This window comes from Oncorhynchus kisutch, linkage group LG2 (genome assembly GCF_002021735.2).
Source record: "Oncorhynchus kisutch isolate 150728-3 linkage group LG2, Okis_V2, whole genome shotgun sequence".
Classification (NCBI taxonomy): domain Eukaryota; kingdom Metazoa; phylum Chordata; class Actinopteri; order Salmoniformes; family Salmonidae; genus Oncorhynchus; species Oncorhynchus kisutch.
Window position 1 is genome coordinate 38,649,281 of NC_034175.2, and position 72,089 is coordinate 38,721,369.

The 72,089-nt window shown below is 42.9% G+C and overlaps 2 protein-coding genes across 6 annotated transcripts; one reads left to right on the plus strand and one right to left on the minus strand.

Annotated features, from left to right (window-relative positions):
- Positions 1 to 2,506: 2,506 nt before the first annotated feature.
- Positions 2,507 to 52,164, minus strand: LOC109865588 (TRAF3-interacting protein 1). Of its 5 annotated transcripts, XR_004203643.1 has the most exons (17): positions 51,943 to 52,164; positions 44,520 to 44,588; positions 31,338 to 31,499; positions 29,526 to 29,654; positions 27,919 to 28,317; positions 27,729 to 27,803; positions 23,672 to 23,695; positions 23,443 to 23,521; positions 23,326 to 23,343; positions 23,051 to 23,135; positions 22,167 to 22,253; positions 21,760 to 21,880; positions 20,056 to 20,092; positions 19,579 to 19,655; positions 4,577 to 4,800; positions 3,970 to 4,195; positions 2,507 to 3,347 (listed from the first exon to the last, which is right to left on the minus strand). XR_004203643.1 is itself a non-coding variant. In XM_031793936.1 (16 exons), the coding sequence occupies exons 1-16, from the start codon at positions 52,063 to 52,065 to the stop codon at positions 4,030 to 4,032; spliced, it is 1,872 nt and encodes a 623-aa protein (XP_031649796.1). In that variant the 5' UTR covers positions 52,066 to 52,164; the 3' UTR covers positions 2,507 to 4,029. The 5 variants fall into 5 exon arrangements, 4 of the variants coding, with proteins under 4 accessions (XP_031649796.1, XP_020309484.1, XP_031649805.1 ...); XM_031793936.1 differs by having other exon boundaries at positions 2,507 to 4,195; positions 23,326 to 23,340; XM_020453895.2 differs by having other exon boundaries at positions 2,507 to 4,195.
- A 1,486-nt stretch (positions 52,165 to 53,650) lies between these two features.
- Positions 53,651 to 58,735, plus strand: LOC109902389 (anterior gradient protein 3-like). Its single transcript, XM_020498704.2, has 8 exons — positions 53,651 to 53,763; positions 54,696 to 54,806; positions 55,163 to 55,226; positions 55,824 to 55,876; positions 57,267 to 57,343; positions 57,551 to 57,614; positions 57,964 to 58,047; positions 58,564 to 58,735. The coding sequence occupies exons 2-8, from the start codon at positions 54,701 to 54,703 to the stop codon at positions 58,611 to 58,613; spliced, it is 498 nt and encodes a 165-aa protein (XP_020354293.1). The 5' UTR covers positions 53,651 to 53,763; positions 54,696 to 54,700; the 3' UTR covers positions 58,614 to 58,735.
- The last annotated feature ends 13,354 nt before the right edge of the window (positions 58,736 to 72,089 follow it).

A 72,089-nucleotide genomic window follows, 5' to 3' on the forward strand; every position in this document is an offset into this window, starting at 1 on the left:
TTTCCAGCATGATGGAGCACCTTGCTATAAGGCAAAAGTGATAAGTGGCTTGGGTAACAAAACATCGATATTTTGGGTCCATGGCCAGGAATCTCCCCAGACCTTAATCCCATTGAGAACTTGTGGTCAATCCTCAAAAGGCGGGTGGACAAACAAAAACCCACAAATGCTGACAAACTCCAAGCATTGATTATGCAAGAATGGCCTGCCATCAGTCAGGATGTGGCCCAGAAGTTAATTGACATCATGCCAGGGCAGATTGCAGAGGTCTTGAAAAAGAAGGGTCAACACTGCAAATACTGACTCTTTGCATCAACTTCATGTAATTGTCAATAAAAGCTTTTGACACTTATGAAATGCTTGTAATTAGAGTTCAGTATTCCATAGTAACATCTGACAAAAATATCTAAAGACACAAGCAGCAAACGTTGTGAAAATTAATATTTGTGTCATTCTCAAAACTTTTGGCCACGACTGTAGAAGATAATGACGTAGGCAGTGACATCACTAGGGCTGGACTTAAAATAACTTGGGACATTTTCTTTGATGCAAAACTTACTTGTAAACATGCGTTATGTTCCTGTTGTCAACTTATGTCTGCAATTTAATTAATAAAAGGTTTTTGAATTATGTAATTGAAGATATTGTCACAATGCTAATTTAACAAATGAGACAATGATTGACAAGGAACAAAGAAACTAACCTTAACAGGGTGCTTTGCTGGTGAAACTGTCTGTGATTTATTTAGAATTCAAGGCAAACTTAACCAGCATGGCTACCACAGCATTCTGCAGCGATACGCTGCATAAAAGGGAACATTTAAACAACACAATGTAACTCCAAGTCAATCACACTTCTGTGAAATCAAACTGTCCACTTAGGAAGCAACGCTGATTGACAATAAATTTCACATGCTGTTTTGCAAATGGAATAGACAACAGGTTGAAATTAAAGGCAATTAGCAAGACACCCCCAATATAGGAGTGGTTTTGCAGGTGGGGACCACAGACCACTTCTCAGTTCCTATGCTTCCTGGCTGATGTTTTGGTCACTTTTGAATGCTGGCGGTGCTTTCACTCTAGTGGTAGCATGAGACGGAGTCTACAACCCACACAAGTGGCTCAGGTAGTGCAGCTCATCCAGGATGAGACATTAAATGCGAGTTGTGGCAAGAAGGTTTGCTGTGTCTGTCAGCGTAGTGTCCAGAGCATGGAGGTGCTACCAGAAGACAGGCCAGTACATCAGGAGACGTGGAGGAGGCCGTAGGAGGGCAACAACCCAGCAGCAGGACCGCTACCTCCGCCTTTGTGCAAGGAGGAGCAGGAGGAGCACTGCCAGAGCCCTGCAAAATGACCTCCAGCAGGCCACAAATGTGCATGTGTCTGCTCAAACGGTCAGAAACAGACTCCATGAGGGTGGTATGAGGGCCCGACGTCCATAGGTGGGGGTTGTGCTTACAGCCGAACACCGTGCAGGACGTTTGGCATTTGCCAGAGAACACCAAGATTGGCAAATTCGCCACTGGCGCCCTGTGCTCTTCACAGATAAAAGCAGGTTCACACTGAGCACGTGACAGACGTGACAGAGTCTGGAGACGTCGTGGAGAACATTCTGCTGCCTGCAACATCCTCCAGCATGACCGGTTTGGCGGTGGGTAAGTCATGGTGCGGAGTGGCATTTCTGTGGGGGGCCGCACAGCCCTCCATGTGCTCGCCAGAGGTAGCCTGACTGCCATTAGGTACCGAGATGAGATCCTCAGACCCCTTGTGAGACCATATGCTGGTGCGGTTGGCCCTGCGTTCTTCCTAATGCAAGACGATGCTAGACCTCATGTGGCTGGAGTGTGTCAGCAGTTCCTGCAAGAGGAAGGCATTGATGCTATGGACTGGCCCGCCCGTTTCCCAGACCTGAATCCAATTGAGCACATCTGGGACATCATGTCTCGCTCCATCCATCAACGCCACGTTGCACCACAGACTGTCCAGGAGTTGGCGGATGCTTTAGTCCAGGTCTGGGAGGAGATCCCTCAGGAGACCATCCTCCACCTCATCAGGAGCATTCCAAGGCGTTGTAATGAGGTCATACAGGCACGTGGAGGCCACACACACTACTGAGCCTCATTTTGACTTGTTTTAAGGACATTACACCAAAGTTGGATCAGTGTGTAGTGTGGGGTTCCACTTTAATTTTGAGTGTGACTCCAAATCCAGACCTCCATGGGTTGATACATTTGATTTCCATTGATCATTTTTGTGAGATTTTGTTGTCAGCACATTCAACTATGTAAAGAAAAAAGTATTTAATAAGAATATTTCATTCATTCAGATCTAGGATTGTTATTTTAGTGTTCCCTTTATTTTTCTGAGCAGTGTACATGATTCCATAGGTGTTATTTCATAATTTTGATGTCTTCACTATTATTCTACAATGTAGAAAACAAAAAAAACTACCTTGAATGAGTATGACCGGTAGTGTGTGTGTGTATATATATATATATATATATATATTTTTTTTTTTTATCTATGAAAGTGTCATGTTACTTTTAACTCCAACGCTACTCTTTCAATGAGTGGACACAGTTCTATACTAACCCAATTTCTCAAAGCACAGTGGTGCTCGACTAGCCTGATCCCAGGCCTGTTTTGATGTCTTGCTGACATTGGCCAGAACGCACAAACAGATCTGGGACAAGCATAGTGGTTGACAGAAGGAAGAGTCAAAGGACTGCCATGTCTTCTGCTCGTGGCGTCCCTAGCTCCTCAGCAAACCTCAGATCTATTGCTTTGTACAGGCTTTGAAGAAGCTTCAGGTAAACAGAATTGTTAATAGACAGACATGTTAAAAAATGACAGATGTCTGTATCAAATGTATATCAAGTAGATGTGGAGGGTATTGGCTTGGTCCATGTGCCCTTTGCTTGAAGCTGTAAAAGAACTCCAATGTCAAGCCTTAATTCCCACAACGCATATACATTGTAATGTCAAAAAACACAAAACTATATGGACCAAAAATATAAACGCAAAATGTAACAATTTCAAAGATTTGACTAAGTTACAGTTCATATAAGGAAATAAGTCAATTGAAAGAAATTCTTTATCCCCTAATTAATGGATTTCATATGACTGGGCAGAGTTGCAGCCATGGGTGGGACTGAGGGGGCATAGACACACCCATCGGGGAGCCAGGCCCAGCGAATCAGAATGATTCTTCCCCACAAAAAGGCTTTATTACAGACAGTAATACTTCTCAGCACCCCTCCCACCCCTCCTCAGACAATCCCGCAGGTGAAGAAGCCAGATGTGCAGGTCCTGGGCTGGCGTGGTTACACGTGTTCTGCAGTTGTGAGACTGTTTGGAAGAACTGTCAAATGTTAGAGGCAGATTATGGTAGAGAAATGTACATTAAATTCTCTGGCAACAGCTCTGGTGGACATTCCTGCAGTCAGCATGCCAATTGCACGCTCCCTTAAAAGTAGAGACATTTGTGGCATTGTGTTGTGTGACAACCCTGCACATTTTAAAGTGGCTATTTATTGTCCACAGCACAAGGTGCACCTGTGTAATAATCATGCTGTTTAATCAGCCTCTTGATATGCCACACCTGTAAGGTGGATGGAGAAATGGAGGAGAAAAGAAGAAATGCACACTAACAGGGATCTAAACAAATTTGTGCATAACATTTGAGAGAACCAAGCTATTAGTTCGTATGGATATTTTAATTTAATGAAACATGGGATTCAACACTATACATGTTGCGTTTATATTTTTGTTCAGTGTAGTAAAGGTGAGTCAATCACCTTAAAAGTGGATGGAGCACTAGCAAAATAACATGCGTCTCTCTCCCTCCCTAGGGGGGTTGAATTCGAACCCTCTCTCCCCCTAACCAGTCAGTCAGTGTGGGTGTGTGTGTAAAAGTGCAGTTGAGGCCTCCATTTCGGACTTCACCAGACTAATTAAGAACCAGGCTCACCCTGAACGCTCGGTCCTTATTTAAGGGTTGATAATCCTTTATTTGGACCTTGGCTCCCCCTCATATTCGTGAGGAGAAGTTGATGCTGGTTACCATCTTCTGGATCTTGTCCTCATTCTTCAGGATGTTGGACTTGACGGCGCAGACCTTGTCCTGCTGCTCCTTGATCAGCTGCTCAAGCTCGGCTAGCTCGGCCTTCAGAGGCTCCACCGCGCTGTCCATCACTCTGGAAAAGATGTACACACGCCAAAATATAAATGTATGCCAAGTCGTGTGTGTGTGAGAATGTGTGTGTTGGTGGTCTTCCAGATCTGTTGCTGCATCAGGGCCTGTGTGTGCTCCTTGTTTTGCTACCTCCAGGCTTTAGTGCAGGGCTCTCCAACCCTGTTCCTGAAGAGCTACCCTCCTGTAGGTTTTCGCGCCAACCCCAGTTGTAACTAACCCGATTCAGCTTATCCACCAACTAATTATTAGAATCAGGTATCTAGATTAGGATTGGAGCAAAAACCTACAGGATGGTAGCTCTAAAGGAACAGGGTTGGAGTACCCTGCTTTAGTGTGTGTTTGTGTAAGATGTGTGTGTGTGTGTGTGTGTAGCCCTCCAAACCTCTGTTCATGCAGCAGGGCCTGCCCATGTTCCTTGTTCTCCCTCCTCCAGGTGTGCAGCTCATTCTGCATGGCGTCCATGTCCTCCTGGATGTAATCCATGATCTTGCCTAGGGGCAAGGCGCTGCGGCACACCGTCTGGATGGACGAGCGCAGCCGCTCAATCTCCCTAGACACCAGGTCCCGCTCCTTCTTCCTGGACACCTCCGACACCAGGCTCTGGGTCTGGAGAGAAGGAGGGATGATGGATAGATGGAGGGAACTATGCAGTTTTTTTTTTTTTTTACGTGTTATTTCTTACACTAGTACCCCAGGTCATCTTAGGTTTCATTACATACAGCCGAGAAGAACTACTGAATATAAGATCAGCGTCAACTCACCATCAGTACGACCAAGAATATGTTTTTCGCGATGCGGATCCTGTGTTCTGCCTTACAACCAGTGCAACAGAGTGGATTACATGCAGCGACCCAAAAAAACGACTCAGAAAAAGAGGGAAACGAAGCGGTCTTCTGGTCAGACTCCGGAGACGGGCACACCGTGCACCACTCCCTAGCATTCTTCTTGCCAATGTCCAGTCTCTTGACAACAAGGTTGATGAAATCCGAGCAAGGGTAGCATTCCAGAGGGACATCAGAGACTGTAAGGTTCTCTGCTTCACGGAAACATGGCTAACTGGAGAGACGCTATCCAAAGCGGTGCAGCCAGCGGGTTTCTCCACGCATCGCGCGGACAGAAACAAACATCTTTCTGGTAAGAAGAGGGGCGGGGGCGTATGCCTTATGACTAACGTGACATGGTGTGATGAAAGAAACATACAGGAACTCAAATCCTTCTGTTCACCTGATTTAGAATTCCTCACAATCAAATGTAGACCGCATTATCTACCAAGAGAATTCTCTTCGATTATAATCACAGCCGTATATATCCCCCCCCCCCCCCAAGCAGACACATCGATGGCTCTGAACGAACTTTATTTAACTCTCTGCAAACTGGAAACGATTTATCCGGAGGCTGCATTCATTGTAGCTGGGGATTTTAACAAGGCTAATCTGAAAACAAGACTCCCTAAATTTTATCAGCATATCGATTGCGCAACCAGGGCTGGAAAGACCCTGGATCATTGTTACTCTAACTTCCGCGACGCATATAAGGCCCTGCCCCGCCCCCCCTTTCAGAAAAGCTGACCACGACTCCATTTTGTTGATCCCTGCCTACAGACAGAAACTAAAACAAGAAGCTCCCACGCTGAGGTCTGTCCAACGCTGGTCTGACCAAGCTGACTCCACACTCCAAGACTGCTTCCATCACGTGGACTGGGAGATGTTTCGTATTGCGTCAGACAACAACATTGACGAATACGCTGATTCGGTGTGCGAGTTCATTAGAACGTGCGTTGAAGATGTCGTTCCCATAGCAACGATTAAAACATTCCCTAACCAGAAACCGTGGATTGATGGCAGCATTCGTGTGAAACTGAAGGCGTGAACCACTGCTTTTAATCAGGGCAAGGTGTCTGGTAACATGACTGAATACAAACAGTGCAGCTATTACCTCCGCAAAGCTATCAAACAAGCTAAGCGCCAGTACAGAGACAAAGTAGAATCTCAATTCAACGGCTCAGACACAAGAGGCATGTGGCAGGGTCTACAGTCAATCACGGACTACAGGAAGAAACCCAGCCCAGTCACGGACCAGGATGTCTTGCTCCCAGGCAGACTAAATAACTTTTTTGCCCGCTTTGAGGACAATACAGTGCCACTGACACGGCCTGCAACGAAAACATGCGGTCTCTCCTTCACTGCAGCCGAAGTGAGTAAGACATTTAAACGTGTTAACCCTCGCAAGGCTGCAGGCCCAGACGGCATCCCCAGCCGCGCCCTCAGAGCATGCGCAGACCAGCTGGCCGGTGTGTTTACGGACATATTCATCAATCCCTATACCAGTCTGCTGTTTCCACATGCTTCAAGAGGGCCACCATTGTTCCTGTTCCCAAGAAAGCTAAGGTAACTGAGCTAAACGACTACCGCCCCGTAGCACTCACATCCGTCATCATGAAGTGCTTTGAGAGACCATATCACCTCCACCCTACCTGACACCCTAGACCCACTCCAATTTGCTTACCGCCCAAATAGGTCCACAGACGATGCAATCTCAACCACACTGCACACTGCCCTAACCCATCTGGACAAGAGGAATACCTATCTGAGAATGCTGTTCATCGACTACAGCTCGGCATTCAACACCATAGTACCCTCCAAGCTCGTCATCAAGCTCGAGACCCTGGGTCTCGACCCCGCCCTGTGCAACTGGGTACTGGACTTCCTGACGGGCCGCCCCCAGGTGGTGAGGGTAGGCAACAACATCTCCTCCCCGCTGATCCTCAACACTGGGGCCCCACAAGGGTGCGTTCTGAGCCCTCTCCTGTACTCCCTGACCTCACCCATGACTGCGTGGCCACGCACGCCTCCAACTCAATCATCAAGTTTGCGGACGACACAACAGTGGTAGGCTTGATTACCAACAACGACGAGACGGCCTACAGGGAGGAGGTGAGGGCCCTCGGAGTGTGGTGTCAGGAAAATAACCTCACACTCAACGTCAACAAAACTAAGGAGATGATTGTGGACTTCAGGAAACAGCAGAGGGATCACCCCCCCCATCCACATCGATGGAACAGTAGTGGAGAGGGTAGCAAGTTTTAAGTTCCTCGGCATACACATCACAGACAAACTGAATTGGTCCATTCACACAGACAGCATCGTGAGGAATGCGCAGCAGCGCCTCTTCAACCTCAGGAGGCTGAAGAAATTCGAGAGCATCCTGGCGGGCTGTATCACCGCCTGGTATGGCAACTGCACCGCCCTCAACCGTAAGGCTCTCCAGAGGGTAGTGAGGTCTGCACAACGCATCACCGGGGGCAAACTACCTGCCCTCCAGGACACCTACACCACCCGATGCTACAGGAAGGCCATAAAGATCATCAAGGACATCAACCACCCGAGCCACTGCCTGTTCACCCCGCTGTCATCCAGAAGGCGAGGTCAGTACAGGTGCATCAAAGCTGGGACCGAGAGACTGAAAAACAGCTTCTATCTCAAGGCCATCAGACTGTTAAACAGCCACCACTAACATTGAGTGGCTGCTGCCAACACACTGACACTGACTCAACTCCAGCCACTTTAATAATGGGAATTGATGGGAAATGATGTAAATATATCACTAGCCACTTTAAACAATGCTACCTTATATAATGTTACTTACCCTACATTATTCATCTCATATGCATACGTAGATACTGTACTCATCGACTGCATCCTTATGTAATACATGTATCACTAGCCACTTTAACTATGCCACTTGGTTTACATACTCATCTCATATGTATATACTGTACTCGATATCATCTACTGTATCTTGCCTATGCTGCTCTGTACCATCACTCATTCATATATCCGTATGTACATATTCTTTATCCCCTTACACTGTGTATAAGACAGTCGTTTTTTGGAATTGTTAGTTAGATTACTTGTTCGTTATTACTGCATTGTCGGAACTAGAAGCACAAGCATTTCGCTACACTCGCATTAACATCTGCTAACCATGTGTATGTGACAAATAAAATTTGATTTGATTTGATTTGGATAGAGGGAAGGGGTGGATAGATGGATGGGGTAGGAGAGAAGCCAAGAAAGATTGTTACAATATAGAAAAACAGGATTTAGGATGTTTGTGCTTTTCTAATGAATAATTTTCATGTTCGTGCAAGTGACTGATTGAACAAATCCTCACAATCAGTATCTGCAATTTGGCAGTACACCCAGACCCTTGCTTTAAGAACAAAAGATCTCTCAGTTTCAAGGTCTCAGCTTAGAGAAGAAGCCTCGTGAGGTATTGGTCGGTCACATGAATGAAGTGAACGTTAATGATGAATTAATTGTGAATGATGAATAAAGCTAAATCATGCAAATATAACTTGTCTGCAGTATATAGCATAACTAACGGGACTGCCCCGGTAGAGCTCCTGATGGACATGTGTACTTGGTGCATTGAGTTGGTTGGAACCTCTGCAGCGCGCTGATAATAAAGAATGATTCATTTAAGATTGACTTCGAGTGTCCCTGTGTAGAATTTTCACAACAATTTGGCGTCAACGAACAGGATGATTGATTCTGCCTGCAGAGCTTTCCAGTGGGGGTCTGTGAGGATAACCGGTGGCGCATTTCATGAAGCGTGAGGGAAATTTCCATCTGACCAAAAGACCCGCCCAGACCAGATCCTTACTGTGAGCTGCCCTGGAGGAGACACATTCCCCGCGAGCAATTGAGGGACATGTCTTCTGATTTCAGTAAGTCAGTTTAAATGAATTTGTAAAAAAAAAAAAGTGCTTTTATTATCCAAATTTCAATCTACTTAATAAGCAAATTTCTATCCTGTTATTATCCCCATTTCAATCAGCTTAACAGTTTCCACTCTCACACAACGTTCACATCTACATTGACTACACTCACACAATTCACATTCACTTTGTGCTGTTACTTGCAGGAGGGTACCACTAGTCCTAAGTCAAGTAACAGCACGAAGTGAATGTGAGTTGTGTGAGTGTAGTGAACGTGAAAGCTCTGTGAGAGTGGAAACTATTAAGATAATTGAAAATTGGGACAATAGCAGGATAGAAAAGTTCCTATTAAGCAGATTTAAATTTGGAAAATAAAAGCTTGAAATTTGGATATTAAGAAATATTAGTTAGGTGGTTGAAATTTGGATAATATATACTGAGTGAATGTGTGAAAGTATGTGTGTTATTCTATAGGCATGTTATTTTATTCTATATGCATAGACTATAGAGTCTATAGAAAACATAGCATTTATGACTATATAAACTATTGATACTATGGATGCTATAGGGACTGTGATGCTATAGGGACGGATAGACACTGTAGAGACTATGGCGACTGTAGAGACTATAGAGGAACCATGGCGGTGATACATATGACAGAAGAAGGTTAGAGCTAATCTTATAGAGAAGGGCAAGTAACGGTACCATGAAAAGCCCCGCTGACGTGTCTACATGGGCTGCAGCCACTACTGGTAGCATATGGTGTTATTATATATGTATGTGACACATATGGTGCTGAGATGCACATGGGGTAATTAGGGAGATTACCGAGTGTGTTTGGGAATAGTACTAAGTGAATGTGGATGTGAGAGTTGTGGGAGTGTGGAAAGTACGTGTTAAACGGATTGAAATTTGGATAATAAGATACATTATTACGATTAAGTACTGAGTGAATAAGAGCTGTCAGGAGACTGGCTCCGGTGTGAAAGAGGTAATATAGAAGATTACTGAGCGTGTGTCTGAATGGATAACCCAGCCAGTTCTGTGAGCTGAGTATTTTGATCTATAACGTTATCTACAGTTAATATAAACCCAGCAAAAAAAGAAACGTCCTCTCCCTGTCAACTACGTTTATTTTCAGCAAACTCATTTTGGATATATATCGACAGAATTAATCGAACAAAAGGACCATTTGTGATGTTTATGGGACATATTGGAGTGCCAACAAAAGAAGCTAGTCAAAGGTAAGGCATGAATTATATTTTTATTTCTGTGTTTTGTGTCGCGCCTGCAGGGTTGAAATATGCTTTCTCTCTTTGTTTACGGAGGTGCTATCCTAAGATAATACCATTGTCTGCTTTCGCCGAAAAGCCTTTTTGAAATCTGACATGGCTGGATTCACAACAAGTGTAGCTTTAATTTGGTATCTTACATGTGTGATTTCATGATAGTTAGATTTTTATAGTCATTTATTTGAATTTGGCGCTCTGCATTTTTCCTGGCTTTTGGCCAGGTGGGACGCTAGCGTCCCACATATCCCAGAGAGGTTAACGACCATCCCACAGGTGCATGTTCAATAATTGTTTATGGTTCATTGAACAAGCATGGGAAACAGTGTTTAAACACTTTACAATGAAGATCTGTGAAGTTATTTGGATTTTTACGAATTATCTGTGAAAGACAGGGTCCTGAAAAAAGGGATATATGTATAGGAAGTGGCGGCAAGCTAGTCTTCAGAGAAGGCTAGAGGGCAGGAGGCCCCACTGACAATTGTTGGCATTTATAAAGAGAAGTGTCTACGTGGTCTGAAAACCACTGAAGATACATGTGGTAAATACCGAAGAAGTGTCTCTGTGTGTCTGCAGCCATTACTAATATAGCACAGTGTTATTTTATATGTATAAGATGTTGTGGCAAAAGAACCGTTGAAGATGCATATGGCATAGGATGTAACGATAGTCTACGTGGTCTGAGAACCACTGATAATCGCACAAGGTGTTACTGTAGGCATTTTGAGTCGTTGAAGATGCACATGAGTGGTGTGATGTCTGTAGGGATTCACGAAAATCGCAAATGAAATGAAATGAATATGCTAGCTCTCAAGCTTAGCCTTTTGTTAACAACAATGTCATCTCAGATTTTCAAAATATGCTTCTCAACCATAGCAAAACAAGCATTTGTGTAACAACTAGCGCAGCCAGCGTAGCATTTAGCGTTATCATCAGCAGGCAACATTTTCACAAAAAACAGAAAATCATTCAAATAAAATAATTTACCTTTGAAGAACTTCAGATGTTTTCAATGAGAAGACTCTCAGTTAGATAGCAAATGCTCAGTTTTTCCTGAAAAATTATTTGTTTAGGAGAAATCGCTCCGTTTGGTGCGTCACGTTTAGCTACCAAAAAACCGCGAAAAATCACTCATCAAAACGCCGAACTTTTTTCCAAATTAACTCCATAATACCGACTGAAACATGGTAAACGTTGTTTAGAATCAATCCTCAAGGTGTTTTTCACATATCTCTTCATGATATATATTTCTTTGAAAGCCTCCTCTCAATCACTGGATGACTGCGTGCAGCTTGTAGATTACGCACCAATTTAGACAAAGGACACCGGGCGGGCCCCTGGCAAATGTAGTCTCTTATGGCCAATCTTCCAGTGATATGCCTACAAATACGTCACAATGCTGCAGACATCTTGGAGAAACGAAAGAAAGGGCATTCCCGGGGCATTCACAGCCATATAAGGAGACAATGGAAAACAGAGCCTCAAAAATTCTGCCCATTTCCTGGTTGAAGTTTCATCTTGGTTTCGCCTGTAGCATGAGTTCTGTGGCACTCACAGATAATATATTTGCAGTTTTGGAAACATTAGTGTTTTCTTTCCAAAGCTGCCAATTATATGCATAGTCGAGCATCTTTTCGTGACAAAATATTGCGCTTAAAACGGGCACGTTTTTTTTAATCCATAAATTAAAAGAGCGCCCCCTATATCCAAGAAGTTAAAGAGAACAACTAGTGTAAATATCTAAACCCCTGAAAGAATAGAACACTAGTCTAAAGGAGGAATTGGTGAAGTATACTGGGTTACTAGAGATTTGATAAAGTAACAATGGAGAAAAATAATAAACAACTTGCACACCCACACGTAGGAGTACGTAAGTGGTGCAAAAAGTATTTTGAGAAATGTTCAGAGTGGTCCCTCTATGAATCATTTGATAAAGAAAAAGGTTAAAGCATTGTAGGACTGTCTAAAGGGTCTGGGAAATAGAGTCTCAGACAAAGATTGGCGTATATCCACTTTTGGTAAAGGTACAGGACTTGACTTACCCCTAACCAATAAAACTATAAATAGAAACAATGAATTAATGTTGAACATGATTCTGTTACCTAAACTTAAGGCTACAATTGATTGATATCCCAAATTATGACGTTCTAAATCAAATTTGTGAGTAGGAAAAACGGAAACTGCCTATTTCCCTGTCTATGCTGTCTCAGGTGCCAGTCTTATTATGGGCAGAGTCCGCCATCTACAGGGGACTGATACAGTGCCAGCCCAGTAATTGCGAAAGTGATCCCAGAAAGAAACTAGTTGAGAGCTTCCTCCAAAGTTTCTCTTCCCTTCTGAATTGGCCGATGTATTTTATAAATTCAGAGCATTACATGTTAATCTTAAAATAGACTTTTAATAAATTTCAGTACAAGGTCACACATATGTTGTGATGTGCTGCAAAGCAACTCTTCATAGCTTTTGGATGTCTGTAATAATGCTAAAATTCTCTACCAAATGTGAATGCACACACTCCTCAACTCTACTTAAACCGAATCACATAAAAAGTATCAAATGTACAGAGCCAGTTGCAGGGCTGCATTTAGTGGTTTAAGATTTCAAGGCTAAAAATGTTAGGCAGGAATTATATAAACCTAGGCTGTGTATATAAATATCAAACGCGTGGCTGAATTATGCTGGCTAATGTGGGGGGACTGGCTGGTGAAGGCCTCTGTATAGTATGTGGCTAGGAAGTCCTGCTCTGCCCCAGTCACCCCTCAGCCCCAGGATGGGAGGGGGGTGGAGGGCCTCCCCTTGGCACAGTGAGGGCCAGGGACGTTTACTCAGCTGGGTCTGCAGGCTGGTGTGTGTGGCACTGCAGGCGCGCACACACACACACACACCACACACACACACACACACACACACTAAATGGCACCCACCCACACTCCTGTGGAATTAAAACCCCTTGTTTATTTTAGTAACAGGCTGTGGCAGTGAAGTTATTTTACTACAGTATTCGGTAACAACTACTACAATTATGTCCCTTTCAAGTTCAACTCTTGGGCCAATGTGTCATTCTGGCCTCGAGATTGAAACACCTGCTTTCACAGGTCTGTAAAAAAAAAATCACATTCCCACTACACGACAGTGTAAACTAACCAATAACGTCCCCTTCAAAACAGACCAACCAATAGACTCAGGTATTAGGCCAGATAGGTGGGCAAAACTTCATTAAGCACCACTAATCCAACTTTCATTACGAGCTAGCTTCTTATCATTTCGCTTATAAAAACAAGCCAACTCAATAATTACAGCTTAGAAACACGCTAAACTACATAGAACTAAACTGTAAAAAATGTCAACTGTCTTCCTTTCCTTCAGGAAGCCAGCAAAAATGTCTGACAAGCTGCCTCATCCCCCCCCCCCTTCGCTCTGTGGTTTGCAAAGTGAACGAGGATTGAAATGTCTAATCGTCGTCTGCAATGTGGGTGGCTTTCCCCTCGACCCCGTGAACACTGTGGCTACACAAACACGCCGCGGCTCAGTCAGTCCGCTGGCCACGGTGGAGCACTGCGGAAGCTCCGACGGGCTCCGCTCTGTTTCCTGTCCTCTTGCACAGCCTCAACCCCTCAGAAAACCAGTAATATAAAGAAAGCCCGTCCCTGGTCTGCATGGTGCACTCTGTCCGGCAGAGCATATATCAGCACTTTATAGTCAGGCTCTACAAGTCCAGCGCACTCCTACTTTCTTCTTTTTCACCCCGACCCAAGAACATGATTTGTTTTGAGTCCGGTGGCTGGAGGAAGGGTGAGGAGGGTGTGGGGGCAGGTTCTTCCATTAGCTCATGAAGTCAGTAACGGAAGCGCCGTTGGCCGTGGAGACCAGTGGAGGCTCCTTGGAGGAGGATGGGGAGGACCATCCTACTCACTGAATTTTATCAACAAAATAGTTGAACATTTTATTTTTTAAAGTTGTCCTTTTTATATAAAACTATGTAAAATATATTTACGTCACCATTTAACCTTTATTTAACTAGGCAAGTCAGTTAAGAACAGAGTCTTATTTACAATAACGGCCTACACTGGCCAAACGACACTGGGCCAATTGTGCGCCGCCCTATGGGACTCCCAATCACAGCCAGTTGTGATATAGCCTGGAATCGAACCAGGGTGTCTGTAGTGATGCCTCTAGCACTGAGATGCAGTGCCTTAGACCACTGCGCCACTCGGGAGCACAAATTAAAACACACTGTTTTGCAATGAAGGTCTACAGTAGCCTCAACAGCACTCTGTAGGGTAGTACCATTGTGTAGCCGGAGGACAGATATTTTCCGGCCTCCCCTGGGTACATTGAATTCAATACAAAACCATGAGCCTCCTAGGTTCTCACCCCCTTCCATAGACCTACACAGTAACAACTTCCATGAATCTAGTACTAAATGCATAAACTACAGCTAGTTAACACTGCAGTGCATAACATGGTGAATAGTTGACAAAGAGAGAGAAAGACGATAGTTGGACAGTCTTGAACAAATTCATTTCTTTAAAAATTAAGTAGAAGCAGGACAGAGATATTTAGTTTTTAGTTATTCCAGTTTCACTTACGCTAGCTAATTTAGCCTACTCATCAACCTGACTCAAACAGAGAGGAATGATATTAATGTTAGCTAGCTGGCTAAGGCTATCCAACACTTCCAATTCAAGGTAAACTTTCAATTTTATAAATGTATTGTGTAACTGCTAAACTGCTTTCTGTACACTACTGTGGGATTGTACACATGCATTGGATTGTGGGTTTACTAATGCGTTAGTTCTAGTAGCTATGTTAACTATGGTGACAACAATGCAGGTTGTGTGTAGCGGTTATGGTATGGTATGACGTTTTGGCTTGGAGAGGTATTTTCACCTGATCAGACAGCTGTTGTGTTGTGCACTGAAGTCCACAAGCGAAGGGACAACGTAATAGGAGGAAAGCACGTAGATGTGATGTTTGTATATGGCTGTTATGAAAGTGACCTGTGTGTGCGGGTGATAAGGGGTTCATTCCACCAATTCTGTTGCAAAACATTTTTTCAACAGAAGCAAACAGCACGAAATGGGGATGGACTACCGTTTTGCAACATTTTGGACTAATGATTACACCCTAGATCATCTAGAAGCAGGCGAGAGTGTGCAAGGCGGTATTGAACGGGTCACTGTCAGTCACCTTGATTACTCCAATTTGTCTCTCGCTCTGTGCACCTACGTTATAAACGTACATTTGTAGGCTAGGTTGTAGCAACCTCGTGATGGGTATAGGGCAAATTTTAGTATCAATGTAGTGGCCTAAACCTATCGATGTTACATTGAACTGGGTGAATGGAATATGAAAGAGTATTCCGATATGCTGTAATAAGGCCACACAAAAAAAAAGAGGAAATCGTAAAACGGCACCAACCGCCACTGGTGGAGACCCGAGCCAATGATCCTTCCTGGGAGCAGGTGGCACCCAGAGACAGCTGAGTGTTGAACATCAATTCCCTTTCTATCGGTCTTTCATGGTTTTTCCTAGGAGCCCCTAGTCAATCCATACAGATCAGAGCGTGTCAGGGATATGTCATTAATTGCAATCTTGCTTTTCCTTGCAGAAGAAAGTTCCCTCTGGTTTCGCATAGTAAACGATGCATTGCTGAGTATATCAATCCAAAACGTGCACTCGTGCCAGAATGTTTTACTATGTCTTGTGGAAACTCTGATGGGCATCTAGTCTCATCCCGGCGACTAAGAGCAGGATCTAAACTCCTCACAGACGTGCTAGGCCTGGTTGGCAGGGCAGGCTGCTGCGCTGCAATGTGGAATTCACCCGAACCCTCTGATGCCTAATTTGCTTAAAGGAGGGAACACATGCAAAGCACATGATTTATGGAGCGGTAATAAGGAGCTGGTGAGAGGCGGTGGGAGAATAACTGTCAACAAAGTAAGGCTTTTGAAAAGAAGAATGGGTTGCCGGCGTGAAACCTGTTAAGAGACCTACCAACCTCTTGGGCGTCTTTAATTACACAATTCATTTACCCACCACTGGACCATTTCAGAGTATTGGCTTCCAGACTGATGTAATAAGCCACTTCATCAACCTCAATTGTGGGTCAGCTGAAATGTCCGGCAACAAACATATAAACTGCACACCGCAACGGTGTAACAACGTTTCCGTGGTGAATGGCATGACACACTTAGGGTATATGACAAATTCAATTTCCAGTGTCGATCAGGTGAACGTACAGCATGTTTCCTCATATTTTCTGATCACTACTACGGTCCCAATAGTGTCAACTGGATTTCCTCGTCTCGTCTTATTTCCTTCATCCCCACGTTATTAAATATATATATATATATATTTTTATTTTTATTTTAACAGATGAACAAGTCTTCTGGCTCTCTCGGGTTTCTGCGAAAGATTTCAAAACATAGTCGTGTTCAGAACAGAGCAGGCAAAGAAAAGGAGACGAGGAGTTGATGACGTCACTTTAGACCCATCCACCTCCTGGCTACTGGCTCTAAGTTGGAGACAATGCAGGCAACTCAAGGGCCCTGAATTGTGTCCCCAGAGAGGGTTTCAGAGGTAGGCCAAGGAGCTAGGTATTACAGCATGATGATGATTAGTCCAGTATTGTTCAGAGGTTAGCTATTTTTTTGGGGGGGGGGGGGGAGGAAAGACATCATCCAAATGTCCAGCCAGATCATAAAAATAGCTAGGAGTCAGTGAGGTGAAGAGTGAGGCTAAGGGCGAGAGGGGTTACAGGATGTTAGGGCAGTGTGTAGCCCCCTGAGGGGGTCACAGCTGAGCCCCCTGCCCTGAACCCAGGGGTACAGGGGGGAACCCCTACCTCTGAACAAGACTGGGGACAGGGAAAAGGGCTTGATTCAATTGTTTGACCAAGTGGGCTACACCACAAAGGTTGAAGCTGCTAAGACCTCTAGCTTGTAAGGTTATGGGGTTTGACTCGATTGGTGTGATCGAAGCGACTTAAGAAAAATAGGACCTACTACGCCACGGTCTGCATTGGAGTCCAGTCTCAGAAAGGTATTTTTCAGAAACCTTTCCTCATTCCACTGGAATCTCAAAGTGCAGCTCTTGCAAGGGCAATATGGCTAATGGAATGCTGCAGGGTCATTTCATTTACGTTTCCACAAAAAAAGGTGAATGTTTACGAAGACACGGGCCTGGTGGGTATTGGACTATTTATTTTCCTGCCGATTCTGCCGCAAGTATTCTGGCACTCCTCCTCCGTGACTCTAACTCAACCATCCATGTGTGCCACGGGGTTTATTTATACATTGTAAACTTTCATCAAGGCTAATTTGATGGGGTAAGAAAAGGGAGAGACAGTCCGAAAACATTGTGTGAAAACGCAGCTGCTACGAGGGCCCGATTCTGTCTAAATAAATAGGCCTCAGAAGTATCTTAGAATAATATACAAGTGTTCTGAAAGGTCATGGGGAAGGTCGTACCTATAAACAGAGAATAATTTGCTCTATGGTGTACTTTTTGTGTGGCGGGATACGGCAAAACGATTGATAAAGCATTTAAGAAAGAATCACGTCCTGCTGTAATTCCAGACCTCACACCGGGGGATGGGGGAAGCTCAATGTTTACATGTTTTAACCCTCCATGTTCCACCGTGATTACAAGAGAGCAATGTCTCTATTACACTGACCGTCAACCCTTTCATGTCAGGAAGGAAGCCATTATAGTCCTTCCTACAGCGGACGAGGCAAGGCCAGTAACGAGGGGGGTAGCACATAGCGTGGCTTGTACAAGTACACCTACCTTCCAATCAGACTGCAGAATGCCCCAGCAATACAGCCCCCCCCCCCCCCCCCCCCCCAATTAGATGCCCTATAATAAGGGGCCTGGAATCCCAAAGCTCATTAAGTCAATTACGATAACCCTGTGGGCTGTGCTCAAGTTATACCGGAAACTTATTTGGAAACCAATGGGAAATCCAGTCTGATTATTTTGAAATTAAAACTACAAGGGGCGCGCAGTGAAATCTGACCTATTGGGGCGGGTGGGGGAGCCATCCATCCGAAGGCAAGCTGGGAATGGGGGACTTCATCTGAGTTGCTATGAGCTAAATGCGCCTCGGAGCCGGAACAACGGATGGAGCCTGGCGCACGCCTTGCAGATAGGAGCACTCATTCTCCCCGCTCATCAGCAGCTGGCCAGGGACAGGCGACATCGTTGGGGAAGAGGGATGGGGTCAGGAAAAGGGGGTGGGGGGGCTAGACAGAGAATTTTAGCATGAAAAACAGGCAAAAACCCAGCATCCATCAGAGTCGGGTGGCCAGCTGGGCAGGGAGCGGAGGGAGCAGCACGCTTGGGCAGAAAAGACCACCCAAAACAGGCAGCGCCGTACAACCCACACCGCTGGAGCATGAAAAGAGGCCTTCACACCGATTCCCTATCCAAATATTGACTGTGGGAGCCCTCTCTGGCCAATAAACACACTCGGGGGAACAGAAGAGGGGCAGCAATAATGGCGTTACATCAGACTGGAAGTCATGTTCAGAGTAATGAAAAATCTATCAACTATGAAATGTGGAGACAACAGTTTATGGTTGAATCACAGGGACAGGTAGGGCAGGAGGCCAAGGTAGAAAAGTGGGATATAGCATGGCCCCAAAAAAGGAAGATATTTTTTTCTGAGGGTGAATTAAATCACACGAGAAAGGAAATGTAGTTAAGTTTAGTAGTTTTAGTCAAATCCACGTTATTGCTTTTGTCTCTTTAAAATGATGCAGCTGGTGTAAAATCGGTGCAGACGATTGAAATCTATTTTCGATTATAATGATCAAATGTATTCATTAGGCATGTGAACTAGACAGAAGAAAATAAAACATACTTTCTCTCAAACTGGTTGTTGAGACATTGAGCTAAGCCTAATTTGGATGCATTTTTTTGCAACGCTTTCTGAGGCCAAAAACACTTCCAATACATAAAATGAGAAACAACCACATTAAATTACAACAAAGAGGTGGAGATTTTTTGCTGACTTAATCTTCATTCTCGCTGATGTAATCAACCCGCATGATGCTGTTTTTCTAGCTCCACTGAGGAGATCAAAATGTTCAATGTTTTTTGCAATTTTGCAAACTTTGTCACTCCATTTGCAAGATTCTTTCTTTAGCTAATAGACGGTATGGTATGGGGTTTTGCAACCCCACATGCGTAAGATACTGAATGTCGAGAAATAACGGTGTGTGTACGCTCCGTGAGAGGTAGTAAAATGTCTAGAATTGAGTCACGGGAGAGCCAAATACTTGGAACACAGTCGTTCGTTATGCTGTCATTGCATTGCCCTCTAGTGGAGATCAAGATCACTACATCTGTAGGACACCATTGACTTTTTACCTGGTCTTGGGGCTTTGGAGATGATGGTGATGTTTCAAAGTCTTTCTTGGTTTCAAGGATTTTTTTCACCAGCCCACCTGGGGATGAAAAAAGGTTCATTAGTTTTTCAAAATGTTGGCCATGTTTAACCATCCTTAAAGTGGCAATCTGAGGTTCAAATAAGTGGGTAACCCTCCACTGTTTTGGTAAATAGCTGAGGAATGGGGCTTGAGAAATGTGACCACTCAAATTCATTGACAGAGGTAAAGATGCAAGGACTGACCATTCATGAGATCAAACTTGCAGTTTATTTATATGTTATATTTTTCAGGAATCAAATCAGTATATTATTAATATAAAAGTCTGAAAATGGAAAAAACAACTGCAGACTGCTCCTAAAGATACAAACCCTGACCAAAGGTCTAGCAATTTGTACTAGAATTATAAGCACCTACAGTGTCAAATGTGAGTGATTGTTTGGCTTGTAGGATTGCTCACCATGATTCTCATCGCCTTGGAGATCCACTGTTGGCTCCTGTGGAAGGACCAAATCGTGAAGAAACCATAAGAAAGACGCTGAATGACCAACACTGCTGCTGCCTTCTCTTGAACAGATACAGTGCAGTATATGCTCGTGGGAACAGCACAACCAAATGCAACCTGAATGACCTACAGTGCAGTCGGACAGTATTCAGACCCCTTTCCTTTTTACACATTTTGTTACGTTACAGCCTTATTCTAAAATGGATTAAATCAAACAAAATTCCTCATCAATCTACATGCAATAACCCATAATGACAAAGAAAAAAACATTTAGAAATTTGTGCAAATGCATTAAAAATAAAAATAAACACAAATACCATAAGTATTCAGACCCTTTGCTATGAGACCCGAAATTGAGCTCAGGTGCATCCTGTTTCCATTGATCATCCTTGAGATGCTTCTACAACTTGATTGGAGTCCACCTGTGGTAAATTCAATTGATTGGATTTGGAAAGGCACACACCTGTCTATATAAGGTCCCACAGTTGACAGTGCATGTCAGAGTAAAAACCAAGCCATGAGGTTGAAGGAATTGTCCGTAGAGCTCCAAGACAGATTGTGTTGAGGCACAGATCTGGGGAAGTGTACCAAAATATTTCTGCAGCATTGAAGGTCCCCAAGAACACAGTGGCCTCAATCACTCTTAAAATGGAAGTTTGGAACCACCAAGACTCTTCCTAGAGCTGGCTGGCTGGCCAAACTGAACAATCGAGGGGAGAAGGGCCTTGGTCAGGGAGGTGAACAAAAACCCAATAGCCACTCTGACAGAGCTCCAGAGTTCCTCTGTGGACATGGGAGACCTTTCCAGAAAAACAACCATCTCTGCAGCACTCCACCAATTAGTCCTTTATGGTAGTGGCCAGATGGAAGCCACTCCTCAGTAAAAGGCACAGCCCACTTGGAGTTTGCCAAAAGGCACCTAAAGATTCTCTGGTCTGATGAAACCAAGATTGAACTCTGGCTTGAATGCCAAGCGTCACTTCTGGAGGAAAACTGGCACCATTCCTACGGTGAAGCATGGTGGTGGCAGCATCTGTGGGGGATGTTTTTCAGCAGCAGGGACTGGGAGACTAGTCAGGATCGAGGGAGAAATGAACGGAGTAAAGTACAGAGAGATCCTTGATGAAAACCTGCTCCAGAGCGCCCAGGACCTCAGACTGGGGCGAAGGATCACCTTCCAACAGGAAAATGACCCTAAGCACACAGCCAAGACAACGCAGGAGTGGCTTCGGGACAAGTCTCTGAATGTCCTCGAGTGGCCCAGCCAGAGCCCAGACTTGAACCCGATCGAACATCTCTGGAGAGACCTGAAAATATCTGTGCAGCAACGCCCCCCATCCAACCTGACAGAGCTTGAGAGGATCTGCAGAGAAGACTGGTAGAAACTCCCCAAATGCACGTGTGCCAAGCTTGTAGCATCATACCCATGAAGACTTGATGCTGTAATCGCTGCCGAAAGGTGCTTCAACAAAAGTACTTAGTAAATGTGATAGTTTTACATTACTTATAAATTAGCAACAAATTCTAAAAACCTGTTTGGATTTGTCATTATGGGGTAAAAACTATTTAATCCATTTTAGAATAAGGCGTAACAAAATGTGGAAAAAGTTAAGAGGACTGAATACTTTCCGAAGGTACTGTACATATGTGCTCTCTCACCATCTCGGGCATGTCGGGGGGAAGAGGGGCGGCCTCCAACACCACAAACTGTTCATCTTCATCCTCAGAAAGCTTCTTCCCCTCCGTGATGACGGCCGCCGGGGGCTTGGCACTGGTCAGCCTTACACACACATACACACAATTTAGAGGAAGGAGGCTATGGAGCAAAGTACAACATTTTCTCAGCCTGGTTCCGTAGGTAAACACTGTGGAATGTAGCAGATAGAAATGTCCCAAATAGAGCTGATGTGACTCCTAAATCTACATGTCAGAGAGGCATGTTTGTTCTACGTCATATATTTAGAAAAGCTCCAAAATGCTGTGCACTGCTAAATACAGAGCTTCTATGCTGACTACTGTATAATTCATAGTGACACAGGAAGTAAGAAGGTATGAGGGGAAGTCACCTTTCAGCTGGGGTCACGTCAGTGTAGCTCTCCTGCGTCTTGACCCGAGGAGGGGCGGGCCGGGCGCTGCTGGGCCGAGGTATCCTCCTGTTGGGGAGATAAGACGGTCCACACTAATGATCAGCCAGCCAGTAAAACGACTTTTTCACCAATAGCCTCATTTACAGTGCTTCTCAAAACTGATCCCGGGGACCCGCTATGTACGCTATATTCTTCACCAATTGATTACCAAAAATGTGTCATCTGTTTGGCTGGTTAAAGACAACCATTTAACCAAGAGACACTGAGAATCATATCTTCAAATAATCACAAATATTCAAAGACCGGTAGACAGGAACAGGACAGGGTACAAAGTTACTGTATTTAGTTGGAATAATAAAGTAAAATAGACCAGAGTCTAATGGCTGTATTTGGCTGTAGTGAGAACCCGAACATACAGAGGTTCCCAGGACTAGAGTTGAGAAACCCTGCTGCACTACTGGCCCTCAACAGTCGACAACACTCACTCCCATTCAGTCAGTCAGTTATTCCACCATGGGACAGTCACGTGTTTGACGTTACACTGAGAAAATGATAAGTGGGGACTAGCGGAGCAATTTGTTGTGGTGTAAAGAGAGAGTACTCCAGCTGAGTGTTGCGGTTGATCAAGAAGAAAGTGGAGGATTTGCGTCAGTGAATGGAGAGCTGTAGCATGCAAACGCACATTGCTGCATGTTACACAACTTTTTCGGTCACACAGAGGAAATGGGAAGAAAGACGGTTCAAAGTTGTGAGGTTACGGGAGAGACCGTTTCCATTGTTGCCGAATGTGAAAATCGAGCAGTGCCCTCAAACCCTGCTAATTTTCTTAGTAAGCTGTCGACACACACACACAGAGTACAGACCTGTGGGCCATGTGGGCTGGCACTGCGTCTGTGGCATCTCCGTTCTCCAGGGGAACCGGCCTCTGTGCCAACGGAGTGTCTCCATCTACAACATGATGCTGACATGAGAACACCCCTTCTAACACGTTTTATTGGAACAGCCGATGAACTTGATGGCAAGAACTAGAAATACTGACGGCTAGGGCTTTTAGAACAAAGACGGATAGAAATGTCCACCTGGACTACTAAATGGGAAAAAACTCCAGCACTGTTGGTGCAGTGAGAAAAATACTCACCTTCACTGTCAAACTCTTCTGGAAAAGAGGAAACAGAACAATTATTTGTATCTATTCATATTATGGTGTAAAAAGAAGAATAAAAGGCCGGAGGGGTTGAGGCGTGCTTGGGGTTACCTTGTTGGGCTCCTGCTTTGGGCCAGCGCCTCTGCCCCTTGGCAGATGAAGGCCGAGGTATTCTGGCTGGACTGTCAGACTGAGGAGAGGAGATGGGAGGGGAAGATGACTGGGTAAGTGTGTCCCATTTTGGATGGAGAGCGTACACACTTATAAACATGCACACATGCAGGGTCATTCTTAGGAAAAGGAGGACACAGGCAGCCCCTCTTTAAAAATAAGAGGTTACCTGTTTGTATGTGACTTCCGCTGTCTACAAACAGAGAAAGACAGCGTTGAGTAAATATCTGAATGCAGACCTATGTCCAAACCTTCCACCGAGGGGGGCTACAAAGCAAGTAAAACAGTAGGAAAACCAAGCTGCTAAGATTATTATAATTTTTTCCTAGAGCATGGAATGACAAGTTATGCTAAGACAGCCAAACAAACTACTGAAGATGCTCACAGCGCTATGTTAAAGTAGGTGAACCTATATCTGGCAGCCATGCTGCACTAGCAAGTTCTACACAGTTCTGAATCTGCTAAATAGCTAGAGGCAATAGAGGCAAAGGAAGGATACCTCTTCAGATGCATCTTCAATAGGCTTCGGTGGATAATTCCAGCGGTAGCACAGAAGCACAGAATGAACCATTATCACACTAATAGCAGCTTAGAAATAGACTATATTAGCCAGTCTAATATGTTATATTGGCCCACTTTTCTATTTCTATGGATGGCACCCTAGTCCTAACCTATGACCTTGTGGTACTACATGGGTTCCATCTTAGCTAAGTCAAATATGTGCCACACAACTAAAGCATATTCAACATCAGCTCATGGACAGGTAGCAGTAGCCTATATCCGTCTCAGAAACAACAGCAGTCTTATGACCACCTAAAATATGTGCCATGGTTCGTCTTCCCAAGTATAAATTAAGTTTCTATTTTTTTTTATAGCAAATATAGGCTAGCATAGACAAATAATGATGAAATTCTACTGAAATGCTGGAGTTGAAAACAGATGATAAAGCAATAGACTGGAAACTCTCACAAACCAAGAGTGTGCTAAATATAACTAATCTCTCAATGACTGCAGAGCGCTGCAGATGACAGCTGTCTTGGTCAAAGTTGCAGAAAACAAAAACGAATGTGTTCTATCCTAGCAACAAGCAAGGAGTAAGGGCCCTTGAAGTGAAATGAAGCGAGCGAGCAAATTAGCATCTATGCTAACACAAATGCATTCAGAGCAACTACATTACTATTAGGCATGTAGCTACCTCCTGTTCATCATCTTCAGCCTTGGGGTTGAAGGTGAGAGTACAAATGCATTAAGGCCATGACACACACGGTGATGGGGCAAGGTTATAAATGGGAGCATAAACAAGGAATTAACATAAGGGTCGTTGCTAAGGCCAAAACAAAAGTGAACAAATTATTATTCTAAAATGAAAGTAAAAACATATAGTTGCAATAAACTATGTCTAAACAATTCAAAGTGTTGTGGCCACCTTTGATTGAATTTTTTGAATCAAACTTAATTAACCATTTCATTCTTTGAATTTGTCCTTAGTTTACTTGCGTAATAAGCCGTTGCTTGCTTCATGCTTTATTTTTACATTTTATCGATTGGCGTCACTCCATAGGACATTATATCACACCGATGGACAATGTACAACAGGCAGTCAAATTAACTGAAAGGTCACTAGTTCGAATCCCTGAGCCGACTAGGTGAACAAGCTGTCAGATGTGCCCTTGAGCAAGGCACTTAACCCCAATTGCTCCTGTAAGTCACTCTGGATGAGATAATAAATGACTCAAATGTATAAAAATATATATATATATAAAAATTTACTCCTGTATAGTTATTTTTCATCAATACCTCCCAGGGTCAGGAAAGGGTCATTTGCACACCTAGTGCCTTCCGTGGATGTGGTAGCCGTTTCTTAGGCTCCCTACCCAGAATCAAACCCTGTTTCCCCGTTACCCGTGGTCACCATTGTATGCACAGAAAGTACCATTGAAAGCTGACAGGGCAGACATATGAATTACATGTCAGTACGTCACCAGTCGAGGCTATAAAGTCACCAAAAGCGTCTGTGGTGCCTGAGAGTAGCCGACATTGATTTTGGGTCTGACCCATGCGCACCGAGGGGGAGGCCCTGACAGCTGATGCAGTGGGAGCCATAGGAGCCAAGGTACGGCTTGATAGGTGTTCCCTTTGAGGGTTTTTGGAGTATACCGTACAATGGAGCCAATGACAGGGTTTGAAAAACACAACGTATCTCTGATGTTGGAGGGCAATAGGGTGACCCCCGTTCCAGGCATCACTGCACTAGCGTGCCATTTTCCGCGCCGGAGAACCATCACCGGAAAACCATCGGAGGAAAACTGAGACACTCAGAGTAAGACCGACTGGGGCGTATAGGAGGCAGGGTGAATAGTGTTCAAAAAAGAGGCTCTGCCAATGGGGGCCCTCCGAGGGGTACTACATATGCCAATCGGTCAGTGGGAGTGAAACTGATTTGACAGAGAGGGATCAAGAGGATGGATGGTCTAATGCAGGGAGTGAAAACCAGGACTTTGAGGCACCACAGCCAGTCCCTAATATGGGCCTGCACCATCACTAGGGCCAGGTAAAATAACCAGACCCTGCCCAGACGGCAGAGAGAGACACAGAGGTTGAGCAAAGGTCACCTGAAGGGTGTGAGGAACCAGACGTGGGAGAATGAAAATGTAAATATTGCACTCAGAACCACTTAAAATTATCAACATTTATACAGGATAAGTCTAATACAAATAGGTGTTATTTGATGAGAAATACATCTAAAAAGGCAATTACAGAAGTTTATTAATAGGTTATGTCCCCCAGGGTGACAGCTATTTCCTCTAGTGTGTCACCATCTTCAAGTCACACCAAGTGAAAAAAGTTGTCACGCCTGTGGAAATCTCAAGCTGGATTGGCTTTATTATTAACAGTAAGCTTACCATTTGATTTCACCACACATATTTTCATTGCTATTTATACTTAGAATTAATTATTATTTTCAATTATATATTCAAAAGACGTCACACCAAAGGACTAAGGAATTGACCCCTTTTATGGTAATGGCAGAAAAGTGCAATATTTTGTTAAATATTTTTGATAAAGCTCACAATCTGTCCAGAACAGGTGCTCCAGCAATGTCTTCCGTTCTTTCTCATTTGTAAGAGAACCCTCCCCCGCGCAATGGTGACCAAATGCTGGGTCGTTCTTTAATCAGAAAAATGTGTCACACCATGTGGACATAGATTTTGAGATCAAAATGTAATCAATCAGAACTATTTTGAAATATCATGGACTTTGGGACTACAGTTTCCGGAAATAGACTTACACTCCATGACCAAAAGTATGTGGACTCCTGCATGTCGAACATCTCATTCCAAAACCATGGGCTTTAATATGGAGTTGGTCCCAAACGTGTCACAATTTTAACCAATTTATATTTGAAATTTAAAAAATGTAATAAAATTCTAAAGGGCATCACGTCAGGAGGCCAAAGTTCATGTTCACTCATATAAATGAGCTATTTACACACAGAAGTGCCATATTTCCTTTCACCTACACATAGTGGAGGAATCAGAAAGATAAGTACAGGAATCCCTTTTATTTGAGTCATCATCAGTAAAAAAGTTCTCATAGCTGGGATAACTTGCCCGACTGCCATTAATGCCATAAATTGTGTCTTTCACTTAAACAATGGTGAGGAATCGGAAAGATCAGTTTTAGGCTACTATAATTCTTTGTAGTTTGGTTGTTTTAACTTATTTTTTTATTTTTTACCACCTGTCCAACCTCAGAGCATGCTCAACTTGCGGGAATGCTTAGTTCACTTGCCCCAGGTAATAGGTGAACCCTTAAAATCAATCCCTTATCAACACTCTTCTACATACTGCAAGTCTTAACCTTAATATCCTCCATTAATATAATGAAAAATAGGACATTTTTAAATCTCATGGGTTGACATCACATATTCATATGCTATTGCAACTGCCAAACTGTAAAAACGTTATTTATGTTGTTGTGTTTTGCTCGTCTTCAATGGGACTTGTTGCTATGTACTGTACGATGTTAACGAATGACCAGTCACTTTCATAATGTACTGATTGTATTCATTTCCCAAACTAGACTTAACATGAACATGTAGCAAAAATACAACCATGGAAAGGACTGGCATGAGAAATGTAGGCATTGGTTGAATATGAAAATGACTGACAATAGTAGATACTGCTCATTGGAGAGAAAGTGGGTTGGAGTCATTTAAAGCTTACCGCTGGTTCAGGTTTGGCAGTTTTACTGGGCTCCTCTTGATGTGGTCTGTGTTTTGTGTCCTCTGACACTCTGGCCTAAACACACACACACACACACACACACCTCAGGATCTCATAGAAGCATTGTTGCGGCCATTGTTATATTGAGGACCATTTGGCACAAAGTCACAGAATGACAGACATACTCCACCTTTTTGTCACCCTTCTCTGGCACTTTGGTTTTCTCCTCCCCCTGTTTGTGTCTGAGCTCTCTCTCCTTCTCTCGCCGTTTATCCCGGTCTAAATCTTTCTCCTTATCCCTCTCTCGATCTCTCCCTCTGTGCGACTCCTTGTCTTTGCTCTTTTCCCTGTCTCTGTCCCTCTCGCTCTCCTTGACTCGTTCTCGGTCTTTCTCTCTTTCATTGTCTTTGTCCCGGCTCTTGTCCTTGCCACGGTCTTTGGTACGGTCTCGATCGCGGCTCTTTTTTGACCTTTCTCTCTCGCGGTGGCGCTCCTTTTCCTTGTCGCCCAGTCTGCCCTCTTGCTCTTTGGGCAGGTCTGGGTCCTTCTGCTCCCAACCCCCGGCGCTGTGCTCTCGGATCGCCTTCTCCTGGAGAAACACACATATATAGCAAAGCATATACACACACAAAAGCGTACATACACACAGATACATTAATGTGACCATAGGGACACCCTCAAAACACAGTGGCACCAGGCAAACATTAGCCCTGTATGACAAACCTTTACGTTAGAAGTTGAAGTTACATACAGAACAATAATTTAATTTACATTTTTTTGAACGATGGTGACTGATTTCTAGAATTTCACTAAGCTAATGTACACTCCCCTACGTACAGTGAAGGTAAAATGTTACATGTGGCTCTCACTACACGCCAGCATTTTGGATTTGAGATCAAACGTTTCATATGAGGCAACAGTACAGAATGTCACCTTTTATTTGAGGTTATTTTCACGAAAGTGCTTTGTCATAAGTGTTTGGACAAATTCACTTAAAGTGTATTTGGTCCCAAATTCCTAGCACCCAGTACATCGACTACTAGCTCATTGGATGCATTTGCAGTTTGTTTTATGTTTTGCCCAATAGTAACTGAATGGTGAATGATGACTGGAGTAACTTTCTTTAAGTGAGTAGATAAGAGGTTTCTGAACACTTCTAAATTAACCCTGATAATGCCATGATTAAGAAAAACCATGAATAATGATGAGTGAGATGCCATTCAGAGGCTACAATAAAACATGCTAACCTCTCATTATTACCAATGAAATGGGGAGTCAAGCTTTTTTTGTGGGGTATGATCATCATCATTCAAAACAACCAAAACAAACTGGAAATGCATCCAACAAGTTCGTAGTCACAAGCTTGATGTAGTCATTGCGTGCTATGAATATGGGACCAAACACTACACTTTTGACTACTTTAATACACAAGTGAATTTGTCCAAATACCTATGACCTCTTCAAATGGAGGGGACTATATACATGAAGTGCTTTCATTTCTAAAACAGTAACACCGATATCTATGGAAATACTTAAATCCAAAATGATGGAGTAGAGAGCAAAATATAACATCTTTGCTTCACTGTCCCAATAAAGTCTAATGGGAATATATCCTTTCCAGTCTGAATTGTGTGTGTCTGGGCCGTATTCGTAAAGCATCTCAGAGTAGTATCGCTTATCTAGGGCCAGTTTAGCCTTTGAGATCATAATTAATAAGATTATATGGACAGGTTGGGACCTGATACTATATCAGCATTTCACTTCGAGAGGCTTTGTGGATGGAGCCCCTGGTCTCACCACTTGGTCTCGTTGGCGCTCTCGTCCTTCCCTGTTTTCCTTGTCCTGGGACCGGGAGGAGCTGGCCTTCCCCTTGGGGTCCAGCTTGTCCCCGGCCAGCACCCGCTTTACCGCCTCCTCACTGGACAGCTGGGGACGACATGACACAGGGGACAGATGTGATTGTCAACTCACTTTCAAATCAAAATGTATTTATCACATGTGCCAAATACAACAGGTGTAGACGATACCGTGAAATTCTTGCTTACGAGCCTTACCCAGTGATGCAGAGTAAAAAAAATAGTAACACAAATTGTAAGCTATATACAGAGATTACCAGTACCAGACCAACATGTGGTATTTGAGGTAGATACAGTATGTACATAAAAGGCATCCACTTCTGTCCTCAGAACAGCCTTAATTCATTGGGGCATGGACTCTACAAGGTGTCGAAAGCCTTCCACACAGATGTTGGCCCATGTTGACTCCAATGCATCATTGCAGTTCTTGACACCGGTGAGCCTGGCACCTACTACCATACCCTGTTCAAAGGTTCTTGAATATTTTATCTTGCCCATTCACCCTTTGGATGGCACACAATACACAAGCCATGTCTCAAGTCTTAAAAATCCTTCTTTAACCTGTCTCCTCCCCTTCATCTACACAGATTGAAGTGGATATAACAAGTGACATTAATAAGGGATTATAGCTTTCACCTGGTCAGACTGTCATGGAAAGAGGTGTTCCTAATGTTTTGTACACTCAGTGTATATAGTGTGTATAGACTTGAGTATCCATAGAGTCAGTGCAAGATAGGGTCAACGCAGATAGTCCTTCCTACCATATCTATCTCTTTAACTTTGTTTATTGGGATTGAACATTTTTCAAAGTAATTAATTGTAGAAGGAGTGCACATCACTATCACACATCAATCTTTGAGTAGAATTACCTGCCCATCTGTCTGTTCATAATGAATTGAATTAATTTGATTAGAAATGTCTAACATAGTTGCCGCAGCCATTCGAGTACAACGATACATCAATTATAGAGGATTAAAAACACAATCAAGTCTAAATGTATTCCCATTATGGTCCTTGTTATAATTAAATGTTGTGCTAGCTAGCTAGTTTACATGCATGTGAACAGTTGTCATGACGAGACCCTTCGGGAGGCATGGCAATGATCCCCTGAGCTCGAAGCCCTTTATTCGAACTGGCTGTCTTCAGGGTCCAAATAAAATGTGCTAGACTGTAATTGATCCTCTTCAGATTTCACCCACAAGCATCATTAGTATGTGTAAACATGCATCGCCTTATCTGCAGCATTTGGTTTGTGTGTTGATAGGTGACAGGGACTGAAATGCACAAACATATGCTCATAATGTTTGCAGCAAGAGCTACCTTTTCACTTTTCTTTGCGGCTGTGGCTATGTAAAATATTTAATTTCTTGGCAACTTTGGATGTTGTGGACTGAAGATTGCGCTACAATTGCACACAAACGTGTCTGCAGATTTGGTTGCATGTGTATGACAATCTGGACAGAGTGCGCGTGCACATGCGTCTGTCTGTCTGTCTGTCTGTCTGTGAGGGTGTATGTTGTGTAGTTACAGGCGTGCGCATGTGAAACAGATGCCAATGTACAGTTTAACTTCCTCCACTGTCCCTGTCCCCATACCGTGCTCGAACCGTGCTCGCCCTCTGCGTCGCAACACACATGACCACCCTCCTTGACAACGTGTGAACCAACTGAGCTATACAAAAGTTACCAATTTGTAACTCCGTTACACATGTACTCCGTTACACATGTACATGGGTCTTTTCAAGCAAACAGACCTTGTTGAGGCAGCACTTGGCGATGGCCTGTAGCAGCTCGTTGGTCCTCTCAGGCTCATGGCCAGCTACAATGCGCGCTGGCTTGACCGAGAGGGGCTCGCCGTTCACCAGCATCACCACATCTAGGGCCTTCTGCAGGAACGCTATCTTAGCATCCTTATCCTGCAGGAGAGAGGAAGGATGAGAGGGATTGAAAGAAAGAGTGAGAACAACAGCTTTAGGAAGACCGTCTAATGGGAATGTTTGAGGTTAGCATAACAAAACTGCTTCGACCTGTTTCTTTGCATCAGTTTTCTTGAGTGGATCCTCCATTAATATCAGAGTACACATGACCACTGGAGAGTTTATGCAGACATGCTTGTGTGAAACCCCTCTTCATCATGTGCACTTGAGGGAATTCTCAACATTGTATAGTTACGTGCCAACGCACAAATGGAACTAAGGGTGTTGCGCTGCACAGACCATTCCAAAATGGTGTCCTCATCTGTTATCCATTTCCAGATAAGCACAGTTGAGACCACAACCATGCCATGCTCCATGCCAACAGTGTAACATTAAGCTGGCCACTAACTTAACGTATAACAAGCTCAAAATCCATTCAGCCCTTGAGCTCTCCAGGCCCTGTATTTCACAACACAGCTGATATTAAGGCCTGAAAGAAAAGAGCGGTGAACGGGCCAGAGCCAAGAGTACAGTCGCACCCCTAAAAACAAAACAATTGTCACAAGAAATTAGCCTCCTGGAATAAAGAAAATACCAGAGCCCTGAAGAAAACTGGAAAGACGCTCCACCAAACGAAGTCTTCCGACTAGCTTGGAAAGACAGCACCGTGTAACATCGAAGAGCCCTCACGGCTGCTCGATCATCCTATTATTCCAACCTAATTGAGGAGAATAAGAACAATCCGAAATGTATTTTTGACACTATCGCAAAGCTAACTAAAATGCAGCGTTCCCCAAGAGAGGGTGGCTTTCACTTCAGCAGTGACGAATTCACATACTTTTGACGAAAAGATCATGATCATTAGAAAGCAAATTACGGACTCTTTAAATCTGCCTATTTCTCCAAAGCTCAGTTGTCCTGAGTCTGCACAGAACTGCCAGGACCTAGGATTAACAGAGACTATCAATTTTCTTAATCCTGTCTCTCTTAACATATTCATGAAAATAGTCATGGCCTCTAACCCTAAAAGCTGCATACTGGACCTTTTATTTTATTTATTTATTTTACCTTTATTTAACCAGGTAGGCAAGTTGAGAACAAGTTCTCATTTACAATTGCGACCTGGCCAAGATAAAGCAAAGCAGTTCGACAGATAAAACGACACAGAGTTACACATGGAGTAAAAACAAACATACAGTCAATAATGCAGTATAAACAAGTCTATATACAATGTGAGCAAATGAGGTGAGAAGGGAGGTAAAGGCAAAAAAGGCCAAGATGGCAAAGTAAATACAATATAGCAAGTAAAATACTGGAATGGTAGTTTTGCAATGGAAGAATGTGCAAAGTAGAAATAAAAAAATAATGGGGTGCAAAGGAGCAAAATAAATAAATAAATTAAAATTAAATACAGTTGGGAAAGAGGTAGTTGTTTGGGCTAAATTATAGGTGGGCTATGTACAGGTGCAGTAATCTGTGAGCTGCTCTGACAGTTGGTGCTTAAAGCTAGTGAGGGAGATAAGTGTTTCCAGTTTCAGAGATTTTTGTAGTTCGTTCCAGTCATTGGCAGCAGAGAACTGGAAGGAGAGGCGGCCAAAGAAAGAATTGGTTTTGGGGGTGACTAGAGAGATATACCTGCTGGAGCGTGTGCTACAGGTGGGAGATGCTATGGTGACCAGCGAGCTGAGATAAGGGGGGACTTTACCTAGCAGTGTCTTGTAGATGACATGGAGCCAGTGGGTTTGGCGACGAGTATGAAGCGAGGGCCAGCCAACGAGAGCGTACAGGTCGCAATGGTGGGTAGTATATGGGGCTTTGGTGATAAAACGGATTGCACTGTGATAGACTGCATCCAATTTGTTGAGTAGGGTATTGGAGGCTATTTTGTAAATGACATCGCCAAAGTCGAGGATTGGTAGGATGGTCAGTTTTACAAGGGTATGTTTGGCAGCATGAGTGAAGGATGCTTTGTTGCGAAATAGGAAGCCAATTCTAGATTTAACTTTGGATTGGAGATGTTTGATATGGGTCTGGAAGGAGAGTTTACAATCTAACCAGACACCTAAGTATTTGTAGTTGTCCACGTATTCTAAGTCAGAGCCGTCCAGAGTAGTGATGTTGGACAGGCGGGTAGGTGCAGGCAGCGATCGGTTGAAGAGCATGCATTTAGTTTTACTTGCATTCAAGAGCAATTGGAGGCCACGGAAGGAGAGTTGTATGGCATTGAAGCTTGCCTGGAGGGTTGTTAACACAGTGTCCAGAGAAGGGCCGGAAGTATACAGAATGGTGTCGTCTGCGTAGAGGTGGATCAGGGACTCACCAGCAGCAAGAGCGACCTCATTGATGTATACAGAGAAGAGAGTCGGTCCAAGAATTGAACCCTGTGGCACCCCCATAGAGACTGCCAGAGGTCCGGACAGCAGACCCTCCGATTTGACACACTGAACTCTATCAGAGAAGTAGTTGGTGAACCAGGCGAGGCAATCATTTGAGAAACCAAGGCTGTCGAGTCTGCCGATGAGGATATGGTGATTGACAGAGTCGAAAGCCTTGGCCAGATCAATGAATACGGCTGCACAGTAATGTTTCTTATCGATGGCGGTTAAGATATCGTTTAGGACCTTGAGCGTGGCTGAGGTGCACCCATGACCAGCTCTGAAACCAGATTGCATAGCAGAGAAGGTATGGTGAGATTCGAAATGGTCGGTAATCTGTTTGTTGACTTGGCTTTCGAAGACCTTAGAAAGGCACGGTAGGATAGATATAGGTCTGTAGCAGTTTGGGTCAAGAGTGTCCCCCCCTTTGAAGAGGGGGATGACCGCAGCTGCTTTCCAATCTTTGGGAATCTCAGACGACACGAAAGAGAGGTTGAACAGGCTAGTAATAGGGGTGGCAACAATTTCGGCAGATAATTTTAGAAAGAAAGGGTCCAGATTGTCTAGCCCGGCTGATTTGTAGGGGTCCAGATTTTGCAGCTCTTTCAGAACATCAGCTGAATGGATTTGGGAGAAGGAGAAATGGGGAAGGCTTGGGCGAGTTGCTGTTGGGGGTGCAGTGCTGTTGTCCGGGGTAGGAGTAGCCAGGTGGAAAGCATGGCCAGCCGTAGAAAAATGCTTATTGAAATTCTCAATTATGGTGGATTTATCAGTGGTGACAGTGTTTCCTATCTTCAGTGCAGTGGGCAGCTGGGAGGAGGTGTTCTTATTCTCCATGGACTTTACAGTGTCCCAGAACTTTTTTGAGTTAGTGTTGCAGGAAGCAAATTTCTGCTTGAAAAAGCTAGCCTTGGCTTTTCTAACTGCCTGTGTATAATGATTTCTAGCTTCCCTGAACAGCTGCATATCACGGGGGCTGTTCGATGCTAATGCAGAACGCCATAGGATGTTTTTGTGTTGGTTAAGGGCAGTCAGGTCTGGGGAGAACCAAGGGCTATATCTGTTCCTGGTTCTAAATTTCTTGAATGGGGCATGTTTATTTAGGATGGTTAGGAAGGCATTTAAAAAAAATATCCAGGCATCCTCTACTGACGGGATGAGATCAATATCCTTCCAGGATACCCCGGCCAGGTCGATTAGAAAGGCCTGCTCGCAGAAGTGTTTCAGGGAGCGTTTTACAGTGATGAGTGGCGGTCGTTTGACCGCTGACCCATTACGGATGCAGGCAATGAGGCAGTGATCGCTGAGATCTTGGTTGAAGACAGCAGAGGTGTATTTAGAGGGGAAGTTGGTTAGGATGATATCTATGAGGGTGCCCGTGTTTAAGGTTTTGGGGAGGTACCTGGTAGGTTCATTGATAATTTGTGTGAGATTGAGGGCATCAAGTTTAGATTGTAGGATGGCTGGGGTGTTAAGCATGTTCCAGTTTAGGTCGCCTAGCAGCACGAACTCTGAAGATAGATGGGGGGCAATCAGTTCACATATGGTGTCCAGAGCACAGCTGGGGGCAGAGGGTGGTCTATAGCAGGCGGCAACAGTGAGAGACTTGTTTTTAGAGAGGTGGATTTTTAAAAGTAGAAGTTCAAATTGTTTGGGTACAGACCTGGATAGTAGGACAGAACTCTGCAGGCTATCTTTGCAGTAGATTGCAACACCGCCCCCTTTGGCAGTTCTATCTTGTCTGAAAATGTTGTAGTTTGGAATTAAAATGTCTGAGTTTTTGGTGGTCTTCCTAAGCCAGGATTCAGACACAGCTAGAACATCCGGGTTGGCAGAGTGTGCTAAAGCAGTGAATAGAACAAACTTAGGGAGGAGGCTTCTAATGTTAACATGCATGAAACCAAGGCTATTACGGTTACAGAAGTCGTCAAAAGAGAGCGCCTGGGGAATAGGAGTGGAGCTAGGCACTGCAGGGCCTGGATTCACCTCTACATCGCCAGAGGAACATAGGAGGAGTAGAATAAGGGTACGGCTAAAAGCTATGAGAATTGGTCTAGAACGTCTGGAACATAGAGTAAAAGGAGGTTTCTGGGGGCGATAAAATAGCATCAAGGTATAATGTACAGACAAATGTATGGTAGGATGTGAATATAGTGGAGGTAAACCTAGGTATTGAGTGATGAAGAGAGAGATATTGTCTCTAGAAACATCGTTGAAACCAGGAGATGTCATTGCATGTGTGGGTGGTGGAACTAATAGGTTGGATAAGGTATAGTGAGCAGGACTAGAGGCTCTACAGTGAAATAAGCCAATAAACACTAACCAGAACAGAAATGGACAAGACATATTGACATTAAGGAGAGGCATGCTTAGTCGAGTGATCAAAAGGGTCCGGTGAGTGGAGAGGTTGGTTGGTGATTTAGACAGCTAGCCAGGGCATCGGTAGCAAGCTAGCATAGGATGGAGGTCTGTTGTTAGCTACCTCTTGCGTTCCGTCAGTAGATTAGTGGGGTTCCGTGTGGTAGAGGGGATTAATCCAAATCACACAACAACAAAAATAAAAACAATAGATATAGTTATAGAGGCCCAAGAAGAAAACATAATAATAATAATAAAAAATAAAAAAATATATATATAAAAAAAAATTGTCCGATTGTCTATTCAGATAGCAGCCGGTAAGACAGCTAACGGTTAGCAGGCCGCAGATGGGCGTTCAGGAGCCAGCCGAATAACTCCTTCGGGTAGATAACGTCGGCAGTCCAGTTGTGAAGGCCCGGTGGGGCTCCGCGAAAGCAGTAAAACGGGTCCGGATAGGTGACTGCAGCCCAGGTGTGATTGATGGAACTCAGGAGTGATTGACGGAGCTTGCTAGCTCCGGAATAATTGATGTTTGCTCCGGAATCGACGAAGGCCGATAGTCACACGGATAGCAGCTAGCTAGCTGTGAGATCCGGGTATGAATGTCCAGAGAGCAGTCGAAATCCAGGGACATGGAGAGAAAAATTGGTCCGGTATGTTCCGTTCCGAGCCGCGCTGCGCCGTACAGAACTGGCGATAGATTTTCGAGCTAAAGGATAGCTGATGACCACAAACCGTGGTTAGCTGAATACTAACGATTTGCCAGTAAAGGAGCTAACTAGCTTCTGAACTAGCTTCTGGATTAGCTTCTGGCTAGTTTCAGGCTAGCTTCTTGGAGTTTCTGGCTAGCTTCTTGGAGGATTACAGATCTGAGGTAAATAATACTTTTTTATAAATATACATTGGTGAGGCGGGTTGCAGGAGAGTGTTTTGAAGATGAGTTGATGGAAAATAAAAATAAAATGTATGTGAAAAAGTTGTAAATATATATATATACAGGACACGACAAGACGAGGACAAAAGACGTCTGAACTGCTATGCCACCTTGGTTTTTGGCCACCCTGCCTAGTGGTTAGCGTGGATGGCGGCAAATGTTTTACTTTTAAACTAATGCTATTTCTAAGTCCCAAGAAACAAAGAGATCTGCTGTTGGATCTGACAATTAAATCTTGATGGTTGTACAGTCATCCCAAATAAAACTTAAGGTCCTCTGCATTACTCTGGGTCCTGATCTCTCTTTTGACGAACATATCAAGAATTTTTCAAGGACAGCTTTTTTACATCTCGTAACATTGCAAAAATCTGTAACTTTGTGTCAAAAAAACTGGGCAGAAAAGCAAATCCATATTTTGTCACTTCCAGGCTAGACTACTGCAATCCTCTACTTTCGGGCTACCTGGATAAAGCACTAAATAAACTTCAGTTAGTGCTAAACACAGCTGTCAGAATCTTGACTAAAACCAATGCTCCAGTGCCAGCCTCTCTATACTGGCTTCCTGTTAAGGCTAGGGCTGATTTTAAGGTTTTACTGCTAACCTACAAAGCATTACATGGGCTTGCTCCTAACTATCTGTCCGATTTGGTCCTGCCGTACATACCTACACGTACGCTACGATCACAAGACGCAGGCCTCATTCTCTCTAGAATTTCTAAGCAAACATCTGGAGGCAGGGCCTTCTCCTATAGAGCTACATTTTTACAGAAAAATCTGCCTATCCATGTAAGAGACGCAGACTCGGTCTCGACCTTTAAGTCTTTATTGAAGAGTCATCTCTTCAGTATGTCCTATGATTGAGTGTAGTCTGGCCCAGGGGTGAGAAGGTGAACGGCAAGGCACTGGAGCAACGAACTGCCCTTGATGTCTCTGCCTGGCCGGCGCCCCTCCATCCAATGGGATTCTCTGCTTCTGACCCTATTACGGGAGCTGAGTCACTGGCTTACTAGTGCTCTTCCATGCCGTCCCTAGGAGGGGTGTGCCACATGAGTGGATTGAGCCCACGTGATTTCCTGTCCGGTTTTGCGCCCCCTCTGGCTCTTGCAGTGTAGGAGGGCTATACTCAGCCTGGTCTAAGGGTAGTAAGTTGGTGGTTGATGATATCCCTCTAGTGTTGTGGGGGCTGTACTTTGGCAAAGTGGGTGGGGTTATATCCTGTCTTTATTTTTTTGCAAATTCATTAAAAATCCTACAATGTGATTTTCTGGATTTTTTTCTCTCATTTTGTCTGTCATAGTTGAAGTGTACCTATGATGAAAATTACAGGCCTCTCTCATATTTTCAAGTGGGAGAACTTGCACAATTGGTGGCTGACTAAATACTTTTTTGCCCCACTGTAGAGGCTCGACACAGAAACATTGAATTGTTAACTGCAAGCTGCGCACACAGCTTTTTTTGAGGACATATTCTTTAACTTAAACGGGTTAAATCTGCAGTTAGAAGGAAGAGGGAAACAGTTGTGGACATGGAGAAACTTGAGGCCTTTACTAGGAAGCTTGAGTTGTTTGATTTGGACCAGGCCGCAGCATTGTCACAGAGGTGATGGAATATTTCATCAAGCAGCTGAGGGACAATTTATCCACCAGATTTGAAGACTTCAGCATGCCCAAGGATATCATTGCATTTGTACGTGATCCTCTCACAGTCTGCCCAGGTGGAGAAAACTTCTCCCTTCCTAAGAAAACTACAACCCTCGCTGAATGAGGCCTGCAATTCAAACTGAGCTAATTCCAGACATCGAGCCAAACCAGGGCTACGCTCAGGAGTGCCGAGTCCCTGTGTGCGTTGTGGGTGGGATGCTCAGAGGAATACAGCACAATAAAGAAACTGGCATTTTATGTGCTAACAATGTTTGGATCGACTTACACCTGCGAGTCCTCATTTCCCTCTATGAACGCAATATAGACTCACGACAGGAACCGGCTTTCACATAAGTCAATCGAGGACTGCCTGCACATCAAAATCACATCCATCCATCAAACCCGACATCCACAAGATTGTGTCAGAGGGGAAATGCAATTTTTCTCATTGAATAAGTAACTTAGCGGCCGATATGACTGTATTTAGTCCATTCTAATGCTACTGAGAGAGGTTATATTGACATCTCAAGCTGACAGTATGTTCCGTTTGTTCTGTCGTTACAAGAGCAGGCTATCCCGACGCAGACAGACTTTTTTCTTTAAATACTTGTTGTATGTAGGATGCTACATTTTTTGATCAGTTGCAATTGTAAGTAGGCTTAATTAAATTTAAAAAATCCTATTTTTACTAGGCCTCATAACTGGCTGAGGTAGGCTAAGTTATTTTAGATAGGTCTAGGCTCCGAAGAAATAGACTGTAATTAAGCCCTCTTGTTGTTTGTAAAGTCAAATTCAAATAAAGCTTATTGGTGAAATTAAATTGCTAGACTGGTGTAGGTTCTCCATCTGTTGTTTTTTTGACAAGAACATCCCGGCCAGCCAAACCCTCCACTAACCCGGACGATGCTGGGCCAATTGTGCGTTGCCTCATGGGTCTCCCGGTGGCAGCCGGTACGGGTATCGAACCAGCATCTGTAGCGACGCAGAGAATGGTTTTGACTGTTAGGACTTGCAGGAGGAACGGAAAACTGAGTGTCAATTCGTAAACCATGTGCCATGGAATCGCTTCCCAACTTTTTCCTCGTCATTTTATTAAGGAAAGCAGAAAGATGTCGATGTTGAAATATTGTGCTGCTGTTTTGAGTTAACAATGCAACACCTAAGCATCGAATACATTGAAAGTTGGGGATTTTCACACCTACAGTAGCCGGGCTATAAAGAGTCTATTGTCCTGCTAATTGGGTTACACCTGCTCCAGTACACTTGTGAAAAACAAGTGTTTGAAAACCTGCTTTCAAAATGCCTCCAGCTGTCCATTACTACTGTAAATAAAAACACAGCATCATGTGTATTCTTTATTGTAACCACAATGGCACAAATCATTTGTATTTACCTTTCCAATTACTTTTAAAGTTTGTGATTTACAAATGTGCGCTTTTCATGTCATTTTTCATTAAATCCAGTTCGGATTCAAGTATAACTTTTGACTGAAGCCTTTGGTGAGAGGTCTAATGCTTTAATATTTAATCATTTCTGCCCTCCGAATTCATATATAAGGGACATTTTCCACGCCATTAACATTGTTTTAGTTTGAACGTGCAGACTGGCTCTAAGAACAGTGGGAATGTTTTCCTAGTCAGCGCCGTCATTAGTGCAATGCCCCTTAAAGTGTTCCTCTGTGCTACCCGGTGGGGCAGGGTGTGGGTCCACCCCCTTCCTTCCCCATGGGCTAGGACCGTCTTCTGTGCGCTGCTCTGCGACCCATCCCCGTGCCCTCGTGCCTTGAACCCTGCACGCTCACCACTATCTCAGTGTATAAAGCTGGAGAACTGCAAGGCAACCCCATTGTTTGCCACTCGGGAGCCATGACAAATATATGCTAATATGCCAATATCCCGCTAACAGCCCATCCTAGAAACGTTTTTTTGGGGGCTGGATTCACAGCCTGCTATGCTTGTAAAAAACAGGGTTAATAAGGGTAACAGTTTTAGTAAGTAACACTGAGAAGAAATTTAAAAAAAATAAGTGTATTTTTCACTTACACTGTTGTTCTAAATTCAATCACCTTCATCCTCATCATTCAGTTCATAGAAATTCAGTATTGAAGTTGTGCACAATTATCAGTTTCTACTTGGTTTATGTCGCCCATTCATTGTCAGTTAGAGACACACATTAGCGCCATGGGACCCAAATGCATAATCAGTGCTCTAACTCCCCATGCGCTGGTCTGGAGCAATGAAGCAGTGACGCAGGGTACCGTACTAAACCACAAAATACCTCTAAGTCCTGCAGCATAATCTCCCAACTTTTTGTTGAGGAACCACTGAAGGACCATGCCTATGGACTACCTGGCCTGATGACTCCTGGCTGTCCCCAGTCCACCTGGTCGAGTTTCAACTGTTCTGCCTGCAGCTATGGAACCTTGAACTATTTACCGGACATGCTACCTTGCTGTTTTCGACTCTCTCTCGCTCTACTGCACCTGCTGTCTCAACCTCAGAATGCTTGGCTATGAAAAGCCAACTGACATTTACTCTTGAGGTACAGACCTGATGCACCCTCTACAACCACGGATTATTATTTGACCCTGCTGGTCATCTATGAATGTTTGAACATCTTGAAGAACAATCTGGCCTTAACGGCCATGTACTCTTATAATCTCCATCTGGCACAGCAGGAAGAGGACTGGCCACCCCTCAGAGCCTGGTTCCTCGCTGGGTTCCTTCCTAGGTTCCTGCCTTTCTATGGAGTTTTTCCTAGCCACCAGCAGGAAGAGGACTGGCCACCCCTCAGAGCCTGGTTCCTCACTGGGTTCCTTCCTAGGTTCCTGCCTTTCTAGGGAGTTTTTCCTAGCCACCATGCTGTTTGGGGTTTTAGGCTGGGTTTCTGTATAGCACTTTTATTTTACCTTTATTTAACTGGGCAAGTCAGTTAAAGAACAAATTCTTATTTTCAATGACGGTCTAGGAACAGTGGGTTAACTGTCTTGCTCAGGGCCAGAACGACAGATTTGTACTTTGTCAGCTCGGGGGTTTGAACTTGCAACCTTCCGGTTACTAGTCCAACACTCTAACCACTAGGCTACCCTGCCACCCCAAATGTCACTTTGTGACATCTGCCCATGTAAAAAGGGCTTTATAAATAAAGGTGATTGATTGATAGGTGTACCTTTCAGGTGCTGCCAGCCAATTACAGGCTTTGTATGTGTCCCCATTCATTATGCATGCTGCTAGGTAAATCCATTTTAACAGCACCAGGTTTGATTAGAATGAAGCCTTCCCTACACATAGGTGCTCAAAGTCGACCGATACCATGAGACGTCCATGTCTTCATAACTGGAAAATGTAAAAATGGTTGAGGGTTATAATGTAAAAACTTAAACCATTTTATAATTTATTGTTTAGTAAAATGGTTAATTTATCCTTAAAAAGTGCATCAACTCTGATTGTCTTCATATTCGCATATGTTGCAGCTTAGACCCTATTTGACCCTATTGGAGGTTGTGTTGTGCCTGCCAACGATCGAGACAACATGATCTTGAATACAGGGTGGGTGTCATGTTTTGGCTGATAAATGTACTGAAATGGGATTGAAATGTAAACTTTCAAATGGTATCACAAAGACTGTTGGAGGTCCATGAATCAGAGCATGTTGACTTGAAATGGGAATATCAGTAGTTTTGAATTATACTGTCAATCCCCAATAGGAAACCTATTGAAGTCTATTGAAGTAGACCGTCATTGTATATAAGAATTTGTTCTTAACTGACTTGCCTAGTTAAATAAAGGTGAAATAAAAAATAAAAAATGTAATTATAGATTTTTAGATATTTGAACATGCATGACCATTTAATTAAGTTGATTGGAAGAAATGGTAAGATACATTGGGATTCCACATGAGAAAGGTTGCCGACTCCTCATGTAGCCCATTACTGGTAGCACGAGTGGGAGAAGAATAGCTGGGTCAGGTTACGTTTTTTTCTTCTTGTTATCTAGATCTCAGGCGCCCTAGAGGCATTTGTCTTATTTCATCAAAACGTAAGCTAAAAGCATATTGTTGATTTTATTAAAACACATAGGGTAAATAGACTTTTGTTTTCATACCAAATCAGTCGACCAACATATTGTTTTGGTCGGGGACAGCCCTACCTTGTTCCCTCTCTGGGTTTCTATTCTCCTCTTACCACATCTACCTACTGTTCTTAGGCCAGACTCTCATACTGACATAAGGCCAGTTGGAGAGAAAAGCACCTGAAAACTGATCTCGACACAGGTTGGGTGTCTGTAATTATGTGGGTGAGTATGGGTTTACTCTTCTAAATTGTATGTGCCAGCTCCAAAAATTACAAGTGGTCTCTCAAACTGATCTAAGGTCAGTTAGGAGGACAGACGAGGCCACCCTATGGGTTTACAGTCTCCTGCCCTATTGGGTGAGAAGATGGTTGCCTCGCTAAGAATCTGACCCTGATACTGATCCCAGGTCAGTCAGTGGTGGGATAACACAGCAGTGTGACGTTACACCACCTCTGATACAGCCTGAGTCACAGCCCACTCTAGTACTGAGAGTTTTAGGCTATATAACTACGAGAAAAAAGAAGAAACCTGCACACTGCTCTTGATAGTATCACTGCTCTTTAATAAGCTTTACGTGTCGGCCTCACGGCCTTCGTCAGAGAATTGAGGCCGATACGTAAAGCTTATTAAAGAGCAGTGATACTATCAAGGGCAGAGTGTGGGTTTCAGCATTTCTCTTATTTTATTCAACTGTTACCATGAACCTGCAAAAAAAGATAGCTCAGACGTGCGAGTGCATTTTGACTTACAGGTTATATAACTACACAAGCCGTTTTGGGTTACACTAATCATGTCATGTAATGGCTGGATGCTTTTCCACACCCAGGCAGGGTGCTGGAAGTGATGCACACACACATAAGTATGGGCAGAAGCACACTTCAGTGAGATGATATCTATCCACTTAGTGTTAAAAAGGCCCCGGCTAATCAGATAGTGAGTGTGATTCATTCCTAGCTCACAGAGCAATCACTGTATGAAACAGGCCTAAAGGTTTCTACATGCGTTGGTTTGGCTGGCACCTAGTCGAACTCAGCTAGCCGAACGAGTCTGCTCGCACACTTAAAGAATACCTTTGCTTGAAAAGTGAGAAAAAAAAGCAGCAATAGCACTGTTTGTCCATTTTGAGACGCCGTAGCCAGTACACACTTCCTCAAATAAGTCAGAATTAATGTAAGATAAAATAAGACAGATCCTTTGAGTTGACGTTTTTGCATTGGAGATCTAACTAAGATGTTTGATGTAGTATTTCCCAAGTAATTATTTTTCTTCATGTAAACGGGTCATCTATTGTTGAATGACAACCAACACTTCATTGAAGAATCCCTACTGTTGACCAATGAAGGGGCTTAGACTTCGACTCCGAAATTGTTGTGAGCACGACCACCCGAAGACCAAAACATCACAATCCGAAGACCAAAACATCACAATTTTGGCATAATATATGAACGAACTGTTCTAGTTGGGAAGCACGCGGACACCTTAAGAGCTAGGCTATGTATCATTTATTTTAAAATGACTAATGACAATTACTCATTAGATCTGTCACAGTGCAGTATAACAATTAGGGGCCTTTCAAGATTTCAGTCTGTTCTGGTGTTTCACAAATTCCTCCAAGTGATCAAATGGAGAAAATGTCTTACCTTGACATTGTCTGACTTCATCTCAGTCTCTGCATAGAGTCCCTTCATGAAGCCAGTGGTCCGGATCACCTATAGGAGAAAAGGTTAGGATACATTGCCAAATGAGTCAGCGGTTAGCCACTATATGGTTGTAATTATCAATGCAGTACAACTGATTTTAAGCCGTTCATTTTGAGCATATTTTTTGTGGAGGGAAAACCAAATAAATAGTCAGTTAAGTTCTATTCAATACACGTATGCTAAATTCAGTGGTCAGTAACTAACCCTTTTCTAAGCCCCAGCCCCCTTGTTTACTGTTGCAACCTCTGACAACATTTCCACAGGAAGCTCAATTTCCCATTCAACCACTGGAAAAATCCCCTCACAATGATCTCACACTGTGTTTCTGTTAAACACAAATGACCCCTTGCTAATCAGGAAACTCCTGGGCTGTCATTACATTGGGGAAGGTGCATGAAGACGGAAGAATTCTGATGGCATTGTTTTTGAACACTACCCACAGAGATCTTAAACTACGGCCCGCAACATGGCTCAATGTGCCAGTAAATCAGCACAATCTGCGTTTCTTCAAATTGCCGCCGTCTTGGAGCTAGAGTAATAAAAGTAAAGTAAAGGGAACACTTAAACAACAATGTAACTCCAAGTCAATCACACTTCTGTGAAATCAAATTGTCCACTTAGGAAGCAACACTGATTGACAATAAATTTCACATGCTGTTGTGCAAATGGAATAGACAACAGGTGGAAATTATAGGCAATTAGCAAGACACCCCCAATAAAGGAGTGGTTCTGCAGGTGGCAACCACAGATCACTTCTCAGTTCCTATGCTTCCTGGCTGATGTTTTGGTCACTTTTGAATGCTGGCAGTGCTTTCACTCTAGTGGTAGCATGAGACGGAGTCTACAACCCACACAAGTGGCTCAGGTAGTGCAGCTCATCCAGGATGGCACATCAATGCGAGCTGTGGCAAGAAGGTTTGCTGTGTCTGTCAGCGGTGTCCAGAGCATGGAGGCGCTATCAGGAGACAGGCCAGTACATCAGGAGACTTGGAGGAGGCCGTAGGAGGGCAACAACCCAGCAGCAGGACCGCTACCTCCGCCTTTGTGCAAGGAGGAGCAGGAGGAGCACTGCCAGAGCCCTGCAAAATGACCGCCAGCAGGCCACAAATGTGCATGTGTCTGCTCAAACAGTCAGAAACAGACTCCATGAGGGTGGTATGAGGGCCCGACGTCCACAGGTGGGGGTTGTGCTTACAGCCCAACACGAGTGCAGGACGTTTGGCATTTGCCAGAGAACACCAAGATTGGCGAATTCGCCACTGGCGCCCTGTGCTCTTCACAGATGAAAGCAGGTTCACACTGAGCACGTGACAGACATGACAGTCTGGAGACGCCGTGGAGAACGTTCTGCTAACTGCAACATCCTCCAGCATGACCGGTTTGGCGGTGGGTCAGTCATGGTGTGGGGTGACATTTCTTTGGGGGGCCGCACAGCCCTCCATGTGCTCGCCAGAAGTAGCCTGGCTGCCATTAGGTACCAAGATGAGATCCTCAGACCCCTTGTGAGACCATATGCTGGTGCGGTTGGCCCTGGGTTCCTCCTAATGCAAGAAAATGCTAGACCTCATGTGGCTGGAGTGTGTCAGCAGTTCCTGCAAGAGGAAGGCATTGATGCTATGGACTGGCCCGCCCATTCCCCAGACCTGAATCCAATTGAGCACATCTGGGACATCATGTCTCGCTCCATCCACCAACACCACGTTGCACCAGACTGTCCAGGAGTTGGCGGATGCTTTAGTCCAGGTCTGGGAGGAGAGCCCTCAGGAGACCATCTGCCACCTCATCAGGAGCATGCCCAGGCGTTGTAGGGAGGTCATACAGGCACGTGGAGGCCACACACACTACTGAGCCTCATTTTGACTTGTTTTAAGAACATTACATCAAGGTTGGATCAGCCTGTAATGTGGTTTTCCACTTTAATTTTGAGTGGGACTCCAAATCCAGACCTCCATGGGTTGATACATTTGATTTCCATTGATAATTTGTGTGATTTTGTTGTCAGCACATTCAACTATGTAAATTAAAAAGTAGTTAATAAGAATATTTCATTCTTTCAGATCTAGGATGTGTTATTTTAGTGATCCCTTAATTTTTTTGAGCAGTGTACAATACAGCAAACATAGCATTTGTGGTAAGTACATGGGGACACTCATCTTTATGCACCTGTGTCATTGCTTCACAGGAACCTGGTAAATGTTTGTAGTGTAGCTAGCCACTAAATAGCTGACTGAATTCACTGTCAGCATGCAGTCAAAGCTATAACCAGCAGCAGATGGGAGTTGTAGTCATAACACCGCTAAATTAGCTCGCTAAATTAAATTGAGAAAACAAGTTACATTAATCCTTAAGAGGCTATTGACGCACACGTGTCAATCTAAGTAACACAATTTTTTAAATCTCCAAAATCCATCAGTTTAAGCTAGAAATGTATATGTTCTGCAGGGGCTGCGGCTCAATCCATTGCATCCGCCTATGTCGGCCTTCCGTATATGCGGTGGAAGGCGGGTGAGCTATAGTGGCGTTTGTCAGACCATGAGACATCCCAAAAATTGTTCTTCACGAAAATGTCTGTTCAAGCTATAAACTAACATGATTGTGTTCTCCGTTTTGCTCTACGACCGCCACAAGTGTCAAGGGACTCATCTGAAGGTAACCCATACAAACAATTGAAAGTATGGAGGTAGTTTTGTGGCAACAAAAAAAAGGGATGAAATGTGTCAAAAATATATATTTCCTGAGCTTTCTTATAACTCCTAGATATAGGAGACACCCTTTCCCACATTTTGTTTAGTTACAACCTTGTTCTAAAAATGGATTAAATAAACAAATATCTACACACACAAAAAAAAAAACATTTGTTAAACACTTTTTTGGTTACAACATGATTCCATACACCGTTATTTAATATTCCTGATGTCTTCAATAGTATCTATAATGTAGAAAACAGTAAAAATAAAGAAAAACCCTGGAATGAGTAGGTGTCCAAAAATTTGACTTGTAAATATTGGTTTTATAAACAGCAAAAAAGAGAAAAATCCTCACTGTCATCTGCATTTATTTTCAGCAAACTTAACTATTAACTAAATATACTTAACTAAATATTTGTATGAACATAAGATTCAACAACTGAGACATAACAAGTTCCACAGACATGTGACTAACAGAAATGGGATAATGTGTCCCTGAACAAAGGGGAGGTCAAAATCAAAAGTAAGAGTCAATGCAGCTGGTGGCCACACCAGATACTAAGTACTGCAGTGCATCTCCTCCTCATGGACTGCACCAGATTTGCCAGGTCTTGCTGTTAGATTTTACCACAGTCTTCCATCAAGGCACCTGCAAGTTCCCAGACACTTCTGGGGGGAATGGACCTAGCCCTCACCCTCCGATCCAACATGTCCCAGACGTGCTCAATGGGATTGAGATCTGGGCTCTTCGCTGGCAATGGCAGAACACCTGTCTTGCAGGAAATCACACACAGAACACGCAGTATGGCTGGTGGCATTGTCATGCTGGAGGGTCATGTCAGGATGAGCCTGCAGGAAGGGTACCACATGAGGGAAGAGGATGTCTTCCCTGTAACGCACAGGGTCGAGATTGCCTGCAAATGACAACAAGCTCAGTCCGATGATGCGGTGACACACCGCCCCAGACCATGACGGACCCTCCACCTCCAAATCGATCCTGCTCCAGAGTACAGGCCTCAGTGTAACGCTCATTCCTACGACGATAAATGCGAATCCAACCATCACTCCTGGTGAGACAAAAAAACACGACTCATTAGTGAAGAGCACATTTTGCCAGTCCTGTCTGGTCCAGCGACAGTAGTTTGTGCCCATAGGAGACGTTGTTGCCGGTCATGTCTGGTGAGGACCTGCCTTAAAACAGGCCTACAACTCAGTCCAGCCTCTCTCAGCCTATTACGGAGAGTCTGAGCACTGATGGAGGGATTGTGCATTCCTGGTGTAACTCGGGCAATTGTTTCCATCTTGTACCTGTCCCACAGGTGTGATGTTCGGATGTACCGATCCTGTGCAGGTGTTGTTACACGTGGTCTGCCACTGCGAGGACGATCAACTGTCCATTCTGTCTCCATGTAGCGAAGTCTTAGGCGTCTCACAGTTCAGACATTGCAATTTATTGCCCTGGCCACACCTGCAGTCCTCATGCCTCCTTGCAGCATGCCAAAGGCACGTTCACGCAGATGAGCAGGAACCCTGGGCATCTTTCTTTTTGTGTTTTTCAGAGTCAGTAGAAAAGCCTCTTTAAGGTCACAGATATGAAAACTTAGGACACTAATTGCCTATCGTCTGTAAGCTGTTAGTGTCTTAAAGACCGTTCCACACGTGCATGTTCATTAATTGTTTATGGTTCATTGAACAAGCATGGGAAATCAAATCAAATCAAATGTATTTATATAGCCCTTCGTACATCAGCTGATATCTCAAAGTGCTGTACAGAAACCCAGCCTAAAACCCCAAACAGCAAGCAATGCAGGTGTAGAAGCACGGTGTTTAAACCCTTTACAATGAAGGTCTGTGAAGTTATTTGGATTTTTACGAATTATCTTTGAAAGACATGGTCCTGAAAAAGGGACGTTTTTGCATTTCCCTAAAAGGGTCCTATAATTCAAAATCGAATCGCTAAAATATCTTTAATGCAATTTAAACATGAGCTTGTCCGAGACGACAGACTCAACAATAGTTGCTATCCATTGGAACACTGAGATTGGTGCCCTAAATTCTGAGGTGGGGCTTAGCGAAGGGTCAATTGCATCATCCACGCAAACACACTTATCAAATATGCATGAGCATATACTGAAAGGTGAGAAACTTCACTGGAGGAGGAGAGAGACTACTAATTGAATGGGATTAAGACTGTACTCAGCTCTTCTGCTCGTGGGAACAGCAGTGGCCAAAAACAACCTGAATGACCTTTAAGTCAGACTTGCTCAGAGAGTGTGTTGTGTCCAGAAGATGTTGTAGTCTTGTGCAGGTGGATCTGTCAGTCTGCTCTGCATGGATAATCTTCGCTGAGCCTGGTATAGCCTGTGGCACAGACCCAGCCACTAGCAAACCTTCTAGCGAGGAAGCCATTCTCAAAGCATAACACCCTATGTTCGTACAGTGCTTCCAGAGAATGAATCATACCCCTTGACTTATTCCACATTTTGATGTGTTACAGCCTGAATTCAAAATTATTTCAATTTGTTTTCTCATCCACCTACACACACACACACACACACACACACACACACAATAGCCCATAATGGCAAAGTGAAAACATGTTTTTAGACATTTAAAAAATATATCACAGAAATATGTAATTTACATAAATATTCACACCCCTAGGTTAATACTTTGTAGAAGCACATTTGACAACTGGGAGTCTTTCTGGGTAAGTCGCTAAGAGTTTTCCACACCTGGAGTGTGCAACATTTGCCCATTATTCTTTTCAAATTTCTTCAAGCTCTGTCAAATTCAAATTCTCTGTCAAATTGTTGTTGATCATTACTAGACAACCATTTTCAGGTTTTGCCTAAAATCTACTTGAAAATCTAAGTCAAAACTAAAACTCGGCTTATTCAATGTCTTCTTGGTAAGAAACTCAAATGTAGATTTGGCCTTGTGTTTTAGGATATTGTCCTGCTGAAATGTGAATTAATCTCCCAGTGTCTGGTGGAAAGCAGACAACCTGGATTTCCTCTAGGATTTTGCCTGTGCTTTGCTCCATTAAGTTTATTTTTTATCCTGAAAAACTCCCCAGTCCTTAACGATTACAAGCATAACCATAACATCATAGCCACCACTATGTTTGAAAATATAGAGAGTGGTACTCCGTAATATGTTGTATTGGTTTTCCCCGAAACATAAAACATTTCGTATTCAGGACAAAAAGTTGCTTTGCCACATTTTTTGCATTATTACTTTAGTACCTTGCTGAAAACCAGATGCGTGTTTTGGGATATTTTTATTCTGTGCAGGGTTCCTTCTTTTCACTCTGTCAATTAGGTTAGTATTATGACATAACTACAATGTTGCTGATCCATCCTAAATTTTCATATATCACAGCCATTAAACTCTAACTGTTTTAAAGTCCTCATTGGCCTCATGGTGAAATCCCTGAGTGGTTTCCTTCCTCTCCAGCAACTGATTTAGAAGGACATCTTGATCTGTGTAGTGATCATCCAAAATGTAATAAATAACTTCACCAAGGGATATTCAATGTCAGATTTGTTTTAGCCCATCTACCAAAAGGTGCCCTTCTTTGCGAGCCAATTGAAAACCTCTCGTCTTTGTGGTTGAATCTGTTAAATTCACTGCTTGACTGAGGGACCTTACAAATAATTTATACGTGTGGGGTACAGAGATGAGGTAGTCATTCAAAAATCATGTTAAACACCATTATTGCACACAGAGTGAGTCCATGCAATTTATTAAGCAAATGTTTACTCTTGAACATATTTAGGCTTGCCATAACAAAAGGGTTGAATACATGAATCAAGAACAGAAAAAAAAAACACTTGGAGATTATATGGTTTGGTGTGTAGACCAGTGAAACTGTAATCCATTTGAAATGCAGGCAACATTTGGGAAAAGTCTATGGGTGTAAATACTTTGAAGGCACCATTTATGAGGGCATGTCCCTGCCTGCCCCATGGCCCTGCCATCATGATACTTGTTATGTCAAGTACAAATTACAATGGATTTAGAACCATGATCAGCGGCCTCCTTTTTATATTATTTGACTATAACAAGGAAGCACCACCCTTCCACAGTGCCATGCCTTCATGTTGCCATCCTAACTAGTTAGTTAGGGAAGAGCCCAATTCAAACAAGCAATCCAGCTGCATTTAGGGATAAGCTCATTGACAGTCACCTAGAATAGAAGATTGGGAGGTCTCATTTCATAACAGGGATGACACCCTCACAAAACTTCGGTGACAAAAAATGTAACTGTACCTGCTAACTAACTAGTAAATGTTAACTAGAGTTAACTAGTGCTGGGGCAGAAATGTAATTTGTTGGAGGATAATGTTTTTAACCTTTTCATGAGTAAATAGCCAAACAGTTAGCAAATAATTTCATATTTTTGTCATAGATACAGTGAAAAGTCACATTTCCCGGCGCCGCGACTTGGTTTTGTTTACTAAAACAAGCAGACAGGAGTGCCTAGCAACGAAAAAAATCTGATTGATGGCTGCCTACTGTTAGGTAAATTGGCTAATTATCATGCCTCAGTCTCAATGCTGAAATGTTAGTTGGCTGGTTTTAGCAGGAGACAAATGGTAGCTAGCTATCAAATCCAATCTAACTAGCAAGAACTCTTTGTAGCTAGTAGCCAATGTTAGCTAATCACTCACCTCACTGAATATGTCGTGCAGATACCTAAACGGCGGTTTGCTGAGCAGTTTTTCAGTAAGCGGCGGTTTCTTTATAACTCTCCCTAAAGTGTCTTGGGTCTTTTTGGCCACTGACCCGTTCATGGCAGCTGCTGAAATGACAAATTCCCCAAAGTTATTGATGAAAACAAGACAGTTCTTCAATCGACAATCCTGTCGCTATATCAATAGCATCCAATCCCACAATGCATCATTCATCTGAAATGCGCTTGTGCTGAATCAGAGATACTGGATATAAGGGCGAGATGCTTGCGTCCCATGCCCAACAGTGCGGACGGGACAACTCCGATATAAAGTGTTTTTTCTCAAAGTTGCCGGGATGTCATGTGCACTGGCGACCCGTCATTCAGGGCAGGTGTGACTTTTGAGTCCCACATTTTTAGCATGCTTGCCTGTTTTGCATGTTATTTTGGCATTAATACATGTCACGTATCAGTTTGCAAACAATGTAAAAAAAAAAATATATATATATATATATATAATTGAGTTAATAAAGCCACATACAAACATGGTCTCTTTTTTGTTTTCTTGATGTAAGGCAGCTCCAAAATGCAGGTGTTTCAGCCTAACACAGTGCGTTCTGTGGTGGGGCAAGAGAGCAGAAAATACAGAGTGTTGCTCTGTAATTGGCTCAGTGTTCTGTCACTCATGGGGACACTACGTCACCAACAAGTCGAAGGGTAGACCAAAAAAAACCTATCCCCTTGGGTTCTGCAATAGAGTTACATTAGAAGTGCTGATCCAAAAAGGCTCAAGGTCATTGGCCACAGATAAAATTCTATCAAATCACTTTCTGTCATGTCAACATCATACTTTCAAAATCTCAGCTAGCAGTCATCATCATGAATCACGTCGACAATCTACTGGCAAATCCTTTTTAATCCTTGTCATGTGAAGATAAATAATGAAGAGAACGTATAGATAAAATGTATCAGTGCTCATCTGCCATTGGACATAAACATTACACATAAAAATTACACAACAAGTTGGAAATAGCAAATTCAACAATGAGTGGTTTGGAAGGAATCAGTGGCTAACTGCAAGCGTTGCAAAGCAATCACTAGCCTGCTATTCAGTGGTGTGGCTGTGGCGGTGTGGTCCTAAGTCTAAAATTAAGGGTCTCTTTTCCTAGTTTAAATTCTAAACATTCAACATTGGCTATGCTGTCAATGAAGCATGATTTGTGACGTGCTCAAAACAACTTAATTAGGAACTCTAATATCAAGACAACTGCGAACCCGGGACAAATGAGCTACGACTGGGAAAATATGTAGGTGTGCTGACTGTGACACACTGGATTTTCAGTTACCTTGTTTGCTAAATTAACAAATGAAATAGGCAGTGCCATGGTGTACAGTATATAACCATAGAAGCACTGTGATATATGCCTCATTGCAGTCATATTGGCCAGTTAAGACATTTGCATCCCGCCTATCCTTAAGAGGTTGGCTTATTGGGGACGTGGCTTTCAGGTAATTATTATTGGCAACCCATTCCATGAGAGTGAATGTCATTCCAGTTCATCTCTTCAGTTATATTTGATAAAATATGACTAAACCAGTGCACTGCTTTCTATGAATTCTGATGGTGTTTAAGTGTTTAGGCAAAAAGAAAAATGTCCTGTTTGGAACACTGACAAGTAGAGAGAATAAATTGGATAGGCCTGGCTTCCCATACCTGTTTGGTGAGTTCTGTTGTCTATAAAAATAACTGCAAATCAAAACCAAGTTACTGTCAGCTTGGAGATAGGTTGCAGACACTCCTCCTCTGCCTGTGCAATAGGTAAGATATCAAAATCATTGAACATTTCTTAGTGTAAACTTGTAATATTATTGTGTTGACTTGATGCAGCATTTGAATAACCTGGTTGGTGTACAGGCCTATCTCTGTCAACATTCAATCATGTTAAACATTCATTTTGCCTTTGGCAATTCGGCCGAAGAAGAAACAGACTGACACCAAAATCGGTTGTTTGAAGTTACACACACATCAATATGATCGGTGCAAACTCTAAAATACTTGTACATGGTTTTATTTTAGAATTTAAAAAATACTAATAGACAAATGACAAATGCCATAATTGAGAAAAGGAGTATTTTGGGGAAATGTGGCACACATAACCAAACAGGTTTGGCCTGTTTTAGTAAGCAGACGAATATCGCTACTATTCATTTAGGCACTTGTATTGAAATAGGCCAACCCCTAAATGGCACAAGGCAGGTGTTTCTTGGAAGGGGTTCCTTTTTATGGCACTTGGCTTTTATATGGTCAAGGCTAGAGATACATTGCTACGTTTTCATTTATAAAGCACTTTTTACAAAAAGTCGATCCATACCTAACATCATTACTAAACTTCAGACATACGAGTTACCACACCCGGTCGCAGGGATGGCTAACTTAAGAAATTCCTTTGGTCTCTACTGAGTTAGGTAAATCAGCTTTTTAGTTCTCTTGCACCTTATTTGAGGAATGATCTTTAAAATGTTCTTAAATTTGATGTTCTGGTGCCTCTAGGGCAGTTCATTTTATGACTGTGTTTTTCTTTCTGCTTGCAATTTGTATTTTGCTATTTTGATGTGTGCATTTTCTGTAATGCATGTAATTCAGGGTTCATCTGTAAAAGAGAACTTGGTCTCAGTATGACTCCTTGGTCAAATAAAGTTTAACTAAATAAATAATAAACACTTGACTGCCTCCTCTTCTCTCTACCTCAGAACGGATGACAACCATGTATCGCTGGTCTCTCTTTGCATTGCTCTTTGTCACCTGTATGGAAGTTTCCCTACAGAAGAAAACAAGGAAAGGCCCTCAAACTCTCTCAAGAGGTAAGAATTATGTCACAATGTATCCTCGCCCCACCCCTAACGTCTATTTGAATTTACTACACTCAGAAAAAAAGGGCTCTTCAGCTGTCCCCATAGGAGAACCTTTTTGGTTCCAGGTAGAACCCTTTTGAGTTCCACATAGAATCCACTGTGGAAAGGGTTCTACATAGAACCAAAAGGATTCTACCTGGAACAAAAAAATGATTGTTCAAAGGGTTCTCCAATGGGGACAGCTGAATAACTCTTTCATGTTCTAGAAAGCACGTTTTTTTCTGAGTGTACGAAAACAGTTCTCCATCCCCATTACATTAACACCAAATCCTTCGTTCTGATTTCCATCCTCAATTTTGTCTCAGGATGGGGAGATTACATTGCCTGGGTCAAGACCTATGAGGAAGCCCTGATGACAATGAAAGAAAGGTAAAACAAGATTAGACAAAATACACAACAAGACATCAAATTGCAATTGTGTTGTTTGGTTAGTTAATGTTTGACAATTAGAGCAGTCTTTCAAATGTCTGAGAGTAAAACATTTCATTAAAGCTATCTGCTTATGTTACAGCCATATCCTCACAATTATTATATTACAATTGACATTTCAGTCAATTATCAGGCACTTTTATCCAGTGACTTACAGTTGGTGCATTCATCTTAAGATAACTAGGTGAGAATCACATATCAATGCGCCCCATTAATGTCCAATTAAACTAATCAAACTGTAACGGAAATCCTCATATTTATTATATGGTTGCATCCCAAAATGGCACAGGCACCATATTCACTAGACACTGCATTACTTTTGACCAGGGCGCTATCAAAAGTAATGCACAGAATAGGAAATAGGTTGCCATTTGGGACACACAAAGCCTATTTCTTTTCTTATCTCCATAATGACACTAGGGACTTAAGTTTGGTACAATCCCAGAGACGTTGTACTTCTCTGTAAGCACATCCACCCACTACTTATTCTGCAGTGGAATGTGTTCTTGTTTTGTCTGTGTCCTCGTGTTCCCACAGTAAGAAGCCTCTGATGGTCATTCATCACATGGAGGATTGCCCTCATAGCCAAGGTAATACTGGTGTGCTTTCATACTCACACAGAGTACCAGTCAAAAGTTTAGACACACCTAGTCATTCAAGGGTTTTTCTTAATTTTTTACATTGTAGAATAATAGTGAAGACATCAAAACTATGAAATAACACATTTGGAATCGTGTAGTAACCCAAAAAGTGTTAAACAAATCAAAATATATTTTATATTTGAGATTCTTCAAAGTAGCCACCCTTTTCCTTGATGATAGCTGCACACTCTTGGCATTCTCTCAAACAGCCTCATGAGGTAGTCACCTAGAATGCATTTCAATGAACAGGTGTGCCTTGTCCAAAGTTAATTTGTAGAATTATTTTCCTTCTTAATGCGTTTGAGCCAATCAGTTGTGTTGTGACAAGGTAGGGGTGGTATACAAAATATAGACCTATTTGGTTAAATTGTTCAGAGGAGACTGAGTGAATCGGGCCTTTATGGTCAAATTGCTGGAAGAAACCACTACTAAAGAACATCAATAATAAGAAGAGACTTGATTGGGCCAAGAAACATGATCAATGGACATTAGACCAGTGGAAATCTGTCCTTTGGTCTGATTAGTCTAAATTTAAGATTTTTTGTTCCAACTGCCATGTCTTTGTGAGACGTAGAGTAGGTGAATGGATCATCTCCGCATGTGTGGTTCCCACTGTGAAGCATGGATGGTGTGGGGGTGCTTTGCTGGTGACACGGTTTGTGATTTATTTCGAATTCAAGGCACACATAATCAGCATGGCTACTGCAGCATTCTGCAGCGATACGCTATCGCATCTGGTTTGTGCGTAGTGGGACTATCATTTGTTTCCAATAGGACAATGACCCAAAACACACCTTCATGATGTGTAAGGGCTATTTGACCAAGAAGGAGAGTGATGGAGTGCTGCGTCAAATGACCTGGTCTCCACAATCACCTGACCTCAACCAAATTGAGATGATTTGGAATGAGTTGGACCGCAGAGTGAAGGAAAAGCAGGCAACAAGTGCTCAGCATATGTGGGAACTCCTTCAAGACTGTTTTTATTTGAAGAATCTCAAATATAAAATATATTTTGATTTGTTTAACATTTTTGGGGGTTACTAAATGTTTCCATATGTGTTATTTAATCGTTTTTATGTCTGAACTATTATTCTGCAACGTAGAAAATAGTAAAAATAAAGAAAAATCCTTGAATGACTAGGTGTGTCCAAACTTGACTGGTACTGTACTTCATCTAACCATAGGACCAACCAAGGTCTTTGTTGCCTTACAGTTGGTCTCGTGGTATCAACATTTCTTTAGACATTATCATTTGTCAAGGCTTGTATGACAAAACAATAGCAATACATACAAATTCCACTCATTCCACTCACACATTCTGTCACACTTCCCTCCACAGCTCTGAAGAAGGCGTTTGCTGTGGATAAAACCGTACAGAAAATGGCCCAAAAGGATTTTGTTATGCTCAATTTGATGGTAATTGATCATCAAAACAAAATCAACATACACGCAATGGAAGCAATGAAATGATATAGTTGTAACCCTATCCCAATCACATATTGTACATTGCATCATGCATTTCATTATTTCATCACTTGGAGGTAAATGTTTGAATTTAGATGTTAAATAGATGATAGTTGATTAGAAATGTACATTTTGATGTCATTTTGATTTCTTTTTCAGCATGAGACTACAGACACGAATCTGGCAGCAGATGGCAACTATGTTCCAAGAATCATCTTTGTTGGTGGGCCTCTTCTTCTACCATGCCATCTCACTTAGGAAATAAACCACCACTTATTCTGAATCCCCAACACATCACTCAGGTCCAACGCTTGCTGTGAGATCTTTGATGTAACTGTATTCAGTGCCTCGCATACATTTATTTTAATCAGTAGCAATTTGCCTAAGAACCACCAAATAACTTACAATACATGTGTGGGTCTTGATCAAGGGATCAATGTCATTTATGGGTCGTCATAGTGTTAGAAATGGAATAGTATGAATAAAGCATTACAATGTAGTTAAACCTACATAATGATGTATTATGTTTTGAAGCGTTGGCAAAGTCCTCCAAAATATCTCTCCGCCCACAGATCCATCCATGACTGTCCGTTTAGACCTTGTTGGGAAGTACAGTAATCGCCTGTACACCTACAAGCCAAGTGACATCCCATACTGTGAGTGTCCCTCTTCTTCCCTAATGAGGTCCTATGAGAGTCAGATATCCTTCTGTTGCCTCCCACATACACACACACACACACACACACACACACACACACACACACACACACACACACACACACACACACACACACACACACACACACACACACACACACACACACACACACACACACACGTTTTCCAATAACACAGAATGCACTTACTTGGTTCTACTCTTTCTTCCACCCCTTCACCTAATTCACTAACTAGTTGAGAGGAGAGATTTGGGAGATGCAACTGCAAAATAATGAGAATGTATAAGGACAGTTCTTAGCGACTAATGGCTCAAAGTGTAAAAAAAATGTATTGCTTGGTCCACTACTATCAGAACAACATAAAGCAAGGTTGGGCCATTTAACTTCAGTCAATTCCCAAATTGAATTCCCAAATCTCTTCCTGACATGAAATGGAATTGACCACTTCCCGGGTAAACAGATTCTTACCCAAGCTTCTTGTCCCTCTCTCCATAGTGGCCAAGAACATGAAAAAAGCCAAGCTTCTACTGCACACTGAATTGTGACCTCACAGCCTTATAAACTCTGTACCAATAGAGCAACAACCAGAGTGGTTCACTGAGTCTTGGACATCCATCTGTTTACACAAATGTATACAATTGATGATCAATAAAGATGAATGACAGTGTGCAGTGTACTGAATTTGTTGATGTTCATTTGCTTTTGACTCAAAATGCTTACTTAAACCGACAAAATATATACATTTAACGTTATATGGACATTCTCTTTGAGGGTTGTTGACATGACTTAATTGTTGCAGAATGCAAGAGGATACAAACATATTCAAATATGAATTTAATAGATTGAAGACTTATCGGCTCAGTGCTTAATAGATTTACAATGAGGGCATGGACAGTGAAGCATTTTTTATTTTGGCTCTGTACTCCATGAGGTGAATGAATCGTGAATAATGATGAGTGAGAAAGTTACAGATGCACAAATATCATACCACCAAGACATGCTGACCTCTCACCATTACAATCACATGGGAGGTTAGCATTTTGGGGGGAATATGATATTTGTGGGTCTAACTTTCTCACTAATCATTATTCATGATTAATTCAGTATTATCTGTAATCAGGGTAGCGTCCACATTAATGCTGAAGTGTTTAGAAACATATTCTATTCTTATTTACAATAAAAGTGACTCCAAATTGACACAATACATTATTTACCATTCACAAGCTTGATGCAGTCCATTAATCACATAATTTCCTGTTGAATGCGGAATGAGGCAGCGCTTGGTATGTTGTTTTGGAAGTGTCTGAAAGTGTTCTATTGGAAAAATTTGGTTACCAGATAGATATCTTTTGATTTTGGATCCCGCTGCACCGTTGGCATCAGATGCTGGGACTGCTGCGGTCTGTTCGCGGATCATTCCGTCCGAGGTGTAGCTGTCTATAAAGCAAGCAGGGTTTCCTTGAGGGCTGGAATGCAGCCTGAGTCGCGGTTAGCCCTTGTGGCTTTGAGCGCGGATTTTCCCGGGCTTGTGGATGTCTAGATCCCTACTGTTTGTTGCTGTTCCCATCTTCCCTGTGACCTGCCCTGTCTGGAATTGTGGGGAGTAACAGCGTAGCCTACGTTGCTACCATGACAAAGACCAAAGCCAGTGGGAGTACCGTGGAGGACAGTGGCGTCACTATCGCAGTTCTACAAGCAGTTGTTACAACAAGAAAATAGCTTCAACTGTTGTGTCCAAATACTGGTGGAATAAACTCATTTAAAAAATGGACGACCTGACCAGAGAGGTCCAGGACCTGAAGAACAGTTTGCAGTTCTCCCAGGTTCCGCTCGATGAGTTTATACAGGAACACGGCAAGAAGACAATCTGTAAATCATTGAGAGGACATTAGTTCTGTATGTGAATCCATGATAACAACGACAAATAAATCAGATTATCTCGAGGGACAATCTCCACATGAGACCTGGATGGTGGACAAAGTGAGGGAAAAGATCTTGAAGAAACTGAAGATGAAGATTGAGTTGGAGCACGCCCAAAATACTGGAAAACCCACCACCGGCCCGGCCCACGTGACGTCAAGTTCCTGAGGTTCAAGGACAAGGTAGTGGTTCTGGAATCAGTCAAGAACTTGAGGGGAATGTACATCTTCCTCATTGAGGACTATCCTGAAGCTGTGCGCCAGAAGAGAAAATAACTTATCCCGGCCACGAAAGCTGCCAGAGCACGGACATTGCTTACATTCGAATGACTGCCTCATTGTTCACCCTTCCTCCGAAAAGCCTGGAAGGGATGAGAGAGCCAAGCCTATGGGTTTGTAGCTTTAACCCCGCAACACACACACTTACACACACCAACTGATGAATGGACGGCTAAATGTATGTTTTTGTTTCTCTTGCTTTGTTTGCTTGTGGAAGGGATGCCTGGAAGGGATGAGAACACCAGCTGTTCTGGATGACTGTGTGGTCACTGTCTTCGTAACCGATGTCAGCAAGACCTTTAAACAGGTCAACATTCACAAGGCCGCAGGGCCAGACGGATTACTAGGACATGTACTCAGAGCGTGCACGGACAAACTGGCAAGTGACTTCACTGACATTTTCAACCTCAACCGGAGTCTGTAAAACCGACATGTTTCAAACAGACCCCCATAGTCCCTGTGCCCAAGAAAGCGAAGGTAACCTGCCTAAATGACTACCGCCCTGTAGCACTCACGTCGATAGCCATGGAGTGTTTTGAATGGCTGGTGATGACTCCCATCTACACCATCATCCAGGAAACCCCAGACCCACTCTGATTCAAATACAAACCCAACAGATCCACAGATGACGCAATCTCAATCGCACCTGTACAAAAGTAGCACCTATGTGAGAATGCTGTTCATTGACTACAGCTCAGTGTTCAACACCATAGTGCCCACAAAGCTAATCACTAAGCTAAGGACTCTGGGACTATAAACACCTACCTCTGCAACTGGATCCTGGACTTTCTGACAGGCCACCCCCAGGTGGTAAGGTTAGGCAACAACACATCTGCCACGCTCATCCTCAATACGGGGGCCCTTGAGGGATGCGTGCAATAGTCTCCTCCTGTACTCCTTGTTCACCCACAACTGCGTGGCCAAGCACGACTCTAACACCTTCGTTACGTTTGCTGATGACACACTGGTGGTTGGTCTGATCACCGACAATGATGAGACAGCCTTATAGGAACGAAGTCAGAGACATGGCAGTGTGTACATACCAGTTGAGGTATAGCATGTTTTAACCACTCCTATGTAAATAGTAGATTATCAGAGACTCAACAAGGTCTAATTTCATTTTTACTGAAACAGGATACAAGTGGGAAATATAAAGATCAAGTCCATTTAAAAAATTGTAGGCCCCAGTGTGATAAAAAAAATGTAGAGAAAAATGTATACCGCATAGAATTTAAAAGGTATTGTTGGACATTATTCATTCTAATAAGACAGGTTTTTTACATGGACGATACATTGGAGATAATATAAGGCAAGTACTGGAAACAATAGAACACCATGAAAAATCTGGGAAACCCGGCCTGATAAAGTATGACTGACGTTTATAAATAAATGCCTGGAGAATTTCAATTTTGGAGAATTTTTTAGAAAATTGGTTAAAATCATGTATAGTAACTCTAGGTGTAAAACAGTAAATAATGGCTACTTCTCAGAAAGTTTTTCCCGTGCTCATACTTTTCTATTCTCTTGAACTAGTTCCCCCCAGTTTTGACCTTTGCCTGTTTTCTGGACTCTATTCCCGCCTGCCTGACCATTCTGCCTGACCTGACCTCGAGCCTGCCTGCCATTCTGTACCCCTGGATCTCTGAACTGGGTTTGACCTTTTGACTGTTCACGACCATTCTCTTGCCTACCCCTTTTGGATTGTTAATAAACATCTTGAACTCCAACCATCTGCCTCCTGTGTTCTGATCTCGCCTTGTGCCCTTATAGTTAGCAAAAAATAGAGATCTTGCTACCATGGAAAGGTAAATACATTTCTATTTGTGGAAAAATCATCCTGATTAACTCTTTAGTTATATAGCAGTTTACCTATTTGCTTATGGTCTTGCCTACACCTAGCGAACAGTTTTTTTTAAATTATATGATATATTATATGAAATATATTTTATTTGGAATGGCAAGCCAGACAAAATTAAACGGACCTATTTACAGTGGGGCAAAAAAGTATTTCGTCAGCCACCAATTGTGCAAGTTCACCCACTTAAAAAGATGAGAGAGGCCTGTAATTTTCATCATAGGTACACTTCAACTATGACAGACAAAATGAGAAAAAAAATCACATTGTAGGATTTTTTATGAATTTATTTGCCAATTATGGTAGAAAATAAGTATTTGGTCAAAAACAAAAGTTTATCTCAATACTTTGTTATATACCCTTTGTTGGCAATGACAGAGGTCAAACGTTTTCTGTAAGTCTTCACAAGGTTTTCACACACTGTTGCTGGTATTTTGGCCCATTCCTCCATGCAGATCTCCTCTAGAGCAGTGATGTTTTGGGGCTGTTGCTGGGCAACACGGACTTTCAACTCCCTCCAAAGATCTTCTATGGGGTTGAGATCTGGAGACTGGCTAGGCCACTCCAGGACCTTGAAATGCTTCTTACGAAGCCACTCCTTTGTTGCCCGGGCGGTGTGTTTGGGATTATTGTCATGATGAAAGACCCAGCCACGTTTCATCTTCAATGCCCTTGCTGATGGAAGGAGGTTGTCACTCAAAATCTCACGATATATGGCCCCATTCATTCTTTCCTTTACACGGCGGGTCAGTCGTCATGGTCCCTTTGCAGAAAAACAGCCCCAAAGCATGATGTTTCCACCCCCATGCTTCACAGTAGGTATGGTGTTCTTTGGACTCAGCATTCTTTGTCCTCCAAACACGACGAGTTGAGTTTCTACCAAAAAGTTATATTTTGGTTTCATCTGACCATATGACATTCTCCCAATCTTCTTCTGGATCATCCAAATGCTCTCTAGCAAACTTCAGACAGGCCTGGACATGTACTGGCTTAAGCAGGGGGACACGTCTGGCACTGCAGGATTTGAGTCCCTGGCGGCGTAGTGTGTTACTGATTGTATGCTTTGTTACTTTGGTCCCAGCTCTCTGCAGGTCATTCACTAGGTCCCCCCGTGTGGTTCTGGGATTTTTGCTCACCGTTCTTGTCATAATTTTGACCCCACGGGGTGAGATCTTGCGTGGAGCCCCAGATCGAGGGAGATTATCAGTGGTCTTGTATGTCTTCCATTTCCTAATAATTGCTCCCACAGTTGATTTCTTCAAACCAAGCTGCTTACCTATTGCAGTCTTCCCAGCCTGGTGCAGGTCAACAATTTTGTTTCTGGTGTCCTTTGACAGCTCTTTGGTCTTGGCCATAGTGGAGTTTGGAGTGTGACTGTTTGAGGTTGTGGACAGGTGTCTTTTATACTGATAACAAGTTCAAACAGGTGCCATTAATATAGGTAACGAGTGGAGGACAGAGGAGCCGTTTAAAGAAGAAGTTACAGGTCTGTGAGAGCCAGAAATCTTGCTTGTTTGTAGGTGACCAAATACTTATTTTCCACCATAATTTGCAAATAAATTCATTAAAAATCCTACAATGTGGATTTCCTCATTTTGTCCGTCATAGTTGAAGTGTACCTATGATGAAAATTACAGGCCCCTCATCTTTTTAAGTGGGAGAACTTGGTGGCTGACTAAATACTTTTTTGCCCTACTGTATATAATTCAAATGAATTCGGAGGGCAGGATTTATTAAATATTAAAGCATTAGACCTCTCCCTAAGTGCTTAAGTGCAAAATGTATACTTAAATCCGAACTGGTTCTCTAGCAAATTAGTTCGAATGTCTCACCCTATGTTCAAGAAAGGCCTTTTTCCCTTTATTCAGACTACAACCTCTCACTTTCAGTTATTTGAAAAGGAAATCATCTCCCAAATATCACTATTTTTAAAACAAACCATAGAAAGTTGGAAGCAATTTCTATTTAATCCACCAGAAAAGACAGAACAAATAATACAACAAATATTATGGTTAACCTAATGGATAATAAAACATTAAAAACAAAGTTATAATCTTCGTAAATGATGTCACACAGACGGCTGGTGGAGTTCTGTCATACATGCAGCTAACTAAAACATATGGAAATGTCTTCTCTACCCAAAATTACAACCCAAAAATTGCAGCATTACCGCAAAAATGGAAGAGGAAAGTGGAAGGGGGAAAAGTAATGAACTGTTGGCCCTGCATTAAAGACCATAATTGGTTAAAGAAAATTGTGATAAATGAAAAAGTATAATAAGATATACTTTATAATACCTTTGGCAAAAATGTTTAATTTCAACTTTCAATCGAGAATAGAAAGGTTCAGAATTTCTGTGAAACATCACAGCACAGTTAAAAAATATATGGTAAATAGAAATCCAATATGGATGGTGTTGAGATATAGATGGGAGGGGTTGAATGGGATTAATAACAACAAGATAACTAATGTAAAACATACTGTGTCCGTAAAACATATATACATCAAAACTATGAAAAACAACACATATGGAATTAAGTAGTAACCAAAAAAGTGTTAAACAAATCAAAATATATTTTATATTTGAGATTCTTCAAATAGCCCCCCTTTGCCTTGATGACAGCTTTGCACACTCTTGGCATTCTCTCAACCAGCTTTACATGGAATGCTTTTCCAACAGTCGTGAAGGGGTTCCCACATGTGCTGAGCACTTGTTGGCTGCTTGTCCTTAAATCTGCAGTCCGACTCATTCTAAACCATCTCAATTTGGTTGAGGTAGATGATGCAGCCCTCCATCACTCTCCTTCTTGGTAAAACAGCCCTTACACAGCCTGGAGGTGTGTTGGGTCATTGTCCCGTTGAAAACAAATGATAGTCCCATTAAGCGCAAACCAGATGGGATGGTGTATCGCTGCAGAATGCTGTGGTAGCCATGCTGGTTAAGTGTGCCTTGAATTCCACTGGCACAGCACCCCCACACTATAACACCTCCTCGTCCATGCTTTACGGTGAGAAATACACATACAGAGATCATCTTTTCACCCACAACGCATCTCACCTAGACATGGTAGTGGGAACCAAATATCTCCAATTTGGACTCCAGACCAAAGGACACATTTCCACCGGTTGTAATGTCCATTGCTCATATTTCTCTTTTCTTATTGGTGTCCTTTAGTAGTGGTTTCTTTGCAGCAATTCGACCATGAAGGCCTGATTCACAAAGTCTCCTCAGTTGATGTTGAGATGTGTCTGTTTCTTTAACGCTGTGAAGAATTTATTGGGGCTGCAATTTCTGAGGCTGGTAACTAATAAACTTATCCTCTGCAGCAGAGGTAACTCTGGGTCTTCCATTCCTGTGGTGGTCCTTATGAGAGCCAGTTTCATCAAAGCGTTTGATGGTTTTTGCGACTGCAAGAAACTTTCAAAGTCCATATTGACTGACCTTCATGTCTTAAAGTAATGATGGACTGTCATTTCTCTTTGCTTATTTGAGCTGTTCTTGCCATAATATGAGTCACGCCCTGACCTACTCTACCATAGAAAATAAAGGCTTTCTATGGTCAGGACGTGACATAAGGAGATTTGAATTGAACATTGAGCTTCAGTCAATGCCTACCCATAGTAATGTATGAGTGCCTTTTAATCATGTGTGCTGTGTGTAGTTTACAACGATTTCCTTTCATTTAACTCCTTACATTCTCACGAGTGAATTCGAATTGAATCGCATGGACTATTTTCCTTGCTTGTATGGTGTGCTGTGATTCCACAGATTGGCATAGACTAAAGTGACGTTTAGACAGCTATTGAGAATTCCCTATTACCTCTTCCTTCTCCAAAGTAATTGCTAAACACACCCAAGAACTAGTCTAGAGCATAAAAGACCTGGAATTTACCTTCAGGGTGACTACATACAAAGGGAACCCGCATGACGCAGCTGCGAGAGGCTACACCCAACGCTACAACCCAGCAGGCCCAGTGCATTGCAAGAGACATCCCAGCACTGCCATCGACAACTAAGCCATGCTACCAAGAGCTCAACTCATACTACGCTATCTATATCTATAACTCCAATGAGTGTGACTCCAATTGTCAGCCAGTACATAAAATCAAATCTAACTTTGTCACATGCGCCAAATACATGTGTAGACCTTACCTTGAAATGCTTAGTCACAAGCCCTTAAACCAACAGTGCACTTCCAGAAAGAGTTAAGAAAATATTTACCAAATAAACTAAAGTAAAAAATTCTAAAAATAACAATTAAATAACAATAACGAGATTGTATACAGGGGGAACCGGTACTGAGTCAATATGCGAGGGTACAGGTTAGACCAGGTAATTTGTACATGTAGGTAGGGGTGAAGTGACTATGCATGAATAATAAACAGTGTAGCAGCAGTGTAACAAACAAATGAGGGAAGGGGGGGGTGTCAATGTAAATAGTAAGGTGGCCATTTGATTAATTGTTCAGTAGTCTTATGGCTTGGGGGTAGAAGCTGTTATTAAGGAGCCTTTTGATCCTAGACTTGGCGCTCCGGTACCGCTTGCCGTGCGGTAGCAGAGAAAACATTCCATGACTTGGGTGACTGGGGTCTTTGGCAATCTTTGGTGCTTTCCTCTTACACCGCCTAGTATATAGGTCCTGGATGGCAGGACCCTCTTTAGCGCCTTACGGTTAGATGCCGAGTAGTTGCCATACCAGGCAGTGATGCAACCGGTCAGGATGCTCACGATTGTGCAGACCCTGGTACGATTCTGGGCTGCATCACAACTGGCCGTTATCAGAAGTCCCATAGGGCAATGCACTATTGGCCCAGCGACGGCCATCATTGTAAATAAGAATTTGTTCTTAACTTAAATGACTTGCCTAGTCCATCCTCAGTTTTCTCCTATCACAGCCTTTAAACTCTGTTTTAAAGCCACCATTGTTTAAAGCCACCATGGTGAACTCCCTGAGAGGATTCCTTCCTCTCCGGCAACTGAGTTAGGAAGGACGCCTGTATCTTTATAGTGATTGGGTGTATTGATACACCATCCAAAGTGTAATTAATAACTTCACCATGCTCAATGGGATATTCAGTTTCTGCTTTTTTATCTTTACCCATGAATCCAATAGTTGTCTTTCTTTGCAAAGCATTGGAAAACCTCCCTGGTCTTTGTGGTTGAGTCTGTGTTTGAAATTCACTGCTCGGCTGAAGGGCTTTACAGAGAAGTGTATGTGTGGGGTACAGAGATGAGGTAGCCAGTGACACAACCTCAATTTAATCAATTTGATACTTTCTGAAGGCACTTTAACTGCAGGATCTGTTTTGTTTGTGTTTGGTTGCCAGGTCACGGGCGGTGTGACTGCAACCGCTGTGCTTTTGAGGAGGGGTTTATGGGTACTGAATGCGAATGCTCTTCAGAGATGGACTGTTGCCGGGATCTAAACGGAAACCTCGGTAACCATGGAAACTGCCTGTGTGACGGGGGTGCGAGTGTGAGGAGATGTACTCCAGACTTTTGTGTGAGCGAAGTGCCATGGCGGAGGGTTAATCACAACATCAACATGAAGAAAAATGCAGTGCTTCCCTATAAGAATCATGTTTCTAGGATTTGATACTTAGAACCAATTGATTCAAAATACAGTGCAAGTCTAAGAATATACCTGTCCAAAAGGTTTTGACCACTCTAACATCTGTGATTCTCATATATGTAATGACCTGTACATTTCAACCTATAAACGCTGATGTTCAGTGGGTTGGGATGGTTAAAGATTGAATACCCAGTAGAGGAAAGCGCCACTGTCCGCCCCACCGCTGTTGTTTCATTGTTTTGACAAAGGGGGAGCTAAGGAGCATCACACAAAGTGGTCAAATAAAATAGCAGTGCATATTCAAATCAAAGTTTGTTGGTCGCGTACACAGTTTAGCAGATCTTATAGTAGGTGCAGTGAAATGCTTACGTTACTAACTCCTAACAATGCAGTAGAAATGTCAAACAAGTACACAACAGGCCTCCCAAGTGGTCGAAGGCACTGCATCGCCGTGCCACTAGAGATCCTGGTTCGAGTCCAGGCTCTGTTGCAGCCGGCCTCAACCGGGAGACCCGCACGGACATGGTCGCCAGGTGTACGGTGTTTCCTCCGACACATTGGTGCGGCTGGCTCCCGGGTTAAGTGAGCATTGTGTCGTAAAGTATTGCGGCTTTGCTGGGTTGTGTTTCAGCGTATGGGAGTTACAGCAATGGGACTGTAATGACCAATTGGGGAGAAAAAAAAAAAACATTGAAAAAAAGTTAACACATCTTAAATCAAAAAACAGAAATCATCATTGTCCAGACGAACTGCAATGTAGTCGTAGAGATTAGATATTATAATGAGCTTTGTGAATACAGTATGTGAACTGTGTTCATTGTTTGCGATAACTCTTTGTTGTTGTAATATTGCAAACGGATGTGATAGTTTTCACCATTAACGATTCTTGTTTTAATCTCATACAAAACCTCGTTAGATGTAATTATCTGTTTTATCCGCTAGATGGCAATGTGATACAAAAGAAGAGGCTCAAGTGATCGTACTCTCCACTGCTACTTTTATTGTTGCGGTTGAATTAGGTGTATTCACATAAATACCTCAGTATATGGGGATTATTTGCAAGATATATCATATTGAAAAATAATATAATGCACTTTGAAATTATTATTTTCCCATTTAAAGTGGTGTCTTACTTTTGTAAACCCTTAACCCTTAAGGACTTAGAAAACCTTTAGTGTTACACTTCTCAATCCATGAAAAGTACCTTTGATGCTAAGCACTCTTCTGCCTTTTCTGAAAACTGTTTGTAGTACATGTAGTGCTCTCCCTAACCACAGTATTGTAATACAGTACATATACTATACCATACAAGACTCAGCCTTGCCACAAATTCTAATTTACAGATCTACAAATATATTACCGGTAAATTAGCTATATTTGATTAACATAACCACTTAATCTTCTGCACATCTACCATTCCAGTGTTTAATTGCTATATTGTAATTACTTCGCCACCATGGTCTATTTATTGTCTTAACTCCCTTATCTTACCTCATTTGCACACACTGTATATAGACCTTTTGTTTTCTTTTTTCTACTGTATTATTGACTGTATGTTTTGTTTATTCCATGTGTAACTCTGTGTTGTTGTATGTGTCAAATTGCTATGCTTTATCTTGGCCAGGTCACAGTTGCAAATGAGAACTTGTTCTCAACTAGCCTACCTGGTTAAATAAAGGTGAAATAAAATAAAAAATAAATAGAAAACCACTAAAGGTAGCCATCAAAATTTGTGGAAGTAACATTTTCAGAGGAAGCACAATAATCAACATGTGTTCATAAAAATGTGTTTAATAAGGAAATGTGCCTTCCAGATCACGTAAATTTGGTGGGTCATTTAGCTGTGCAGAGGAAATAAAAATGCTGCTGAGGGAAAATGTTTCCCTGGAATAGGAAAATAACATTTCATACTGTGGAGATTTTTTCCCCCCAAAATGTACCATCAATGACATTGATTGAATTATTAAGTCTCTCCATCTCTCTAGCTCTGCTTTTAAGTCATTTGCTTTCCCTCCCTTATCGCTCATTTTCTTTCTCGCCTTTGAGCTGGGCAGAGTTGCACTCAATGCTTCTAGTGTTGTTCCCAAGATGTTTATATAATCTTTATTTTATCCGTTGTACAGGTTCACTCTCTGCTGCAACTAGCAGATTGTTATTGTTACAAAATGTTATTTCTGGGAACCAGATAGACATATTACTTAGCATCCTGTTGTAGATTCAGACAGACATATGTAACATGTGCAAACAAATGAAAAGAAACTCTGTTGACCACCTTTACGCCACACAGAGACACGTACCAAGCTCTCCCCCGCCCTCCATTTGGCAAATCTGACCATAATTCTATCCTCCTGATTCCGGCTTACAAGCAAAAACTAAAGCAGGATGTACCAGTGACTCACTCAATACGGAAGTGGTCAGATGACCCGGATGCTACAGAATTGTTTTGCTAACACAGACTGGAATATTCCGGGATTCATCCAATGGCATTGAGAAGTATAGCACATTTGTCACCGGCTTTATCAATAAGTGCATTGACGACGTTGTCCCCACATTGACCATACGTACATATCCCAACCAGAAGCAATGGATTACAGGCAACATCCACACTGAGCTAAAGGCTAGAGCTGTCGCTTTCAAGGAGCGGGACACTAATCCAGAAGCTTATAAGAAATCTTGCTATGCCCTCAGACAAACCATCAAAGAGGAAAAGCGTCAATACAGGACTAAGAATGAATCCTACTTCACCGGCTCGGATGCTCGTCGGATGTGGCAGGGCTTGCAAACTATTATGGACTACAAAGGGAAACCCAGCTGCGAGTTGCCCAGTGACGCAAGCCTACCAGATGGGTTAAATGCCTTTAATGCTCGCTTTGAGGCAAGCAACATTGAAGCATGCATGAGAGAATCAGCTGTTCCAGACCACTGTGTGATCACGCGCTACATAGCAGATGTGAGCAAGACCAAATGTTTTTATTTCACCAGGTAGGCCAGGTGGGAACAAGTTCTTATTTACAACTGCGACCTGGCCAAGATAAAGAAAAGCAGTGCGACAAAAACAACAGAGTTACACATGGGATAAACAAACGTACAGTCAATAACACAATAGAAACATTTGTTTACAGTGTGTGCAAATGAAGTAAGGAGGTAAGGCAATAAATAGGCCAATAGTGGCGAAGTAATTACAATTGAGCAATTTGCACTGGAGTGATATATGTGCAGATGAGGATGTGCAAGTACAAATACTGGTGTGCAAAAGAGCAGAAAAACAAAAACAAATATGGGGATGAGGTAGGTAGTTGGTTGGATGGGCAATTGCAGATGGGCTGCAGCGATCGGAAAGCTGCTCTGACAGCTGACGCTTAAAGTTAGTGAGGGAGATATGTCTCCAACTTCTGTGATTTTTCCAGTAATTTTTCCAGTTCGTTCCAGTCATTGGCAGCAGAGAACTAGACGGAAAGGCAGCCAAGGCAGGTGTTGGCTTTGGGGATGACTAGTGAAATATCCCTGGTGGAGCGTGTGCTACGGGTGGGTGTTGCTATGGTGACCAGTGAGCTGAGATAAGGCGGGGCTTTACCTAGCAAAGACTTGTAGATTATCTGGAGCCGGTGGGTTTGGCGACGAATATGTAGCGAGGACCAGCCAACGAGAGCATACAGGTCGCAGTGGTGGGTAGTATATTGGGCATTGGTGACAAAACAGATGGCATTGTGATAGACTGCATCCAATTTGCTGAGTAGAGTGTTGGAGGCTATGTTGTAAATTACATCGCCAAGTAAAGGATCGGTAGGATGGTCAGTTTTACAAGGGAATGTTTGGCAGCATGAAGGAGGCTTTGTTGTGAAATAGGAAGCCGATTCTAGATTTAACTTTGTATTGGAGATGCTTAATGTGAGTCTGGAAGGAGAGTTTACAGTCTAACCTGACACCTAGGTATTTGTAGTAGTCCACATATTCTAAGTCAGAACTGTCCAGAGTAGTGATGCTAGTCAGGCTGGAGGGTGTGGGCAGCAATTGGTTGAAGAGCAAGCACTTAGTTTTAGCATTTAAGAGCAGTTGGAGGCCACGGAAGGAGTGTTGTATGGCGTTGAAGCTCGTTTGGAGGTTTGTTAACATAGTGTCCAAAAAGGGCCAGATGTATACAGAATGGTGTTGTCTGCGTAGAGGTGGATCAAAGAATCACGCAGCAAGAGTGACATCATTGTCGGCCCGAGAATTGAACCCTGTGGCACCCCCATAGACACTGCCAGAGGTCCGGACAACAGGCCCACCGATTTGACACACTGAACTCTATCTGAGAAGTAGTTTGTGAACCAGGCGAGGCAGTCATTAGAGAACCCAAGGCCGTTGAGTCTTCCGATAAGAATATGCTGATTGACAGAGTCGAAAGCCTTGTCC

Coding starts and splice junctions, on each gene's coding strand:
- LOC109865588 (XM_020453895.2), bottom strand. CDS start 52,065: ATGAACGGGTCAGTGGCCAAAAAGACCCAAGACACTTTAGGGAGAGTT. Junction 29,655..31,337: donor CCAAGTGCTGCCTCAACAAG/GTCTGTTTGCTT, acceptor TGTCGTCCCCAG/CTGTCCAGTGAGGAGGCGGT. Junction 28,318..29,525: donor AGCGCCAACGAGACCAAGTG/GTGAGACCAGGG, acceptor GTGTTTCTCCAG/GAGAAGGCGATCCGAGAGCA.
- LOC109902389 (XM_020498704.2), top strand. CDS start 54,701: ATGACAACCATGTATCGCTGGTCTCTCTTTGCATTGCTCTTTGTCACC. Junction 55,227..55,823: donor CTGATGACAATGAAAGAAAG/GTAAAACAAGAT, acceptor GTGTTCCCACAG/TAAGAAGCCTCTGATGGTCA. Junction 57,615..57,963: donor TCCAAGAATCATCTTTGTTG/GTGGGCCTCTTC, acceptor CTCCGCCCACAG/ATCCATCCATGACTGTCCGT.